General features: G+C 41.9%; 2 protein-coding genes across 2 annotated transcripts; one reads left to right on the top strand and one right to left on the bottom strand.

Annotated features, from left to right (window-relative positions):
• Positions 1-17,228: 17,228 nt before the first annotated feature.
• LOC122756908 lies at positions 17,229-23,737 on the bottom strand. The gene is made up of 2 exons (XM_044007776.1): positions 23,612-23,737; positions 17,229-18,040 (listed from the first exon to the last, which is right to left on the bottom strand). Exons 1-2 carry the CDS (start codon positions 23,630-23,632, stop codon positions 17,303-17,305), a joined length of 759 nt encoding a protein of 252 aa, XP_043863711.1. The 5' UTR covers positions 23,633-23,737; the 3' UTR covers positions 17,229-17,302.
• A 1,195-nt stretch (positions 23,738-24,932) lies between these two features.
• LOC6578213 (mannose-1-phosphate guanyltransferase beta) lies at positions 24,933-31,206 on the top strand. Its single transcript, XM_002004093.2, is given in 3 exon segments — positions 24,933-25,679; positions 30,458-30,873; positions 30,876-31,206. Coding segments are annotated over 3 exon segments (1,101 nt in total). The 5' UTR covers positions 24,933-25,254; the 3' UTR covers positions 31,136-31,206.
• Positions 31,207-65,722: the final 34,516 nt, after the last annotated feature.

Here is a 65,722-nt window from a genome sequence, read left to right as displayed (position 1 = left end):
ACCACTGACGGCATTCACGGTGCCAGGAAAGGGGCCCTTTGCCTACCTGGACGACATCATCGTCATCGGCCGAACGCGACAGGAGCATATGAACAACCTACGAGAGGTGTTCCGGCGACTGCGGGCAGCCAACTTGAAAATCAACATCGACAAGTGCGATTTTCAAGAAGGAGCTAAAGTATCTGGGGCACAAGGTCACGGAGGATGGCATTTGCACGGATCCAGAGAAAGTGGCCGCTATCGCCGAGCTGAAGCCACCCACAAACGTAAAAGAGTTACGCCAATACGTGGGCGTGGCTTCATGGTACCGCCGCTTCGTACCAGACTTTGCAGCTACAGTGCATCCGCTAAATGCACTGCTTAAAAAGGGCACGAAGTGGGAGTGGACAGAGGAGCGGCAAAGAGCGTTCGAGACGTGCTGGCGTGCCCTGATTTCTCGAAGCCGTTTTGCTTGCAAACGGACGCAAGCAATTATGGGCTTGGGGCAATCCTGACGCAGACCTCGGAGGACGGAGAGGGCGTCATTTTGTATGCCAGCCGGACACTGAACAGTGCTGAAAAGAACTATTCAGCTACTGAGAAAGAGTGTCTGGCTATAATCTGGGGCATACGAAAGCTCAGGCCATACCTGGACGGCTACAAATTTGTAGTGGTCACTGGCTGAAGTGGCTCAATTCAATCGAGAGCCCAACGGGAAGGATTGCCAGATGGGCACTGGAGCTGCAGCAGTATGACTTCGAGATACGCTACAGGAAGGGCAAGCAGAATGTGGTAGCAGATGCGCTCTCACGGCAGCCTCTGGGAGAGAAGGCGTGCCGTTTGGTCAAGAGCAAGGAGATGCCAGTTGGGACAGGATGTCGCTGGCTCACCAAGCTTCGACAGGACATAAAGAAGGCGCCACATAGGTTTCCAGACTATAGGGAAGAGTCTGGAAACTTATACCGGCACATCCCGCATCAAGCCGGCCACGAGGAAGTGGCGGCATGGAAGTTGTGCGTGCCGGCGGACCGGCGCAAGCAACTACTGGAAGAGGGCCACGATGCAGTCGCCGCTGGCCACCTTGGGAGCCGAAAAACAATTGCTCGGGTGGCCGCACGATACTACTGGCCCGGTATGTATCGGGATGCGCGGGCGTACGTGCAGCGTTGCAAGCGGTGTCAGAACTGCAAGACTGGTCAGCCGCCTGCAGCAGGGCAGAGGCTGAATCAAGTGCGTCGGAACCTGGAGAGAGCTGGACAGGATCAGGCGCGGCATTACAACCTACGGAGGCGGCAGTGGAAGCCGGCCGGAGGTGACAAGGTGTGGGCAAAGGAACGCCACTTGTCTAATGAAGCAGAGGGATTCGCAGCAAAACTGGCACCACGTTATGGAGGCCCATATATAGTGGCCAGTTTTGTATCCCCAGTCATCTGCCGGATCAAGTCGGAGGCAGAGAAGCGGACCAGGACGGCGCCTGTGGCGGATCTCAAGCCGTGGAGAGGAGACACGGGTGAGCAATAGAAATGTTTTGTTTTTTTTTTTTCCAAAAAAAAAAGGGGAGTGAATACACAGCGAAGTGTATTGCTTCTCATTTAAAAAAAAGAAGAAGAGAAAAAAGACGGCAAAAATTTTGCTCAAAAATGCATAATTTCGGTTGCGAAACGCATCTGTGACTGAAAAATTACAGTTCCCCCCAGGAAAATTACGGTACGTGGGTGCGCAACAACAATTTGTTTGAACTGCGCGCGCACGACAGCAAGCAGTGTACAGTACTGCGCCGAAAAACTTAGCTGCCAGTGCATGCGCAATGCACTACACTATGCACAGATACAACAACAAAGCAGAGCATGCGCAAGCAGCACTCATATACGGTACATGCGCAACAACAACGCGCGCAGCTGAAATTACGTATTTGTTCTAGCGAAAGCGAAAAGCGGAAAAACAACAACAAACCGAACGCATTCCAGGCGAAAGCATTTCTGCACACACACACACAGCGAAGCGAGAGCAAGCGAGTGTAGGCAAGGGTCAAGGGCCTACGTCGGCTGCCAGCGATCGCTAGCGCACGAAGATGTCAAAGCGAGCGACATCTAAAACCGCCAACAACAAAACGTACAGAGACAACTAAAACAGCCAACAACAAAACACACAGCGACATATAAACATATAAAAATTACTACCGCAGCAGAAGAACTTGCATTTGGATGTTCGGCCACCGAAGGGCTATGTATGCATGTGTAGGTGAGAGTGGGGAAAACGGTATCAAGGCGAATGCCTGGAATTCAGCCATAAGGCAGGGAAAGCTAGAGTAGGCTGAACAGAGGACACAGGACCCGTTATATGCTGCCGTCTACGCAGCCGGCGGCGCGGCAGCAGAGGGTATAAATGGACATGTTGGCACCGGGCCGGTCTTCTTGTGGATGAGTTACCAGAGTGGACCGACGGCGCTCGAGTGCAGTGTGTCGAGTGAAGTGTTCCAAGTGAAGACGAGGAGCATGCAGGCATATTTTTGGGTTGCCCATTGGGAGATTGGTTCGCTATCGATGCCTGCCACGCGACGAATCCAACCGGTTGTCTGTGCCGCCGCACGGGTGCCAAAGCCACCGGGGACTGCAGAACCAACAGGTGAGTTGTGCAGGAGCGTCCGGCGTGGGCAGAGGCAGCGGCGGCTTATCATGTATGCGGGGCATGCAGTCGGCACGTGGCTGCTTGCTTGGAGAGTGTGGCTATAGACGCCTGCCACGCAGATGGCTCCACCGGCTGTGGGTCTTCAGGTGTCGGAAAAGCTTGGCAACCGATCCTCGCGCACTGGCCAGCGACTTTGCTGGAGCTGTGCGCGAAAGAGGAGGGGCCAACAAGCGTACCGACACCAAAGACTTGACACCGGTGCCCATTTGCGAACGACGTCTGTGGCCCGATCTCCTAGCAGCAGTACATGGAATGACTGCTGTGCCCCCACCGGAGCATCCCCAAGGGTCCAAAGAGGAGCAGCAACCAGCAGAAAGACGTCTCCAGCGGCGAGGGACAACATGCGCCAAATGCGTGAAATGGCCATTGCCGTGCGCGCGTGCGCCAATGCCACCGGGGCTGCAAAACCGAGAGGCGAGTTTTGCAGCAGCGCCCGGCATGGGCATTGGCAGCGGCAGGCCAACAGGTCAAGGGGCATAGTGGAAAAGATGCCCAGCCTGAAAACAATATTTTTATTAAAAATGTTATTGAGACATAAAAATATTAACCCCATTCACTTACCGGCAGAATGCAGCATTGCCAGCGGTAAGGGGAAAATGCAGCTGATAATATTAACAGAGCGTTAACAGCAGCGATCAGCGCAGAATGGAGCATCGAGGGATGGAGCGACGCAAAACGGAGCAGCGCAGCGGAGACGGGCGCCAAATTCAAACACGATGGTCTCGTGTTTTCCCGAAGGAAGACGTATTTGCTGTGCGTTTATATGCATATACGTGCATATACATGTTGCTCCACACAGCGACGCGAATACTGTAGGAGCGACCCTCGCACTGGAAAGGGGGTCAAAGTCCTGTTAGAGGCGGTCGCTTTCGCTCCTACAGATTCAGCAATGGGTTCGCGTCGCACGCACGACGATCATCGAGGCCCGTTAGCCGAGGTGCCGTTCGGGCCGGGTGATAGCAGTGAGCATTTTCACTCGCATGGCAACAACGGTACTTCGGCCAATGGGAGGTTGCCACGCAATTTGGCGGGAAAGTGCCGTCACCCAGAGCACGCCACTTTACCGTTTTATGGGCACGAGCAACAGAAAGGCCCCGCTCCAGAGCCGAACAGGCCCCGTTACCACAAGAGTCAGGGCCTGTGGCTGGGGTATAAAAGGCCACCAGCAGCTCCATACGAGGCTGTCGAAACTATAGTGAAGAGAGGATATAAAGTGAAAGTCGAAGTGCGTGAAGAAAGTGCCAAAGTCAAGTGAAAGTCAACGCGAGTGGTAAATCAGGACTCCCAGGACATCGTGGGAACAGCAAGGACATCCAGAGGGAATCCTTGCGGATCATCAGCGGCACCGATCAGGACATCAGTGCATATTAGCGGCTTAAGTGAGTATTTGAGTAAGTTCACGTAGCCGTGCGCAAGAGAAGTGTTTGTGAGTGAAACGTAGCTAGTGCTGTGCTGTGAACGAGTGGGATAATAGGAGAGGCCTGTATATCTGAGCGAACAGCCAGAGTTTACAGATCGAAATCCTGGCGTTTCCCGAATCGTCCCGGTGAACTAGCGTGTTTTAGCACAACACTCTCCCAGCCGGAGTGCGTTGAACCAGCGCTCAGTAGGTGTGCTTCGCTAAAGCCAACAAGCGAACCAGCTGACGTGTACATTTCAAACTTATTAAGAGAATATACATGTACGCTATAAAACCTAAATTCACAAGTGACTAATTAATATCGCAGGGGCTTCAACAAATAAATTTGTTGGCACGAATCCACAGTCAGCTGAAACTAGCCTAGCTTAGACTCGGGATAAACCGAAGGTTCGTTACAATGTAAAGGAAAGCTTGTGTGGTCTCTAGACCTGAGAATGCTATTGTCATCATTCTCTGAAATGAATTAGGAGCTATTTTTAAACCAAATGGTAATCGCGTAAAGCGATACGAACCATTGTTTGTCGAAAAACACGTTATATCTCTTGAGTTTTCCTCAAGTTCAATTTGGTGGAAACCTGACATTAAAACAAGGCATGAAAAATATTTTGCTCGGCCCAGTTGATCAAGAATATCGTCAATTCTGGGTAGCGGAAATTTATCGGACAGCAATTTTTTATTTATTTGGCGATAGTCAATCAATAATCGCCATTTCTTTTCTTCAGTGCCCGGAAGGGCCTTGTTGGGAACTAATAAAAGTGGGCTATTATAGGTTGAAACAGACGGTTCAACAATATTCTGTTGAATTAATTTTTTACATATACAGGTTCATCGTCTTTAAGTCTCAATTTTTGTTTATAAAAGTTATTTGCTGTGATCGGTTCGGTTTGAAGTCCGAAAACATCACTATATTATTGGGTGCATATTTTCTCAATGGAAAATTCTTTAATTTGTTTAGTACGGACTCAGCTCTATCATCTTTGGAATTTTGAACTACATTGTAGTTCGAAAGTGATTAAAATTTTAGTTTATTCATGCTTACTATTTGGCATGTATTGGTTGTATTTAAGAATCGGACAAAAGCATTCTGGGCTGTTGTAATTTTGTTTGCAACATAGACACCCGGTTTAATTTCATGATTGGGAATTAAAATGTTTTCTTTGGCTGAAGACAATTTTATTTTGCGTATCACTTGGGATCTGGCTGGTAGAAGGGTTGAATTAGTACCAAAACTAAATGTTATTGGAACATAAATGGGATACGTTAGGCTTTGCGGTCTAATTATAAACCAATCCTCTGAGCTATTGTAATCTAATCTGCAATTAAATTTTTTAATTAAATCCAGACCTATTATTCCATCGCATGGGATTGCGAAATCTGAACGAAGTATTTGAAATTTATTATATTATTCCATACTTGTCTGTCTGGAGTTCAAGTGAGGATAGTCCTTTGGAATTTATTATTCCTTCTCCTATGCCTCGAATGTCTATGTTTTTATAGGTTTGGATGTCATAAAAAACATCAGAATTTTCCTTTATAATTGAAATATCTGCACCTGTGTCAATTAAAAATGTTATTTTTTTATTTGTTGCAACATTTTTAAATGACACGAAATTATTGAGACTTAAATTGACGGTAAATATTCTATTTAACCCTGAGTATCTAGAGGTGTTTGGGAGTTTCCCGAAGTTCCTTTGACATTCTTACATTATTGTTGTGGCCTCGAAACGAGTTGCAACGGCCTCTAGTGTTGCCTCTATATCGGCCTTGTCCTCTATTGTTTGTGTTAGTGTATTGGTAACCATTATTGTGGTTATTACCTCGACTATGGTAATTCCCACGGTTACCCCTGTTTCAATGGCCCGGTTTCAATGGCTCGTTTTGCAAAAATTGTTAAAAGAGCGAAGAACTTGTCGTGCAAATGTAACCCTGCATTGAACTTGCAGTTAAAAGAAAAAGTAAAAGGGTCAATACACTGACCAGAGAACACATATACTAGACATGTAGTACAAAGTTTTTCAACACTGAAAAATCTGTCTCCTAAGGCCTATCAATTTCGTATTTGCTCGGCTCTTCACTTTTTAGGTTCGGGCTACGAAAATATGCGAAAGTACAATCATTCCGCTTCATGCGCTCGACCGAGATGGTCAAATGTTGAATAAAAGATGCCTCTATGCTCAATTTTTGTTCTTGCTCTCTCGCTCTCTCTGCTCTCTGCTCTCTCAATATGTATATGTATGTATGCATGTGAGCACAAGCAGCCGCTCACGAAAATTGAAATTTCTTCGCGTTAGACTGCCGTTTCTTCCCTTACGTGAAGTGTTTTCAGAACTCTTCAAGCCGTTTGCCATGCGTTTTCGTTATTATTTGTGGGAAGGGTATGAAAGCGTTGGTGCGCATAATGAAAATGTTTTCGCGATTAGCATGCATACACACTCTTGCTACATGTACTATGAGCATTTGTATGCCTGTGTGCGAAGCTCTTGCCGCCTGTAGCAATTTTACAGTCCAGCATTTGCATTTGGTCGATCTTGTGAAGTCCTCACATACATATGTATGTATGTATGTATATACATTTGATTGTGTGTACGCGTGGGACATGAACATTGGCGTGTGCCTACCTCAACTTGGAATTGGTTGAACGATTTAGGGTTTTAATTGAAGATGCGCGCTTGTATTTAAGTACCTTTTATTTTCTATTAACAATTCATAAAAACAATTGTTTTAAATAGGAATCTGTTTAATATTATTTCACTAATTTAATAAATATAAAAATAGAAAACATTAAATTTAATATAAAGAAATCAATGAAAACAAGGATAATTTAATAAAATTAACAAGATAATTCAATAAATTTATAATTCAATAACATTAACACGATAAATTAATAATATATTTAGAAATATAAATTTCTATGTGTGTTTGCACGCACAAGCCAGTTGCGTTCAAAAATTATGACTTCTTGACGACGATGGGTTCGTTGTCATTTCCTCCATTGCCAGACTGTTGAGAGTTTACAATGATAATGTCAGATTTTAAGATTATTGTTATTATTTGTACTGTGCATAATGAGTATGTTTTAACTTACATGCATACACATCCAATTACATATGTATGTACATATGTGCGAATCTCTAGTCATGCCTCCTGTGAAAAATTTAAGTACGTATGTATGTATATTATGTATGTGCATGCATACATATGTATGTATGTATGTATGTTCTTAATACATGAACATTGGCGAATGCCTGCCAAGGGCTTTTAATTGTGCGAGCGATTTCGAATTAAATCAACAAAGGGGAGTGCTAACCGACCTTTTATTATCACTTCACTGTTTTTATACATGTATAATGGTTTTGTTGAAATGTATGTAACAGGCAGAAGGAGGCGTGGCAGACCCCACAAAGTATATATATTCTTGATCAGGGCGACGAGCTGAGTTGATTTGGCCCTGTCCGTCTGTCTGTCCGTCTGTCCGTCTGTCCGTATGTATGAACGCGTCGATTTCAGAAGATATAAGAGCTAGAGACTTCAAATTTTTTTTTAAATGTCTGTAATTACAGCGCGCATATCAAGTTTATCATTAAAAATCGATAACTCATCCCGATCTTTTTTTATCGATAAAAAACCTTATCGAAAACCGTACAACTCTAAATTCACCCCCTCACCCTCACTTTTGTAAAAAGCGTATTTCAAATACTAGAGACTTGTGCTTTGGCAATTACATGCATATTCATGTTATAATTATAATCTTAAAGTTTCATGAAGATCGTACGTCCATAAAAAAAAGTTATTAAACAATTAAGTTCTCATAGTAAGCGCACACTGCAGCCCATGCGTGTGTATGTGTTTGTGTATGTGAGTGTGTGTATGCATTTGTGTCAGTATGCGTGTGTGTGTATGTATGCCTGTGTGTGCGTACGTGCGTGTGTGTGTGTGTGCGTGTTTCTTGTGTAAGCTGAAAGACGCGAAAAATTATTGAAATATCTATTGCTCCAAGGGTTCAGGGGATCTCGTAGTCGAGCAGTCTCGACTAGAGCTTTCTTACTTGTTTACTGTTGAGAATTGTGCCAAAATTAATATAAAGTCAAATTCCCTATTGATGTATTATTTTTAATTTTCTTTTACTTATGCTGGTTTTACCAACAATTTTCTCAGTTTGCCATTTACAATTCTTTCTAATTAGAATTAAGATAAACTGATTAAGAATACATTTTCTATGCTCAAAACAAGGGTGGGTGGGAGAAAACCATTCATTATCTAAAGATGATTTTGCTGTAGCGTGCATGCAGTACAGAACAATTTTCTCTTTAATGCGAGCGATGTATGGTTTCTTTTCGAATATTTTTCTAAATGATTCGAAATGCAGCTTTAACAAATTGTAAAAATGGTCAGAAGGGGCCTTCAATTTAAGATATCTATTTATATGAAATGAAAATGAAATGAAAATTTTTATTGAGTATCAAATACTCAGAAGAACACTGCATTTCGTCTGATGATTTTAGAAGATTTGTACAAACTTCGCAATCAGTGTTTTGCAACAGTTTGTGTAGAAGATACCCAGCAAAATATCGCAATGCATTTTCATTAAAATCATTTTGAATATTGGCAATGGTTGTATCTAATGACAATTCTATTTCTATATCATCCTCTAAGGGTTCAATTTCTGTTGGAGTGTGACATGAATTACATTGTTCATGAAAAACAGATAATGGGGACCCGCTATCTTTTATGATATTGACCAATATCAAATCTTCATCTGGAATACAATTTCCAGATACCGAAGCTGATGTCAACATTTTCATGGATAGCATTTTAGATATTATTGTATTGAATTCGAATACTGTAGGATTACTATTTGTTCCTCCCCGACATCTAATCAAATAAAATAAATTCTCCAACGGGTCCTGATTTAATTTGGATGTGGCAACAAAGAAAATATCAGTGTTGTTATTCCAAATATCTTCCGCCAAAGCAATTACCGATGAGATTGTAATCAACATCCCATCAATGCAATATACTATGTGTGGATAATGCAGATTTAGGAAATAATCACGCATTTCCTGAAGATACTCATGGACATTATTATTATCCCTAAGGGCACATCTATAAGGATTGCTATCAAATAATACATGACTATTTAAGCAATCAAAAAGATTTTTAATTTTATCTATAAATATTGCCGTTGCAACTGCACTATCTTTGCAATCGGCAAACCCACCTATTTCGACAACTGTGCGTATCGCAGCAGCTACACTGTGGCTAAAGATTTGTGTGGCAAATTTCATTTTCATTTTTTCAAAGCAATTCGGACTGACATGTTTTAAGGTCAATTTCGGACATAAACGTGTTAAATTCTTGGTCTCAGTTTCATATAATCTTCTAATTATTCCCCATGAAACTGTACCTTCTGGTGCTAAAATATTATTATTTAAAAGAATATTTCTAAGGGATTTTACAAGATGCGGTGCATCGAATATCGCAAAAATTTTTTCACCATTAACCTCAAAGCTATGATTGTTTAAATCAATACCCCATCTATTAAACACTGCTCTATTATTGGATCCCTGATCGCAAACATCGGCTTTGACATTAAGCCCCAATGCTTGCGATAGTCCTATATTTTCTTCAAATTTCTTTTTTAGGTCAGTATGATTTATGCCACGGGCTGAAACCGTATAGCTTAAAACATACTTCCAATTGTCAAACAGCCCCCTAACAAGGAAAACACAGACTTGCTGTCCTAAAAACTTAGTCCTTTTTATGCCATCGTTTTCAAATCCCTGTATCTCGTTAAGAGATGAATTATACTGAAGACCTCTCTTTACTTTAATTTCATCGCAAACTAATACGGTATATTTTTCCTTGGCGCTCATTTTTCCGACAATGTCCTTCAAGTTTTCTAATAGCTCTGGATTAAATCCAGGAACTAAATTTTTTAAAATCGCCCAGCGATTTAATTGTTTCTTACACGGGAGTCTTAAATTAAGAACATCCCTAAGGTAATCATATGCCCTAGCTGAGTAGAAATGCATATTTTGCGAAATTACTCTTTCAGCGCTGTTATAAACCTGACTTTTTTTTTAAAAGCATTTTACATAAGACCTTTGATTGGTCTGAAACATGAGGTAAATTGTTAATTGTCGTGAAGATATTAACATGCTTTTTCTCCTTTCTGGCTCTTTGGTAAATGTTTCTTTGCCTATGAGCATTTCTTGAAAATGAATACATTTTTTCAAATTATAATTCTCTTTCTGAACATTCTGAAGAGCTACTTTCATTTCCTAATATTTTTTACGATAATATACCTCATTTTGGTTTCTTTTCAAACAATTTGAACAAAAAGAAGACCTACCAGCGCTTAAATCTTGCCACAATTGATTTTGTAAACTATTGTCAAAGCTCAGAAAATTCTCTAAATTTTCTTCCCCGTCACTTTGAGTTTGAATGTTGCTGCTCTGATGCTGCTGTTCTGTGTCAGATGGCTTCATAAAGTCATCCACTACTTTATTTAAGCATTTCTTTTGATAGCTATAAGGAGTAATAGCTTCCTCCTGTATGTCCAATGAATAAATTTCATCACTTACGTCAGCATTATTATTTGAAATCAAATTTGAATTGCCCAAATGTAAAGTTGGAACTGCATTGGCTCTTAAATAAAGTTTCCCAATATATTTTCGTTCAAAATGCCTGTTGCATATTCTAGCCCTTTTCCGGTCGAAATTATTAGGTAAATTGCATGCTATAATCCACTTGTTTAAATAAAACTCTTTAGACGGAAACGCAAATAAGTTAACCGGAAAATGAATGGAACTGTTCCTATAACTCGCACCACACGTTTCAATAATGCATTTCCCGCCATTTCTCTGTGAACATTTTTTGACACCAACGGTTGATTTTTTTTATAGCACTTGTTTCAGCCATAGTTTAAAAAAAAACTTATATAAATTTTGGCAGAATTAACAATAGAAAACACTGAAGTGATAATAAAAGGTCGGTTAGCACTCCCCTTTGCAGATTTAATTCGAAATCGCTCGCACAATTAAAAGCCCGTGGCAGGCACACGCCAATGTTCACGTATTGTGAACATACACACTTACAATATACCACAGGAAGTAAGAAATTCTTACTAAGAATCGTTTCCCACACTAACACATACATAATGGAAAATACATATAAAACGGGACTACAAGGGACATTTGACGAACGTATTGAGAGAGAATTGAGTTTCGCGACGCACGCAGACAAAAGCCCATACTATAAATGTGTGTGTGTGCATGCTCGTTGCGAAAATGTATTCTTTATGTGTACAACAGGCAGCAAGAGCTTCCCTCACTATCATACATTTGGTCATACATGTACTAAGTGTGCAAGTGTGTGTGCATGCTCGTCGCGAAATCATATTCTTTGTGCGCATCAAAACTTTCATACCCTTCCCACGAATATCCATCGAAACGCTACATTTTGTTTGCATGGGCGTGGCAAACGCTTTTAAAATTTCGGTGTAACCTTCACTCAAAAGGGGGATCGTCGCGAACAAATTTCATTTTTGTGCGATGCTGAGCTTGATGATTTGAGAGCCCATAGAGAGAGAGAGAGAGAGAGAGAAGGACAAAAAACGCAGAGCGCATAGAACGGGCTGGCGAGTAACTCATACACATATGTATGTACATACATGTATGTACATATATGTGTGTGGTATAGTGACTGGGTAACTCGCGCTTATCTTTAAGCACCTGATTTTATTTCAATAACTGTGGGTTTGCCTATCAGAATGCATTTTTAAAGATTAAACTCAGTGGGAAAAATGGGATAAAATTTTCGATCCCCTGTACCCGTTCATATATGTACATACATATACCGGTGCATGCAAGTAAAAAAACGTATCAAAAGTAATGGGAAGTGCACCTGTCACTTTAGTTGGTCCGCTATTTAAATATAAACGCGCCTCTTCAATTAAAACCCCAAATCGTTCACACCATTAAAAGTTGAGGTAGGCACACGCCAATGTTCATCTCCCAAGCATACAAACAAAGATATACACACACGCACATGTAAAGGCACATAGGCATACAAATGCTTCTACAAGTGATATCCCATAATTGTGAACAGCACATCCCATGCGTACACACAATCAAATGTATATACATACATACATACATAATAACGAAAACGCATGGCAAACGGCTTGAAGAGTTCGGAATACACTTCACGTAAGAGAAGAAACGGCAGTCTAACGCGAAGAAATTTGAGAGAGCAGAGAGCGAGAGAGCAAGAACAAAAATTTAGCATAGAGGCATATTTTATTCAACATTTGACCATCTCGGTCGAGCGCATGAAGCGGAATGATTGTACTTTCGCATATTTTCGTAGCCCGAACCTAAAAAGTGAAGAGCCGTAAAACGATTGAAATCAAAATGAATATTGGAAAGAAAGGTATGTTATTTTATTATACGTGTTTAAAAACTTGTTTAAAAACATTATATTTACTAATAAATCGTTTGTTTTGTCAGTGTCTCCATATGTGTTTTGTCGTCTATATTAATGATTTTCAGATAAAGTTTTAATTGTGATCCCCCCTTCACCCCCTCTAGCGACTTTTTTTATGGTATTTATTGATCTTTTAAGATTATAAAACTTTTAAATTTGGCTGCCAGAATCTGCCAGGCTTCGTGGTAAAATTCGCAGAACATAGCCTCAAATTTAGACTTTTTTAAGGTTATGTGAATGCTTTGTTGTTTTGATTGTGCTGTTGAGTTATAAATGTTTGTAGATATGTGCCGTACTGTCCATTTTGTATTATTTTAACGATGCTTTAATTTGAATCGGATTGTTTTATTTAAATTTTTGCGCTAGGCACTTCTGTTCACTGCGAATTTAAACGCATGTATTTGTTTGATTTGTGGTGCGCTGAATCCGGATCAAATGAAGAGAAACGCGCAAAGGCTTGCGGTCTGTTTCACCGTAATATTGAAAGCAAAGGGTGCAAGTTTGACCCGACTAATTTGAATAATTTTCAATTGCATCGGGCTATAAAATTAATCGCGCTAGGTACAGCTAATGAACTAATAACTGCCTATCCTTGGTATTATTTGCCTGCTACGATACATAAATTCTTAATTCATGGTGCTGCTGTTATAGAGAATGCTTTATTATCGATTGGCGAGCTTTCAAAGGAAGCTGCTGAATCTAATAATAAAGAAATTAGGAAATGTAGACTTCAGGACAGTCGAAAGGTCTCACGCACTTTAACAAACACAGATGTTGTGAATACCTTACTCTTACGATCAGATTCATTTATAACAGGTCAAAGACAGCTCCCCAAGAGAGAAAAGTCGATTTTATTACCATCTGTGCATGAATTATTAGACAATTCATTTTATTTGATGTTATTATTATTTATTTTGTATTATCCAATTGTTATTATTTTTTTTAAGTATATATTTTTAATTTTTAATCATTAATATATTTAATAAACTGATACCAGCATTTTTGTTTATATATTTATTTTTTTATATTATTATTATTATTTTTTTTTTTTGCTGGGAATCAACTTTATATTAGCATTGGTGCAAAATTTCAGCCCTCTATCTCTGTAAAAAGTAATTATGGCCGCTGCTTCATACAAGCGGAACCAGTGTGCATTGTGTCTTGCGATATCTTTATATAAATTTCGGACACATGAAAAGTAGCAGGCGTGTTTAAGATATTTGGTACAAATATATCTAATTTGTGCCTATCCGAGATGTATAAAAGGTTTTCTCTTAGTCTTTTAAGTACATCAGTCGCCTGCGTGTGATGCAGTTGCGTAAGTCTTGGGATATTCTCACAAATTATCTGACGAATATTATTATAAATTTCTATTAAATTTTGAACGTGTTTTATTTTAGTTTGATTCGTTATTGGGGCGCTCTAATTGAGGCACTTAAACGATTTGTCAAAGTCTACACGATGCTGTTTGATGTTGGTCAAAATTTCTGACCATTCCATCAATTATAGTTCGTGGTTGTGTAAGTTAATAATTAATATACTCGGACTATTCACTTGTGATCTCTGCACGAAGTTAAATCAGCGAAATAGAATTATTACTTGTTCGTTTATTGGTCAAATCCGTACTGAAATATAAATGACAAAATATTCTTAACATAAGCTAGCCCTGACCTATAATCGCTGTATCAGCAATTATGCTGAATGGATTATGTTTCAACGTCGCGACGGCGTATGGAATGTTGACGGCAACGTATTGTGGAGTTTGGTATAATTGGCATTAAACATTGCTGCAACTTTCCTGATCGTGCAGAACTGCAGTCGTTGACTTTGTCTGACCGGATGTGTTAACTCCTCCCTCACTAGCTTGAAGATCGTCCTCGGTTTTCCCCAAAGTGTCGATGACAGCTCGTATTGAGTTTTGTTGTTTATTCTCTTTGCAATTTTGATGAACCTTGAAGACGACGAGACCGATGATCAGAGTGACAAGAGATGCTGCAAACATCATAGGCCATATTGACAGTTTTTTCCGATGTTGCCAATATATTGAAGATTCTCAAAGTTCAGCCTCTGAAGATAGGGCATGCTTAAAATCTCTCGGTGGCCAGTTATGTTTAGGATTGCCGATATTGCTGGGCCTGGATGACGCCTGAGTATGTTTTCGGTATTTTCAAAGAGAGACCCATTCACGTAGATTTCGTCATCAAACGTCAGCAAGTGTGTGCCGTGGATGACTCTATATGTGTTGCTATTCATCTGTATTGTAGCTGTAGCTTCGTTGATAACGATGATACCATCGTCAATTACCATCAGCGGCTGTAGGTGGCTGGGACGAGTCCTACAGTGTGCTATACCTCCAGAATATAGTTGCTGCGCACATGTTGTTGATTTCAGCTGTTTGCAGAATGTAGAGGTGAGAGTAGCGGTGCAGTTTCCAATTGCTAAGATATTGTTACCACAATCTGCGACGTTGTTATTTTCTTCGAGGTCAAATATCGTTCCATTATGTTGAACGGGGAATATGGTTATTTTCTTACATATTACGCTAGGATTTGGGTACTTGATAAGAAAGTGTACAAAATTATGATCTAAAAAGACTTTTACATAGGCTATTTCAATTAATGCTGTTATAGTTAATTCTGTAGAGTGCTCATTTAAAATTTGACTTAGGTCATTAGAGTCAAGAATTGTTGGGTTTATAATTTGAATCTTTGCGAGCGTAATAGACAACATTAATGTTTCGAGTTCAGAGATTACAATTCTATTTCTTGTGAGTAATGCTTAATAGAGGTTTCTGTATCGATCTGTTTCCCTTTTGCAAATCTAATTATTTTATTTACGGATTCTGTTAAGTTATTAATCTTTTCTTGTACTTTTGTATTTATAACTGCCTGTTGTTCAATTGATTCAGTTAGGTTTTGCTGGTGAAATTTCAGATTTTCGAAGTCATCAAAGTCAGGAGTTCCTGCTATCTGCTGATCCTAAAATGACCTAAGTCTGATTCAAGAATTTGTCTCATATGAGACTGTGGGAAATGTTTCATAAGTGAATTAGTTTCCTCGGCAATCTCCGAGTAAATTGTGAGATTAGAAGAATGTCTTAAAATTTAAAAATTTTCCCAAATAACTACGTTTCCGTCCATGATGGGAATATAATCCGAGCTCGAGTAATTGATAATCTTTCCAGCTGCTGCTGCTACTAGAAGTAGAAGGCGAAGAATTCAAACCCTAGTAAAGATAGGATACAGAGCAGAATAAGTACTGGAAGGATAATTATTTTGTTCTTATCTTATGTTATCCTTGTGTACCTCCCTCCCCTTTATAAGAACCGTTGACCCCACATCGGCTTGTTCAATGACTTCCTCAAACAAAGGAGTTAGCTTGTTACCAAGTCTTTTATTTGATTTCATAAGTACTTTGTCGCCTATTTGAAAAGTTCTATTTCTTCTGTCCGCGTTTTGTCTTTTCAGTAGCAGATCTTGCGCTTTAGATATTTTTAGACTCATTCACGAAAGTGAAATGAGTATATTGGTTTTGTGCAATGTCCGTCTTGCTGTCCGTATGAACGCAATCTATTTTGGCGCTATTGAAGCTAGAGACTTGAAATTTGGAACACATAATCGTGTATATCTCCGATTTATAAAGTGTTAAAATTTTCCCGATCCGCCCACTAGGGGGTATATCGGAAATGCGTGGCCGGTGCAGGTTTCGCACAGGCTTTTTTTCGTAGACATGATTATGTCCGCTGTTGCTGCGGCTCATTGCTGTTGTTGTTATTCTGTTTTGTTGTTGTTGCTGTTGCTGCTGTCGCTGTTGTTGTTGTTGTTGTTATTGCTGCAGTTGCTGCTGTTTTTGCTGTCGCTGTTCCTTGAGAATTTGCTGTCGGCTATTTTGTCCGCCTCGAACAGCCAAAAAGTATGCAGCCACGTAAAATGCACAAAAGTGACACTTGCCACGGTCGCCATGTAAACAACGTTTTTAATTGAAAGGCATGTACTCTTTGGTTTGAGTTCTGGACAGCGAATGCTCTCCGTATTTTATTCAATAAATGTCTTAGCCTAAAATACATAAAGTCTACATAAATTCTGTCGCTAGAAGCAGTGGCAGAATGGGAGTATATAGCATTCCGTATGTGTATATATGTTTGTATGTACATGCAGAAGGCATATACATTTTAGCGTTTAAGCTACGGCGTGGACGAGAACGTAATAATGCTTACGTTGCAGATTCCATGCTGCAGGCCGGTTTATTCATAAGTGACCGATCATATTACGGCACTTATATACAGCTTGTCCTTCCAAAAGGAGTCTGGTCCTTCGATGGCCAGTGTATAATATTTATAAAAAAAAGTAGACAGCAACTTGCGGTCTCTCTGAAATATACGAAGTGCTGGCACCGGTGTTCAATTTTGTACTGAATTTATTAAATTTAACATGAACGCAAGCGCAGCTTGCACAGTAGAGAGCGCACCTATGCGCATCTAACAGCGAGCAGCGAGAGAGCGATCTTTTGGAGAGCGACACTCCCGTGCTAGCGCGTACAATAACAACTTCTCTGTACAGTGGTTCAGCTTCAAGTACTTAACCTATACAATTTCGATAATAATTCAATTAATAATTCATAATAATTCAATTTCTTATAATAATATATAATAATATTTCAGAAGGCAAATATCCAAATGCCTTAACATCGGCCGCGTTGAAAGGCCGCAGGGCTTCAATAACATGGTGTATTAGTGGAGTGGCAGTGGTGCAACGCGATGAATTGCCCTTTTATATGTGCCATTTTTTGTCTTAACGACAATTACGCGCACTCTACCATCTCCTCCGACTATGGCTTCCGTCACCACGCCTAGCATCCACTGTTGTGGAGGAGCGTTGTCCTCTCCCACGAGCACGACTGCTCCGACCTGTATGTTCTGTCTCTCCTTCGTCCATTTTGACTTCTGCTGCAGGCTGAGCAGGTAGTCCCTTGACCAGTCGTTCCAAAATCGACGCTTGATGTTGGATGTCAGCTGCCATCTTTTAATAGTGTCAGCTTGACGTCGTCGACTGGCTCTGTGGACGCGATTGGCAGCGGCACGAGCGTTGCTCCTATCAGGAAGTGCCCTGGCGTGAGCACTTCGCCGTCGTTGGGGTTGCTGCTGGGAGCGACCATTGGCCGCGAATTGAGCACGGCCTCGACCTCGACCAGCACGGTGGCCACCTCGTCTTGCCGTAATCGAGCGCTGCCCATCGCTTTCAGCAGCAAACCTTTGGCGGATTTCACCGCCGCTTCCCAAAGGCCGCCAAAATGCGGCGCTCGAGGAGGGATGAATACAAACTCCATGCCCCGCTCCGCAGCAAACATTTCCATGTCCGCTGTGTTGCCATGGAACGTAGCTTTGAGGTCCAGCGTGCGTGCAGCACCCACGAAATTGGTGGCATTGTCGCAGTACAGCTTCCGGACAAGCCCACGTCGACCAACGAACCTGGATAAACACATTAGAAATGAATTTGTGGTTAAATCGGTGACTAATTCAAGATGCACTGCCTTCGAAGTAAAGCAAACAAATATGGCAATATACATTTTGACTGGCGATTTGCCCCGAATTCCCAGCGAAACTAGTATTGGACCGCAAAAGTCCACTCCACTGATCTCAAATGGCCTATTTCCATGTAAGCGATCAGCGGGAAGATTGCCCATTATTTGGGATAAGAGTTTCGGCTTGTAGCGAAAACAATGTACACATTTTCGGACTACTGCACTGCAAGCCTGTCGAGCATTGACCAGCCAAACCTGCTGACGAAGCAGGCCCATTAGTACTAGGGGATTGGCGTGGCAATGAGAGTGATGCAAATGCTCCAAATAAAGCGTTACGAAACGACATTTTTTTGGAAGCAACAATGGGAATTTGGCATTATGTGCTAATGGTGCCTTCAATAAACGACCTCCTACTCGTAGCAACCATAACATACGCCTGCCATGCTGATGTGGGTGCAAAAATGGTGTCAGTTTTTGCAATGACGGTTGCAACACGACTGACTTCTTTATTTTCTTTATTTCTTCGCTGAATTCAATGTGTTGAATTACAGATATAACTGCAAGGAATGCGAAGCTTAACTCAGAAGCTGTAGGAACAAGTGAAGAATGACTTTCTTGTTTTCCATTGATAAAGCGGAACATATAGGCAACGATGCGGATTAGCTTAGAAAATGATGACGTTGACTCAATAAGATGTACGATAGGATTTGCTACCTCATCGACCGCGATCATAGTAATTGCAGTTCTACGCTTCTCTAGCAGCTCTAACTCCTTTGATAGGGTGATTTGTGGGTTGGCTGGCCACCATGTGTCAGAGAGCTTTAAAAATCCTGGTCCGCAAAACCACAATGATGTTTTAAGCTCCTCAACTGAACATCCCCGAGATACAATATCTGCTGGGTTGTCTTTCGTTGGTACATGACGCCAAGATACATTAGTTGTCAACTCTTGGATGGTTGCAACGCGATTAGCAACGAATGTGTTCAAGCTAGATGAATGCATTCGCAGCCAATGAAGCACCACCTCAGAGTCTGACCAAAATGTGACTTGATTAATAGGACAATCAAGTACTTTCCTTACCGCATCCCATAAGGTAGCTAACAATTCTGCAGCACACAACTCCAGCCGCGGAACAGATTTTGTTTTCAAGGGCGCTACCTTAGATTTAGCGACTAGCAGCCTGGTAGTGATACCCTTATCTGTTTGCATTCTTACGTATAAACAACAACCGTAAGCTCTCGTTGAGGCATCAGCAAATCCATGGATTTGACATCCTTTCGATTTAAGTGTGCCAACGTAACGAGGTATATGCAACGAGTTTAGATTTGAGAAACAGCTAGTTACTGCCTCAAATTCTTGCCTCATTTGAACAGGCAATTGGTCATCCCACCCAAGTTTGTGCAACCACATTTCCTGTAAAAGGACCTTCGCACGAGTTACGATCGGACTTAACAAACCTAAGGGGTCGTATAACCTTGCTACAAATGACAAAACGGATCTTTTGGTCTGTTGAACTTCTACTGGACAGTTCATGGAATATCTAAAGCTGTCATTCATTGGATTCCAAATTAATCCCAATGTTTTTGTGTCCTCTTGATGACCAATAACTATATCGTTTCTAGCTGGTTGTGCTGCGAGTTGTTTACAATTGGACGACCATTTTGTGAGAGGAAATCCAAACTTTTGAAGAATTGCGATCAAGTCTCGATGCAACAAGCACAATTCTTCGACGCTATCTGCTCCTGTCAACAGGTCATCAACATAGAAATCTCGGGCTAACGATCTTGTAGCAGCTGGATGAGTGGAAGCATGCAAGTCGCTTAGATGTTTTAAACATCGAATTGCTAAGAATGGAGCAGTCGCTGTCCCGTACGTTACTGTGTTTAATCGAAAGATTTGTAACGGATCAGTGGGCGTTTCCCTCCACACAATAAGTTGAAAGTTGCGGTGGGACTCGTCAAGTTCAATTTGACGGTACATTTTAGCGATGTCTGCTGTAGCAGCCCAAGGACGAAGTCGAAATCTTAGCAAAGTCTCCCATAACTGCGGCTGGATGGTCGGACCCACCATGAGTAGATCATTCAGCGACAATTGAGAGGAGGACTTGCTAGAGGCATCAAACACTACTCGAAGTTTAGTGGATGCGCTGTGCGGTCTTAGCACGCATTGATATGGGATGAAATAATGCGGCTCTCTCGGAATTTGATTGTTAGTTGGGCTCATGTGACCCAAGGCCAAGTATTCTTTCATAAAGTCAATATACATTGGCCGAATGTCTTCTTGCTTGCTCATTCTTCTTTCCAAGGCCAGAAATCGTCGCTTGGCTGTGTCGTAAGACGTACCAAGACAATGTGGGCTTGATTTGAATGGCAGCGACACTCTGAAACGACCCGAGGTAGTTTGGCCAATAGTCTCCACAAATGACTTCTCGCACAGTTGTTGCTCTGGGGTATACAAATTCGAATTAATTGTATTTGGCTTTTCTTCCAACTCCCAGAACTTGCGAACTATTGAATCTATAGCTATGTCGTCGTTTACGACGCTAATGAAAGTCGACGAACTAGTAGCTGCATTCAATGTTCGGCAGCGACCAGATACAATCCAACCAAAGGCAGTCAATTGCAATGTTGGGTTGTTATCGGATCCTTTTATTTTGCCTTCTCTTAATATATCAAAAAAGATATCAGCACCGAGCAACAAATCAATACGTTGCGGCTTGTGGAATTGAGGATCAGCTAATTGTACATTATCAGGTACCTTGATCTCTTCAGTGTGCTTCTCTGGTTGATACGACGAAATGGAACGTAACACACCAAAGTCTGTTCGGATTTCTATGTCGTCCGTTCGGGACGCTATCGAAGTTTGAACGCTGTGCCGAACAGATGACTGACAATTAGCAATGCCCAACAATTGAATCCCAGATCTTTGCCGTTTTAATTTCAACTGTTTTGCCAGTTCTTCAGTTATGAAATTTACTTGCGAGCCGGAATCTAATAAAGCTCTAGCTAAGTGATAAGATCCAGATTGATCTTTTATCTTCACAACTGCAGTTGCCAAAAGAACTTGATCAGAGGCTATCCGTGCGTGATTTACAGATGAAATCTGTGACGAAGTGACACGAGGGACTGCTGATACAACTGCTGAGCTACTTTGAGCCGCTTCAGAGCTGTATCTATGCAGTATGGTATGGTGCGGCTTAGAGCACACACGACAGTGGGCTGATTTGCAAGCAGCCACTGAGTGTCCTGTTCGCAAACAATTTATACAGAGCGGATAGCTCTTTGCGAACGTAAAACGTTTCTGGCAAGGTATTGCTGCGAACGACGAGCACGAGTGAATGAAGTGATCGTTCTTTTTACAAAACACGCATTTGGGACTCTGCGGCTCACTTGGCAGAGCGACAGCTAGAGAAGTTTTCCCAATTCTTTTCTTATTATCCTGAGCTACCTTACGACGTGGACCAGATGAGTCTTCAGCACTTAAATGCTGATACCGTCTGTTCAAGGCAGCTTCACAATCTTGCCACAATGGAAGCTTATTGTAGTCAAGATTCTCTTCCCACCTAGAGCGCGTGCCAGCGTCCACTTTCATCATTACCAAATGGATGAGCATGGCATTCGAAATCTGCTTATCAGATCCTAGCGATAAAAGAGATTCGTAAATGGCACGGACTGAGTCTATCAGCATGCGCAAAGATGATGCTGACGGTTCGGACATGTGTGGGAGATCAAATAGTTTTGAAATGCTGTTAAAAAATATGAGACACTGATTGTCGTACACATTTTTTAAAGCAGCTAACGCTTTTGGATAATTTGCATCTGTCACCTGATATGCCTTGACAGTGCCTAATGCTTCTTTGTCCAAGCATGACAACAAGTGGTTAAACTTTTCTATATTTGATAACCCTGGCTCGTTGTCGACTAAACTCTCAAAAGTCCAATGAAATTCTTATATTCCGAATATTCTCCACTAAACTTTGGCAGCTTTATATTCGGTAGATTCCTAGAATGTGACACTGAGCTAATCATTGTAGAGTTAGCGGGACTCTCACTTTTAGGTTGGCTATCACTACCTCGCTTCATAAGAAGTGCCTTTGTCGATACACACAAATCTTCTAACGTTGACCGAGGCACTAAATCTGCGTTAATGTCGTCCAACTCTTGTTGTGTCTTAAAGGCCTTTTCTATGTAGCGGTTCAATATCTCAAGTCGACATTCAATTTCAAATGGCTCTACTGGTTTAGTGTAATCTTTTAATGATTTATTAATGCGTGTTATGTCGTTTGTAACATTTTTGTAAACGGCCAACAGAGCTTCGACACGCTCTGATGATGACTCGTCCATAGACCTATTCTTTCCTCGCTTGTTAGTCATGATGCTATAAGTGATGCTCAGTTGAAACCAATTTCAATCGAAACAAATAAAAGTTCACTTAATGTATGACAACAAGCGAAGAGCAATTCAAGAATGTTAACAAATGCGCGCGATCGTAATAAATCTCAATATATTACGCTGGCAGTGTTAAACTATACTTGAGTGACTGTTACGATATAGCGAAGACAACAACCAAAATGTTGAGTGACTATTTGGGCAAGTGGTCTATTGAGTTATATTTGACTGTTGAGCGACTGAGTGCAATGCATTCATAAGCGAGAGCGCGCCGGTATGAATGCCAAAATATAATTGCAGATCGAGCTCATACAATGAGCGCAAAGCGAGAGTGCAAGTTTTGAGCGAAAATATATCCAAGTGACGAGCGCACGTTTTGAGCGCAAAGCGAGAGCGCTGCTGCGTGTGCAAGCGTGGGTGCAAACGATATTGCAAGTGAGTATGCAATGAGCGCAAAGTGAGCGCGCACTAATATGTGCAAGCGAGACAGTAAAACGAGAGCGCAACTATAAGTGCAAGCGCGAGTGCAAACGATATTGCAAGCGCGCATGCAAATGATGAGCGTAAATTAAAGCGAAATTTGCTGTGTAAGCGCGAGTGCAAACGATATAGCAAGTGAGTATGCACTGAGCGCAAAGTGAGCGCGCACTAATATGTGCAAGCGAGACAGTAAAACGAGAGCGCAACTATAAGTGCAAGCGCGAGTGCAAACGATATTGCAAGCGCGCATGCAAATGAAGAGCGTAAATTAAGAGCGCAATTATCTGTGCAAGCGAGAACGAACTTTTATGTGCGAGCGAGAGCGAGCTGTGAGCGCAAGCGCAAAACGAAAGTGCGAGACGAAAATGAGCAAAAAAAACTGTAACACACTAGCGGCGCCAAAGAAAACTTGGATTATGCGAGGCAATAGAGATTGAATTATTTGCAGATCAAAGGTCAATATGCACCTTATTATTATTTTTATTTATTTTTTTTTTTTTTTAAATTTCAATTTGAAATAAGCTCAACACAATGTACATAGGCGTAGATTGTACATACATTAATATTTTGTATGTCTCAAGTAATGCATTTATTTATTTATGGCTTGCATTACTTGGTCATCTATGTGCTCTATGTATTTATGTACTTCCCTGATTATCCACAAAATCCATAATCCAGCTTCCTTCAATTCCAGAGAGTGTCCACCCGGGGGCGCCAAAAATGTCCTTCCAAAAGGAGTCTGGTCCTTCGATGGCCAGTGTATAATATTTATAAAAAAAGTAGACAGCAACTTGCGGTCTCTCTGAAATATACGAAGTGCTGGCACCGGTGTTCAATTTTGTACTGAATTTATTAAATTTAACATGAACGCAAGCGCAGCTTGCACAGTAGAGAGCGCACCTATGCGCATCTAACAGCGAGCAGCGAGAGAGCGATCTTTTGGAGAGCGACACTCCCGTGCTAGCGCGTACAATAACAACTTCTCTGTACAGTGGTTCAGCTTCAAGTACTTAACCTATACAATTTCGATAATAATTCAATTAATAATTCATAATAATTCAATTTCTTATAATAATATATAATAATATTTCAGAAGGCAAATATCCAAATGCCTTAACACAGCTGTTATAATATAAAAGAAGCAAAAAAGTGTTGCTATGTTGTGAGCATGATACTCTTACTTATGTTGGGCATATGTCTACATTGATATATTGTATACACTACAATACTGTGAGCATATGCTTATACGACATACAACATACTACATTATAGTGTTAAAATTTTCCCGATCCGCCCACTAGGGGCGTGGCAAATCGGAAAATGCATTTTCCGATATGCCAGAAATCATATTAATTGAAGAGCTAGAAAGCTGAAATTTGAAATATAGATCTGCATCGACCACCCAAAATCATAAGCTATGGCGGATATATCTACGCCCATTGGGGGCATCCTCTTTGCTGATGCGTCTTAATTTTTCGGTTCCGTCCCGAACAACTAGATATTATCGTCCGCTTCATTTACCTGTGTGCAGTACGGATTATTCTTTGCATAGTGCGTTTTATGTTCTAAGTGTTAATTTTAATAAATATTATCACGTATTTTCCTTAGAGCTCTCTCTTTCTAAAATAATCTCAGGGAAACCACTCGCAATGCCCAGGCATAAGCACTGGTATACATTTCGTTGCCAATGTCGATCCTATCCTATATTTCTTTTTGTCTCTTGTTAACTCATTTCTAATTCTTTGCTCTTTTTACTATTTCTTGCAATATTGGTAATACTTTCCTTTTTCTTTACTAATACTATTACCTTAAGATTTATTATAATTTTAATTATATTAACTATAGTTAAGCTCTTTTAATATCTAATTTTAATTTTTCCATTTTAACACTGTCTTTTCATAGTTTCAATAGAAAAAAGCCAGCCCGCGCGCAGACAGAACTAATGGTTAATTTTGTAACTAAAATATTTTAATAAATAAGTTTAAGCAACACAGAAAAATAAATACGTCACGTCGATAGGTATCTGCACACTCTCAAACTCACTCATACACTCAGCTCTACGTGCATTCGGAGACGCTCCCAATAAGAACGCGCCAACAGTCATCAAAAGACAACAACGAGCGGCTTATCAGAACCAGAAGAGAGAACAACAAAAACTGAAGAAGCAAACATTGACAAACTAGAGCTTCAGCCTTGTCGACATTCGTCGCTCATTACACACAAACTGGTTACGTTGAGAATTTTCTGTTGATTCGTCTGTGACGTGTCCCAATTACTAAGATTACATAAAAAAATGTGTGGTTCACCGAACACAGCTGCCGGCTCTTGTGCCCGGGCACTCATCCTGGTTGGTGGCTATAGCACACGTCTGCGTCCCTTGACACTAAGCACACCCGAAACTTTAGTGGAGTTCGCCAACAAGCCGATATTGTTGCATCAGCTAAAGGCTCTAGTCGACGCGGGATGCCGTCAAGTCATATTAGCAGTCAGCTATCGGGCAGAGCAAATGGAGCAAGAGCTGAAAGTAGAAGCAGACAAACTGGGAGTCGAGCTGATATTCTCACATGAAACCGAACCGCTGGGCACAGCTGGGCCACTGGCGCTGGCGAAGCCACTACTGTCGGCCAGTTCGGAGCCGTTCTTTGTGCTCAACTCGGATGTGATCTGTGATTTCAAGCAGCTCATGCAATTTCATCGCAACCATGGCAAAGAGGGCGTGTGGCGTTGTGGTGACCAAAGTGGAAGAGCCTTCCAAATATGGCGTCGTGCTCTACGATGAGCTTGCGATATCTTTATATAAATTTCGGACACATGAAAAGTAGCAGGCGTGTTTAAGATATTTGGTACAAATATATCTAATTTGTGCCTATCCGAGATGTATAAAAGGTTTTCTCTTAGTCTTTTAAGTACATCAGTCGCCTGCGTGTGATGCAGTTGCGTAAGTCTTGGGATATTCTCACAAATTATCTGACGAATATTATTATAAATTTCTATTAAATTTTGAACGTGTTTTATTTTAGTTTGATTCGTTATTGGGGCGCTCTAATTGAGGCACTTAAACGATTTGTCAAAGTCTACACGATGCTGTTTGATGTTGGTCAAAATTTCTGACCATTCCATCAATTATAGTTCGTGGTTGTGTAAGTTAATAATTAATATACTCGGACTATTCACTTGTGATCTCTGCACGAAGTTAAATCAGCGAAATAGAATTATTACTTGTTCGTTTATTGGTCAAATCCGTACTGAAATATAAATGACAAAATATTCTTAACATAAGCTAGCCCTGACCTATAATCGCTGTATCAGCGATTATGCTGAATGGATTATGTTTCAACGTCGCGACGGCGCATGGAATGTTGACGGCAACGTATTGTGGAGTTTGGTATAATTGGCATTAAACATTGCTGCAACTTTCCTGATCGTGCAGAACTGCAGTCGTTGACTTTGTCTGACCGGATGTGTTAACTCCTCCCTCACTAGCTTGAAGATCGTCCTCGGTTTTCCCCAAAGTGTCGATGACAGCTCGTATTGAGTTTTGTTGTTTATTCTCTTTGCAATTTTGATGAACCTTGAAGACGACGAGACCGATGATCAGAGTGACAAGAGATGCTGCAAACATCATAGGCCATATTGACAGTTTTTTCCGATGTTGCCAATATATTGAAGATTCTCAAAGTTCAGCCTCTGAAGATAGGGCATGCTTAAAATCTCTCGGTGGCCAGTTATGTTTAGGATTGCCGATATTGCTGGGCCTGGATGACGCCTGAGTATGTTTTCGGTATTTTCAAAGAGAGACCCATTCACGTAGATTTCGTCATCAAACGTCAGCAAGTGTGTGCCGTGGATGACTCTATATGTGTTGCTATTCATCTGTATTGTAGCTGTAGCTTCGTTGATAACGATGATACCATCGTCAATTACCATCAGCGGCTGTAGGTGGCTGGGACGAGTCCTACAGTGTGCTATACCTCCAGAATATAGTTGCTGCGCACATGTTGTTGATTTCAGCTGTTTGCAGAATGTAGAGGTGAGAGTAGCGGTGCAGTTTCCAATTGCTAAGATATTGTTACCACAATCTGCGACGTTGTTATTTTCTTCGAGGTCAAATATCGTTCCATTATGTTGAACGGGGAATATGGTTATTTTCTTACATATTACGCTAGGATTTGGGTACTTGATAAGAAAGTGTACAAAATTATGATCTAAAAAGACTTTTACATAGGCTATTTCAATTAATGCTGTTATAGTTAATTCTGTAGAGTGCTCATTTAAAATTTGACTTAGGTCATTAGAGTCAAGAATTGTTGGGTTTATAATTTGAATCTTTGCGAGCGTAATAGACAACATTAATGTTTCGAGTTCAGAGATTACAATTCTATTTCTTGTGAGTAATGCTTAATAGAGGTTTCTGTATCGATCTGTTTCCCTTTTGCAAATCTAATTATTTTATTTACGGATTCTGTTAAGTTATTAATCTTTTCTTGTACTTTTGTATTTATAACTGCCTGTTGTTCAATTGATTCAGTTAGGTTTTGCTGGTGAAATTTCAGATTTTCGAAGTCATCAAAGTCAGGAGTTCCTGCTATCTGCTGATCCTAAAATGACCTAAGTCTGATTCAAGAATTTGTCTCATATGAGACTGTGGGAAATGTTTCATAAGTGAATTAGTTTCCTCGGCAATCTCCGAGTAAATTGTGAGATTAGAAGAATGTCTTAAAATTTAAAAATTTTCCCAAATAACTACGTTTCCGTCCATGATGGGAATATAATCCGAGCTCGAGTAATTGATAATCTTTCCAGCTGCTGCTGCTACTAGAAGTAGAAGGCGAAGAATTCAAACCCTAGTAAAGATAGGATACAGAGCAGAATAAGTACTGGAAGGATAATTATTTTGTTCTTATCTTATGTTATCCTTGTGTACCTCCCTCCCCTTTATAAGAACCGTTGACCCCAAATCGGCTTGTTCAATGACTTCCTCAAACAAAGGAGTTAGCTTGTTACCAAGTCTTTTATTTGATTTCATAAGTACTTTGTCGCCTATTTGAAAAGTTCTATTTCTTCTGTCCGCGTTTTGTCTTTTCAGTAGCAGATCTTGCGCTTTAGATATTTTTAGACTCATTCACGAAAGTGAAATGAGTATATTGGTTTTGTGCAATGTCCGTCTTGCTGTCCGTATGAACGCAATCTATTTTGGCGCTATTGAAGCTAGAGACTTGAAATTTGGAACACATAATCGTGTATATCTCCGATTTATAAAGTGTTAAAATTTTCCCGATCCGCCCACTAGGGGGTATATCGGAAATGCGTGGCCGGTGCAGGTTTCGCACAGGCTTTTTTTCGTAGACATGATTATGTCCGCTGTTGCTGCGGCTCATTGCTGTTGTTGTTATTCTGTTTTGTTGTTGTTGCTGTTGCTGCTGTCGCTGTTGTTGTTGTTGTTGTTATTGCTGCAGTTGCTGCTGTTTTTGCTGTCGCTGTTCCTTGAGAATTTGCTGTCGGCTATTTTGTCCGCCTCGAACAGCCAAAAAGTATGCAGCCACGTAAAATGCACAAAAGTGACACTTGCCACGGTCGCCATGTAAACAACGTTTTTAATTGAAAGGCATGTACTCTTTGGTTTGAGTTCTGGACAGCGAATGCTCTCCGTATTTTATTCAATAAATGTCTTAGCCTAAAATACATAAAGTCTACATAAATTCTGTCGCTAGAAGCAGTGGCAGAATGGGAGTATATAGCATTCCGTATGTGTATATATGTTTGTATGTACATGCAGAAGGCATATACATTTTAGCGTTTAAGCTACGGCGTGGACGAGAACGTAATAATGCTTACGTTGCAGATTCCATGCTGCAGGCCGGTTTATTCATAAGTGACCGATCATATTACGGCACTTATATATAGCTGTTATAATATAAAAGAAGCAAAAAAGTGTTGCTATGTTGTGAGCATGATACTCTTACTTATGTTGGGCATATGTCTACATTGATATATTGTATACACTACAATACTGTGAGCATATGCTTATACGACATACCTCATACTACATTATAGTGTTAAAATTTTCCCGATCCGCCCACTAGGGGCGTGGCAAATCGGAAAATGCATTTTCCGATATGCCAGAAATCATATTAATTGAAGAGCTAGAAAGCTGAAATTTGAAATATAGATCTGCATCGACCACCCAAAATCATAAGCTATGGCGGATATATCTACGCCCATTGGGGGCATCCTCTTTGCTGATGCGTCTTAATTTTTCGGTTCCGTCCCGAACAACTAGATATTATCGTCCGCTTCATTTACCTGTGTGCAGTACGGATTATTCTTTGCATAGTGCGTTTTATGTTCTAAGTGTTAATTTTAATAAATATTATCACGTATTTTCCTTAGAGCTCTCTCTTTCTAAAATAATCTCAGGGAAACCACTCGCAATGCCCAGGCATAAGCACTGGTATACATTTCGTTGCCAATGTCGATCCTATCCTATATTTCTTTTTGTCTCTTGTTAACTCATTTCTAATTCTTTGCTCTTTTTACTATTTCTTGCAATATTGGTAATACTTTCCTTTTTTCTTTACTAATACTATTACCTTAAGATTTATTATAATTTTAATTATATTAACTATAGTTAAGCTCTTTTAATATCTAATTTTAATTTTTCCATTTTAACACTGTCTTTTCATAGTTTCAATAGAAAAAAGCCAGCCCGCGCGCAGACAGAACTAATGGTTAATTTTGTAACTAAAATATTTTAATAAATAAGTTTAAGCAACACAGAAAAATAAATACGTCACGTCGATAGGTATCTGCACACTCTCAAACTCACTCATACACTCAGCTCTACGTGCATTCGGAGACGCTCCCAATAAGAACGCGCCAACAGTCATCAAAAGACAACAACGAGCGGCTTATCAGAACCAGAAGAGAGAACAACAAAAACTGAAGAAGCAAACATTGACAAACTAGAGCTTCAGCCTTGTCGACATTCGTCGCTCATTACACACAAACTGGTTACGTTGAGAATTTTCTGTTGATTCGTCTGTGACGTGTCCCAATTACTAAGATTACATAAAAAAATGTGTGGTTCACCGAACACAGCTGCCGGCTCTTGTGCCCGGGCACTCATCCTGGTTGGTGGCTATAGCACACGTCTGCGTCCCTTGACACTAAGCACACCCGAAACTTTAGTGGAGTTCGCCAACAAGCCGATATTGTTGCATCAGCTAAAGGCTCTAGTCGACGCGGGATGCCGTCAAGTCATATTAGCAGTCAGCTATCGGGCAGAGCAAATGGAGCAAGAGCTGAAAGTAGAAGCAGACAAACTGGGAGTCGAGCTGATATTCTCACATGAAACCGAACCGCTGGGCACAGCTGGGCCACTGGCGCTGGCGAAGCCACTACTGTCGGCCAGTTCGGAGCCGTTCTTTGTGCTCAACTCGGATGTGATCTGTGATTTCAAGCAGCTCATGCAATTTCATCGCAACCATGGCAAAGAGGGCGTGTGGCGTTGTGGTGACCAAAGTGGAAGAGCCTTCCAAATATGGCGTCGTGCTCTACGATGAGCTCGGGTGTATCACAAATTTTATTGAAAAACCCCAAGAGTTCGTCAGCAATAAGATTAATGCCGGCATTTATATATTCAATCCCACGGTGCTGGATCGCATCGAAGTGAAGCCCACGTCCATTGAGAAGGAAGTATTTCCGGACATGGCGCAGCAGCAAAAGCTGTATGCCATGGAGCTGTCTGGATTTTGGATGGATATTGGACAGCCCAAAGACTTTTTAATCGGTATGTGCCTGTATCTTAGCTCGCTCCGGCAGAAGCAATCGAGCAAACTGTACACGGGTCCCGGAGTGGTGGACAATGTGCTGGTGGATCCAACTGCCAAGATTGGCGAAGGCTGTCGCATTGGATCACCATTGGACTCGATGTGGTCATCGAAGATGGTGTCTGCTCGACCATCCTAAAGGGCGCCAATGTGCGCTCGCATTCCTGGCTGGACTCCTGCATCGTGGGCTGGCGTTCGACGGTCGGTCGCTGGGTACGCATTGAGGGTATCACAGTGCTGGGAGAGGATGTCATTGTCAAAGACGAGCTGTACATAAATGGGGGTCAAGTGCTGCCACACAAGAGCATCGCAGCCAGCGTGCCGGAGCCGCAGATTATCATGTGAAATCGGACGCAGTTCCTCCGTGCAATTAGTGGCCTATTGTAAATATAATTTAGCTGTTTCATTTGCACCGATTGCCTTGTGTTTGTTTCGATGTGTCCTACAATTTAAGCTGTCAGTATGTCAATATTTCAATATTCTAAATATGCAAGAAAATCAAACAATACACATTTCCATTAATTAGCGTGGCTAAAATGCAGTCCTAAGACTAAAGTCGAGCTAGCGGCAGTTTTTACCAAAACTTTTTCACAAACGAAGCATAAGTTTGTTACATAATCTGTATTGTAGTCAAATATATATCAATTATATTATATGTAATAATAATAATAATAATAATCACTGACCACATTTGGCTGTGAAGTGGGGCATAGCTAGCCGGACTGGCAAATAAAATACCCCCATCGAGTTGGTGATACTATTGTTATAATGTGTTGTACTTCTTATAGGCTATTTTAATTTTAGTTGACTCTAGTTTTGTCAATATCTTTAAATAAAATAAATAAATAAATAAATTTTCTATTTATAACTAATCTCGAGCATGTGAAACGGTTCAAACTATAAAATAGTTTAATTTTCCCTTTTATCCACATTGACTTCGTTCGATGCAATTTTAGGAAACTATAGTTTAAAGGAAATGGGAGCCGACCATTAAACAAAACATATACATACAGTCGACTCTTGTTATTTCAAACCTGCGTTATTTCGAACCTCATTAATTCAAAGTTATCACTCAGTAATTCGAACTAAAAATCATTGCTAAGACGCGGTAATTCGTACTCATATGGTTAAACACTCGACAATTTGAGATATTTTAAGTCCCTTGAATTTGGAAATAACGAAAGTCGACTGTACAGTCGAGTCTCGATAATTCGTAATGGCATGGGAACCGAATTTTTTACGAATTTTATTCGATTTACCGAGGTTTCCATTATTAAGAAATCAAAATACGAATTGAAGAGGTTTTTATATTTAACTAAATTTCAACAATTTTTACTTATTAAAAATAAACAAAATTATGTAATTAAAAACAAAATCTGTCCGTCCGTCTGTCCGTATGTATGAACACGTCGATCTCAGAAGATATAAAAGCTAGAAACTTCAATTTCTTTTTTAAATGTCCAGCGCGGATATCGAATTTGTCACTAAAAATCGATAACTCATCCCGATCTTTTTTTTATCGATTATCAGTTATTAAATTATATCTCCTACATCTTTGGAGCTACAGTCTCCAAATTTTGAAGGTATATATAGATGCATTTTGTACAAATTCGGTGTTTGTTGAAATTTACACCCCACCCCTAAATCAACCCCCTCACCCGCATGTTTGTAAAAAGCGTATTTCAAATATTAGAGACTTGTAGCTTGGCAAGTTTCATGAAGATCGTATATCCACAAAAAAAGTTATTAAACAATTAATTTCTCATGCGTGTTTATGCGTGGGTTCTTGTGTGTGTATGTGTTTGTGCGTGTTTCTGGTGTAAGCAGAAATACGCAAAAAACGATTGAAATAGCTATTGCTCGTTAGTTATTTAATTATATCTCCTACACCTTTAAATCTAGAGCTTGCACATTTTAAATGAAGACTTATAAGTATTTTATATAATTTCGATTTTTGCTGTAATTTACCCCCCACCTCTATATCCACCCCCTCACCATCACCTTTGTAAAAGGCGTATTTCAAGTACTAGAGACGTCTAAAAATTAAATTATTCAACAAATAAATTCTTATAATGCCCACACTACAGCGCAGCCCAAGCGCAGTCGCTGCTTACTACGCAGTTAGCAGAGCGCGTTCTAATACGTGCGTGTGTATGTATGTGTGTCGAAAAGAAGTGCTGACTGATTAGAATATCAGATTAGAGGGTTCAGGGTATCTCCTAGTCGAGCAGTCTCGACTAGAGTCTTCTTACTTGTTTTTAACATGTCCTAGGTGTTTTTGTTTTTATCAGAGCTTGCAAATGAGAGTTGAGCATTTTTTCGTTTATTCTCTTCCTCGCATCATAACCAAAAAAAATTGTGCAGACACGTCTCTCTCTGAGCGTCACTCTCTGTTTTCTTTAGCATCTGTTTCGCTCAGACGCAATGCGATCACTCATTCGTGTGACGCTCTCACATGAGTGTCGCGTAAAACTAACACTTTGACTAAAAAACTCAGCAGAAAATGTTTTTGCCTTCGTGTGCATGTAAATACACGCATACATACATACAAAAAGAACGCAGCAATCGCGCGGTATTACCCATACAAACGCAACTTACCGTTACTTCATTTAACTCAAGCAAACGATCAGTGTTTGACTTGAGGAAACGAAAACAGAAACAACTGTCTCCCTCAGAGCGCGAGAGAGCTAAGCCAGACGCTACAAAAACAGTTTCTGTCTGAGTTTTTTTGACTGTATAAGTGAAAGACACTTTTTTGCAGACAACGAAAAAGTGTTAACAGTTATTTGCGAGCTATGGTTTTTATACTCATTCACGAAAGTGAATTATTATACTCATTCACGAAAGTGAATTATTATACTCATTCACGAAAGTGAATTATTATACTCATTCACGAAAGTGAATTATTATACTCATTCACGAAAGTGAATTATTATACTCATTCACGAAAGTGAATTATTATACTCATTCACGAAAGTGAATTATTATACTCATTCACGAAAGTGAATTAGTATATTGGTTTTATGTAATGTCCGTCTTGCTGTCCGTCCGTCTGTCCGTCTGTCCGTATGAACGCAATCTATTTCGGCGCTATTGAAGCTAGAGACTTGAAGTTTGGAACACATACTCGTGTACTCTCCGATTTATGAAGTTTTAAAAATTTTCCCGATCCGCCCACTAGGGGCGTGGCAAATCGGAAAATGTTAGTTGAAGAGCTGGAAAGCTGAAATTTGGTATGTAGGTCCGCGTCGATCAACCTAGATCACGAGCTATGGCGGATATATCTCCGCTCATTGGGGGCGTGGCAAATCGGATAAAACTGTATCTCCAAGAGTCTTACAGCTAGAGCGCTGACAAATTTTGCACGTCAGCTAATGTTATGATTCTATAAAGTCTAAAGGAAACAAGTAAGAAGACTCTAGTCGAGACTGCTCGACTAGGAGATACCCTGAACCCTCTAATCTGATATTCTAATCACTCTGCACTTCTTTTCGGCACACGTACATACACATCCACGTATTAGAACGCGCTCTGCTAACTGCGCAGTAAGCAGCGACTGCGCTTGTGCTGCGCTGCAGTGTGGGCAACATTATAAGGATTTATTTGTTGAATATTTTAATTTCTAGATGTACAATCTTAATGAAACTTTCAGAACATAATCATAATATTCAAATGTATATACATTCCAAAGCACAAGTCTCTAGTACTTGAAATACGCCTTTTACAAAGGTGATGGTGAGGGGGTGGATATAGGGGTGGGGGGTAAATTACAAAAAAAAAACGAAATTATATAAAATGCATATAAGTCTACATATAAAATTTGGAAGCTCTAGCTCTAAAGGTGTAGGAGGTATAATTAAATATCTAGCTTTCGATAAGGTTTTTGATCGATAATAAATTATCGGGAGTAGTTATCGATATAAAAAGAAAAACTTGATATGCGCGTGATAAACACGGACCTAGGAAAAACGACGCGTTCATACATACGGACGGACGGACAGACAGACGGACAGGGCCAAATCGACTTAGCTCGTCGCCCTGATCAAGAATATATATACTTTGTGGGGTCTGCCACGCCTCCTTCTGTCTGTTACATTCTTTTAACAAAACCATTATACCCTGATTTCCCATTTTCAATGGGTTCAGGGTATAAAAATTGATGTCTACGCTCATTAGGGGCGTGGCAAATCGGACCTGAAGATATAGTGATTTTTTAAATTCTGCTATATTTTGGACACTATTGATGCCAGAGATCTCAAATTTTGTATATATACTCGGGCTGATCACGCAAGACCAAAAAGTTTTGTCGGGTTTATGTCCGCTCACAGGGGGCGTTGCAAACCGCAAAAGTTGGTGTCTTCTAAAGTATAATAGCTAGAAGCTTCAAATTTAGATAGTTAAGTTACCAGGAACCTCCTCTATCGATGACCCAAATTTAATTTTTACGCCTCTTTAGGGGCGTGGCATATCGAAAAATACCCTGTAATTTGCATATTTTTTGAGGGTAAGCATTCAAACTTTGTAGATAGGGTACCGTTATCACGTTCTAAGAACTGACCAAAAATGAGGTGTCTACGCCAAGTAGGGGCGTTTTCTACAGTATTAGAGCGAAAATTAACTACTAATTTGTTGATGGGATGTGAATTAGTATAACGCAGTCGGTAACGCCCGACTGCAACGTTCTTACTTGTTTGTATACATACATATATATATGTATTTTAATTTATTATTAAGTTCTGTGCTCTTTGTGGCACTGTCGGTTCCATCCTCTGTTGGTTTTCGGTGTGCGCCCTAAGTAGCGCTGTCGGTTTCAGGGCCCAGCTTGGCGTGCTGGGCGTGGCCGGTGCAGGTTTCGCACAGGGTTTTTTTCGTAGACATGATTATGTCCGCTGTTGCTGCGGCTCATTGCTGTTGTTGTTATTCTGGTTTGTTGTTGTTGCTGTTGCTGCTGTCGCTGTTGTTGTTGTTGTTGTTGTTATTGCTGCAGTTGCTGCTGTTTTTGCTGTCGCTGTTCCTTGAGAATTTGCTGTCGGCTATTTTGTCCGCCTCGAACAGCTAAAAAGTATGCAGCCACGTAAAATGCACAAAAGTGACACTTGCCACGGTCGCCATGTAAACAACGTTTTTAATTGAAAGGCATGTACTCTTTGGTTTGAGTTCTGGACAGCGAATGCTCTCCGTATTTTATTCAATAAATGTCTTAGCCTAAAATACATAAAGTCTACATAAAGAATTCTGTCGCTAGAAGCAGTGGCAGAATGGGAGTATATAGCATTCCGTATGTGTATATATGTTTGTATGTACATGCAGAAGGCATATACATTTTAGCGTTTAAGCTACGGCGTGGACGAGAACGTAATAATGCTTACGTTGCAGATTCCATGCTGCAGGCCGGTTTATTCATAAGTGACCGATCATATTACGGCACTTATATATAGCTGTTATAATATAAAAGAAGCAAAAAAGTGTTGCTATGTTGTGAGCATGATACTCTTACTTATGTTGGGCATATGTCTACATTGATATATTGTATACTGTGAGCATATGCTTATACGACATACAACATACTACATTATAAAGTGTTAAAATTTTCCCGATCCGCCCACTAGGGGCGTGGCAAATCGGAAAATGCATTTTCCAATATGCTAGAAAGCTGAAATTTGAAATATAGATCTGCATCGACCATCCAAAATCATAAGCTATGACGGATATATCTACGCCCATTGGGGGCGTGGCAAATCGGATAAAATTGTATCTCCAAGAGTCTTACAGCTAGAGCGCTGACAAATTTTGCACGTCAGCTAATGTTATGATTCTATAAAGTCTAAAGGCAAAAATTTATGTTTACGCTCATTAGAGGCGTGGCAAATCGGACCTGAAGATATAGTGATTTTTTAAATTCTATCTTCTATCTATGCCAGAGACCTCAAATTTTGTATATATACTCGGGCTGATCACCCAAGACCAAAAAGGTTTGTCGGGTATATGTCCGCCCACAGGGGGCGTGGCAAACCTTAAAAGTTTATATCTCCTAAAGTATAATTGCTAGAAGCTTAAATTTAGATAATTAAGTTACTAGGAACCTCCTCTATCGATGACCAAAAAAAAATTTTTACGCCTCTTTAGGGGCGTGGCATATCGAAAAACCCTGTAATTTTCACATTTTTTGAGTGTAAGCATTCAAACTTTGCAGTTAGGGTACCGTTATCTCGTTCTAAGAACTGACTAAAAATGAGGTGTCTACGCCAAGTAGGGGCGTGGCAAATCGGGAAAAACTGCATTTTCTACAGTATTAGAGCGAAACTTAACTACTAATTTGTTGATGGGATGTCAATGAGTATTCCGCAGTCGGTAACGCCCGACTGTAACGTTCTTACTTGTTATAAATGACCTTCCTAGCTGTATCTCTAATTCTACGATATTTATGTATGCGGATGATGTAAAACTTTGCCTTCCATACTCCACTGCATATGGGCATCTACACCTTCAAGATGACCTTCATGAATTTCAACATTGGTGTGTGGCAAACCAGTTTCACCTAAATTGCTCAAAGTGTATGACAATGACCTTCAGTCGTACCTCTCCTTATATTGTTGATTATAAAATAATAACATTTCCTTAAAACGCATCTTTACAGTCAAAGATCTTGGTGTTTTCTTTGACTGTAAACTTAATTTTAATGAAGCCAAAAGTGTGCTTGGCTTTATTAAACGTTGGTCTAAGGAATTTAAAGATCCATTTATTACCAAGCAATTATATATTTCGCTTGTGCGTCCCATCTTAGAGTATTGCTCAGTTGTATGGTCCCCGCAGCATAAACTGTATCAGGATCGTATCGAATCGGTTCAAAAACAGTTTATTCTCTTTGCCTTAAGGGACCTTAGCTGAGACATTAATGTACGATTACCGTGGTGGGATGACCAATTGCCTGTTCAAATGAGGCAAGAATTTGAGGCAGTAATTAGCTGTTTCTCAAATCTAAACTCGTTGCATATACCTCGTTTCGTTGGCACACTTAAATCGAAGGGATGTCAAATCCATGGATTTGCTGACGCCTCAACGAGAGCTTACGGTTGTCGTTTATACGTAAGAATGCAAACAGATAAGGGTATCACTACCAGGCTGCTAGTCGCCAAATCTAAGATAGCACCCTTGAAAACAAAATCTTTTCCGCGGCTGGAGTTGTTTGCTGCAGAATTGTTAGCTACCTTGTGGGATGCGGTAATAAAAATACTTGATTGTCCTATTAATCAAGTCACATTTTGGTCAGACTCTGAGGTGGTGCTTCATTGGCTGCGAATGCATTCATCTAGCTTGAATACATTCGTTGCTAATCGCGTTGCAACCATCCAAGAGTTGACAACTAATGTATCTTGGCGTCATGTACCAACGAAAGATAGCCCAGCAGATATTGTATCTCGGGGATGTTCAGTTGAGGAGCTTAAAACATCATTGTGGTTTTGCGGACCAGGATTTTTAGAGCTTTCTGACACGTTGTGGCCAGCCAACCCACAAATCACCTTATCAAAGGAGTTAGAGCTGCTAGAGAAGCGTAGAACTGCAATTACTATGATCGTGTTCGATGAGGTAACAAATCCCATCATACACCTTATTGAATCAACTTCGTCATTCTCTAAGTTAATCCGCATAGTTGCATATATGTTCCGCTTTATCAATGGAAAACAAGAGAGTCATTCTTCACTTTTTCCTACGGCATCTAAGTTAAGCTTCGCAATCCTTGCAGTCATATCTGTAATTCAACACATTGAATTTAGCGAAGAAATGCAAAAAATAAAGAAATCAAACGTATTGCAACCGTCATTGCAAAAACTGACGCCTTTTTTGCACCCACATCAGCATGGCAGGCGTGTGTTGTGGTTGCTACGAGTCGGAGGTCGTCTATTGAAGGCACTAGCACATAATGTCAAATTCCGCTTATTGCTTTCAAAAAAGTGTCGTTACGTGACGCTTTATTTGGAGCATTTGCATCGCTCGCATTGCCACGAAAATCCACTAGTACTAATGGGCCTGCTTCGTCAGCAGGTTTGGCTGGTAAATGCTCGAGAGGCTTGCAGTGCAGTAGTCCGAAAATGTGTACATTGTTTTCGCTACAAGCCGAAACTCTTATCCCAAATAATGGGCAATCTTCCCGCTGATCGCTTACATGGAAATAGGCCATTTCAGATCAGTGGAGTGGACTTTTGTGGTCTAATATTAGTTTCGCTGGGAATTCCTGGCAAATCGTCAGTTAAAATGTATATTGCTATATTTGTTTGTTTTACCTCAAAGGCTGTGCATCTAGAATTAGTCACTGATTTAACCTCGAATTCATTTTTGATGTGCTTATCCAGGTTCGTTGGTCGAGGTGGGGTTGTCCGGAAGCTGTATTGCGACAATGCCACCAATTTCGTGGGTGCTGCACGCACGCTGGACCTCAAAGCTACTTTCCATGGCAACACAGCGGACATGGAAACGTTTGTTGCGGAGCGGGTAATGGAATTTGTCTTCATTCCTCCTCGAGCGCCGCATTTCGGCGGCCTTTGGGAAGCGGCAGTGAAATCTGCCAAGGGATTGCTGCTGAAGGCAATGAGCAGCGCAATCTTACGGCAGGACGAGGTGGCTACCGTGCTGGTCGAGGTCGAGGCCATGCTCGATTCGCGGCCAATGGTCGCTCCCAGCAGCAAGCCCAACGACGGCGAAGTGCTCACGCCAGGGCACTTCCTGATAGGAGCAACGCTCGTGCCGCTGCCAATCGCGTCCACAGAGCCAGTCGACGACGTCAAGCTGACATGCTTGAAAAGATGGCAGCTGTCCTCAAGCATCAAGCGTCGGTTTTGGATCGACTGGTCAAGGGACTACCTGCTCAGCCTGCAGCAGAAGTCAAAGTGGACGAAGGAGAGGCAGAACATAGAGGTCGGAACAGTCGTGCTCGTGGGAGAGGACAACGCTCCTCCACAACAGTGGATGCTGGGCGTGGTAACAGAAGCCATAGCCGGCGGAGATGGTAGGGTGCGCGTAGTTGTCATTAAGACAAAGTCTGGCACCCACAAAAAGGCCCCGCTGCCAGTCAACTAACTTATACTTAATTAGTTATTGAAGCCCTGCGCCCTTTCCACGTGGACGATGTTGAGGCATTTGGATATATGCCCTCTCTATTTGAATTATTGAAATTGTATAGGTTAAGAATTGAAAGTAAACCACTGTACAAAGTAGTTGTTGTTGTACGCGCTAGCACAGGAGTGTCGCTCTCCAAACGATCGCTCTCCCGCTGCTCGCGCTTAGATGCGCATAGGTGCGCTTTCTACTGTGCAAGCTGCGTTTGCGTTGATGTTAAATGTAATAAAACAGTACAAATTGAAACACTGGTGCCAGCACTTCGTTCGTGTTAATTTCAAACAGAGAGAAAGCAAGTTGCAGTCTACATATTTTATTATATATTATACACTGGCCCATTGAAGGACCAGACTCTTTTTGGAAGGACAGCTGTCATGCTGTCATTTAACATCTGAAGCCATTTCTTAAATATATCTATCGTCATTCAGGCCTTCTTATTGTGTCGATAATCCATTGGAAAAGTGCACATGTTTTTAAAGCTCCTTGATTTTGCAGACTTTCCAATTAGTAGCGGCTTAAGTTTATCGGTGCCATCCATATTTACAGCTAATAATAATGTTATTCGTTCCTTACTGTGCTTACCACCATGACATTTTTCGTTTCTAAAGCAATATGTACGATCTGGCAAACGTTTGTAAAATAACCCTGTTTCATCTGCATTATAAATGTCCTTAGCTGCGTAAACTTTTATCAGATCAAACAATTTTTCTTTCCACTCCAAACACGCCGGTTGATTAACATCAGAACTTTCACCGCACAATTTTTTAAATGCAATGCACAAGTCTCTAGTATTTAAAATACGGTTTCTACGAATTGGTGACGAAAAAGGCGTGGTATCCAAAATCTGTAACTCACAAAATCTTTGTATTCATCATAAGTATATACACAACAAAATTTGTAGTCTCCAGGTCAAAAAGTGTTCGAATTAAAAAACAAAATCTATATTTTCAATTATTTTCGATAAAAAAGATATTGGAAAAATTATCGAAAAAATAAAATAAACTTGTACTGCGCATGATATATATGAGTATGCATTCATAATATCAGCTCTCTAGCTCTTATATCTTCTGAGATCGACCAACTCATACGGGCGGACGGACGGACAGAGGGACAGAGATATATCGACTCAGCTTATCGCCGTGATCAAGAATATATATACTCAATGGGGTCTTCGATGATTCCTTTTGCCCTTTACATACTTTTTACAAAATCATTATACCCTGATTTCTCATTTTCAATGGGTTCAGGGTATAAAAAATAGGAAGCCATCAATACAATAACCCCTAGAACAGATCCCATAACTTTACAACAAAAGGGAGACCTAGACAACTTGCTCACAATCTACCCACATCTATTTGCAGACCCTAATCAAAAACTTACCTACGCAACTACGGAAAAAGCATCAATTAGAACAATCACAGACACACCCGTTTTTCAAAATTTTACCAGTTTCCAATGTCTTTCAAAGACGAGGTAGATAAGGAGGTCAAAAAACTATTGGATGTTAGAATAATCTGCCCATCCCGCTCGACGGTGTGGATAAGAAAACTCTAGTCGAGAGTGCTCGACTAGATACTACCCTGAACCAAACTAATAAAAATACCCATTTAGTATGGCTAAAATTTCAATTTCGATATATTAAGAATATAAATGAAATACAAAACTCATTTAATAAAATATAAAAATATTTGGAAACAATTAAATAAAAAAAAACTAACATCACTTGCACCGCTCGGGATTCGAGCCCGCGACTTCTCGATCGAGCGTCATGTCCCTACTCACAACGCCACCTTACTTTTGCAACCTGTGTTGGCAAAACTCAAATAGATTCACAGCTGCAGCGCCATCTAGCAAAACTACACCAAACTAACTGCTGATGTGATTCTAAGAATTTGCTAGATTAAACAAACTAATAAATGTGCGTTTATGTGTGTGTTTACTATGGTTAAAATTTCAATTTCGGTGTATTTAAAAATATATATTAACTAGAAAACTCAACGCTCGTCGCCCTGATCAAGAATATATATACATTGTGGGGTCTGCCACGCCTCCTTCTACCTGTTACTTACATTTCAACAAAACCATTATACCCTGATTTCCCACATATATGTAAAAGGCGTATTTCAAATACTAGAGACTATGCTTTGGTAAATGCATGCATATCTTTGTTATAATCATAATCTGAAAGTATCATGAAGATCCTATGTCCACAAGAAAAGTTGTTAAACAATTAAGTTCTCATAGTAAGCGCACAGTGCAGTCCATGCGTATTTAGGCGTGAGTGCTTGTGTGCGTGTATGTGTGTGCGTGTGTACATGTGTATGCGTGTGTGTATGTCCGTGCGTGTGTGTGTTTTTGGTTTTTTTTATGTTCGTTTATTTACAACTTTACTTATATAATACAGTATGTGTTTAGGTGGCTAAGGGAAGCGCACGATGCTTGCGGGACGGCCGTTAAGCATTGCTTCGCAAGCACTTTACACTCCCTTAGCCTGGGACAGCTCGTCTTCTCATTCGCTCGACTCTGCGAAGCTCCATCATAATTGTGGCCACGAAGGTGCTTATAAGTTTTCAAGCTGCCTCCGATTCCAACATAACGTTGACCATGTTGTCCGCTCTAAAGGAGCGGCCCACTGCTTCTACCAGACAACGCCTCTCCTTTAGGATGCGTCCTCCACCAGACCTCGTCCGCACCAAAGGCATTTGTCGGTTTCTTCGTTGCCAAAGCGCTTTAAGTAGCTCCGAAAGAACCCATGTCCCGAAAGAATCTGTTGTAAGGTTACTTTATTCTCAGGCCGGGGTCAAAGTCTCAGTCTACCCAGGGCCATAACTTACAAGAAATTTATAAGTTATTACGGGACATACAGAGTTAGAGAAATGGGAGAGGGGAGGGCTGTTATAGGTTAGGCAACCACCCGGCCTGAACTCGCCGACCACGCCCACGCGTCTTCACGCGGGAGGGCGGCAGCAATTGAGTGGCACGATCAAGCGCATTCGAGATTGCTGAGGTCGGGGCAGCGAAGGCGTGCTGTGGGGATTTAGTGGGGCCACTGCGGATGGTAGACCGCGGGTCGAGGAACGCCCAGCGTTGCCGCCGGCATTCGTTCGCAGACCACACAGTTTTCACTCCCGGAGATTTACTCGTCCGGCGAACGGGTCGAAACCACGTCCAAACTACCAGTTAGCGCAGCTACAGTTAGTTATGGTTAGCGTTAAGGGTTGGCATGTTAGATGAGTTAGCTGTAAATAAATACACGACCATGTTAATGTATGCATACTTTATTACACAATATTTCCAATTCCAAGTCTAGGTTACCACGCTACTCAATCCTAACCAAAAGAACGCGCGGTCACCTGCGCCGCGCGTCAAAATTATTCTAGATTATCCGAACCCGTCTGTTTGCTTCAAGCGCTCAAAACTAATTAAAATCTGCACGCAGCTTTCAATTCACTTCTGGTGCTGTGCGGATTTCACCACGGCGTCAGCAATGCAACATTCACCCAGCGAGCTTTCGAGCCGCACGGTTGCATTGCTGATCGCGCGTCCGCCCGCTAATTTGAATTATGCCTATATTCTAAAACGACTACTTATTAAATAATTAACACTACTTTACAAACTAACACTTATCCTACTTATTACTTAACTTACTTTCTACCAAAATACTTATCTGCTACAAAATATAATTCAGTGTAACCCAATAGTTTCGTATACTTACAAAATTCACTTACACTACAAAATATGTCTACTGGCTTCATTTACTTACAAAATACACTCACACTACAAAATATAATTCTGGATATAATTCAATGGTCTCGCTTAGCTACTACAAAAATGAACGCAATGTAAGGTGGATAAATGAGCCACCTTACAACCCCCCCTTACTTCGACAAAGAGATGACAACAACGACATCGGTCTCAGCCGACTCAACCCGACGTTCGTCGCGCACCTGGCCACTCCCGGCCTTACTCCTCTTCCGGCGCCGCCGACGTGTGGATGTAACCTCGGCGCCATCTGCCACATTGCCCTGCGTGTATCGCAGCGTAATCCTGGCGGAGTCCGGCTGACGGTCCCTCTCGATGTCGGCGCTAGATCGGCGCCGGGGAAGGGGGCTTGCGGTGCCGCTCTTCCCAGGGCTCGCGTCTTCGACCCGGACCGTCTCCTCGCCTCGGCGCGTCCATAGCCTGCCGGCTCGCGGCGATATCCTCGTGCGTTCCACCTCCACTTCGTCCCGCGCCGCGGTCTCTGGGGTGGGGTCGTCAACGGAGGGACAGTGCTCCCTGCCATCATCCCACCCTCGTGACGGGGATCCATCGTTCACCTCGCCAGCCGGGGTCTCTTTCTCTTCGCTCGCCGTCCAAGGTGTCGGGGTCGCCCACCTCGCCGAGGCTCTGTCCTCTGATCATCTCCGTACAGCCGCCTCCGGGCTGGCCGACGGATGAGGAGGCGACGGCGGTTCCTCTACGTGTGGTGGCGTTGTCTTCCGCCCGGGCACCTGGATGTATACAGTCGTGTATTTGGTCTGTACCAGCTGTATAAGTTCGTCCATCCGGGTTGCCACGTTTACCGTCGATCGGAGGACTGTATGCGTGAGTCGGGGTGGTGCCCGCTCCTCTTGGCGGCGGTAGTATTCCCTACCCAGCCTCAGGTCCCTTTGCCGACCTCGCGCCTCTTTCCGGGAGAACGGCTCCGTGTTGTCGCTGCTCGCGTCCTCGATGCGGACCGAGCCCTCGTCATCGCTGCTGACCTCGATGACATCCTCAATTTCTGTACTTCCCTGTAAGGTTGAGATCTTTAGCTCTCTGCTTTTTGTGTTAATGACCGAAATGGCCCTCTAACTACTGCGTTAGTGTTAACGTTAATAAGTGTGTTAACGGGGAAGTTAGTTATTAACGCGATTGGTCGTATTTGCCGGGCGCTTCGCCGTCGTCGTCGGGAAGCGACGCTGGCCGTGCCTCAGCCACCGCACTTCCGGGATCACTTTGATCTCCTCCTCTGGTTTCAGCTGTGCTATGTTGGCCACCCTTCTCTTGCGTTCGCCTTCCCTCTTCAGGCGCACCACATTGGGGGAGATGAATTTGACGACTTTGTACGGGCCATCAAATTTAGGCGCCAATTTCGCCGCGAATCCTTCCGTCGCATTCGACAGCTGATGCTGTCGCAACAGAACCTCCGAGCCCAGTGGTGGCCTCCAATAGCGCCGTCTCAAGTTGTAGTGTCTACCTTGATCCCTCGACGCCCGCTGCAGGCTGCTGCGCACGATGTCGAAAACTTCTCTCATTCTGTCTTCTTTAGCCTCGGGCTGAGTTTTCCTCGTCGCCGAACCGGGAGTGACTTCGTCGTATTCACCCGCAAAGAGGATCATCTTCCACTGCCTTTTGATAACTGTCTAGTTGACTGTCTGTCGGGTTGCCGGAACAGTGCGTCAGCCACTACGTTTAGACTCCCTCGACGATAACGTATGTCGAATTGGTACTGCTGCAACTCTAGCGCCCACCTAGCGATCCTGTCCGTAGGACTTTCCATAGAGTTGAGCCATTTCAGCGCCAGGTGATCCGTGACCACGTCGAATCTGTAGACCTTCAGATAACATCGCATCTTTCGGATAGCCCAAACGATCGCGAGGCACTCCTTCTCCGTGGCCGAGTAATTCAGCTCGGCTTTCAATCATTTTCGGCTGGCGTAGGCTATCACCCGTTCTTGACCCTCGGCCTCTTGTGTCAGCACCGCGCCCAAGCCGTAGTCGCTGGCGTCGGTCTGCAACACGAACTTTGCCGAGAAGTCTGGACAGACCAAGATAGGCGCGGTCGTTAGCCTCTCCTAGTGCCTCTTCCTGCTCCTCGCCCCAGATCCACATTTGATCCTTCTTGAGAAGCCTCGTCGTCGGTCGTACCAGCGACTCAAAGTTTGGTACGAAACGTCTATACCAGGATGCCATTCCTAGGCCTTGCCGCAACTCCTTGAGATTCGAAGGTTATGGGAGGCTCCGGATCGCCTCAACATTAGCGGGATCGGTGCAAATCCCCTCACCGCTTATCATATGGCCAAGATATGTTAACTTCTTGTTGACCTTCAAATTGGCCGCCCTCAATCGCCGGAAGACTTCCTTCAGATTGGCTACGTGTTGTTCCTTCGTCGTCCCGACGACCACTATGTCGTCCAAGTACGCAAACGTGTGGGGTTGCATGTCGGGCTCGATGACCGTATCCAGTGCCCTCTGGAATGTCGCCCCGCCGAGTGCAAACCAAATGGCATCACTCGCCATTGGAACAGTCCTCTGTCTGGCACAGTGAACGCCGTGTATTCTCTGCTATCCGCCGCCATCGGGATCTGCCAGTAACCGCTTTTTAGAGTGCGCTGTGTGGGCTCTTCGACGGTTCAATGGCCCCAGTTTGAAGCAGCTCGTCCACTTGTTCGTCGATCACTTTTTGCATAGCCGGATTCTTAGGGTACCTTTGCTTCAAAGGCTTGTCGTCCTTCCAGATGCTATGCTCAGCGATTTGCGTCACGCCTCTGAGGTCTTCAAAGAGTGCCAACCCCGCTTCTAGAAACTCCTGGGCGCGGATTGTACATTTTCTCCTTGTTCATTTTCATCTTCCTTCTCCAGTTCGACTTTTCCAAACTCTGGCGGCCGCTCCTCGAGTCCGCCCCTCAAATCCTCGCTCTGTTTCGCAGCTCTCGCGGAAGGCCCAGCTCCCTTTCTCTGATCCAGTGCTTTGCCTCTTTTCTTTTTCAGATCCTCTCCAAGCCCTTCATTCGGCATTCCTTAGTTCATTCGCTTCCTCTTGTGCCTGCTTTTCTTCCTGCTCATCCATTTCCTCTCACCCTTTTTTCCTCCTCGTTGGGTGGTGTCAGCTGTCGACATTGCGATCTTCCTTTGGTGTCGAGGCCTCGCGCAACACCTCTGGGTCCGACTCCTCTGCATCTCCTCGAGCGAGCTGGTCCCGAGCTGGTCTGAAACCGCTGCTATCTTTCTCCATGCTTTATTTACCCGACGGCGACGCCCCTTCCACCATGTCGTCCATCATCCTCATTTCATCTGCCGTGCCGATGGCGCACAGAAAGTCCATCCCGAAGATGACATGGTCTAGCATGGTCGGCATTACAAGCAGGACCGCTTCCGCCGTCTTCCCAGCTAGATTCACGTCCGTCTTCATCATCTTCGTCACGTTCAGCGCCGATCGGCCAGCCTGATTTGCGACTCCATCTGGCAGCACTCGTCCCGCATTATCCGTTGGCGCACTCAGTCCTCGCTGACAAAACTGCGCGTGCGTGCGTGGCCCCGGTGTCGATCATGGCGGTCATCCTTTGACCCCCGATTACCACCGTCGCGACGATCTTCCACTCTTCCTTTCTTCGTCCTCAGTATTTACTCGGCGCCGCTCCACTCCCGTGGAGGGCGCCCCTGGCCGTTTCCCGCGCTGCTTCGTTCGCAGCACTCCCTCGAAGTCCGTCCTCGTTGTCCACAGTGTCGGCAGAATACCACTGGTGCGTTACCACATTCACGCGCAAAGTTTCCGGATTGCGCGCATCGGTAACAAACTCGAACCGTCCTGGATCCAACGTCCTTGCGCGTAACACTGTCTGAACTCAACTAACTCTTATTCTCCCATCAGTACCTGCTTCTGTTGCTTTTCAAACGCAAGTTGGACTACACTCAGCGACAGCGCGACACCGCCGTCGCCTCGCTCAAAGGACACCACCGATATTCATAATTGTTGGAATTTCTAAATAATTTCATAATAGACCAAATCTATTGCACAGCAGCGACATACAAGCACACGCACAGTGGCCAAGCTACAATTGTATGTTCATGCTGCGACACGGCCTTCCTGACAAATAACACGTCCTCGTGTGTTGTCTTAACTCTACAACAGAAATCCATCACATTCTACAAACAGATATACTCGTATATAAACATTAGCTATTATTTTTATTATAACAAACAAATAATTCAATCAGTTCCAAATTTTCTTCATTTTTTTTTTTTTTTTTTTAACAATTTAAATTTATTTATCTTAACATTTATGTGGTACCTTTCCACATTTAAACTCCCTTTTTTTTCTTTAAGAATTTAACTATAAATTTATCTTTTGTGTTGATCCTTTTACATATACGACCCCCGCCATAACAAGTCCTTCTGTTATGGTGCGGTCTTCAACTTCTCTGTTGACTCTTAGACTCAACTTCAATTGAACTGTCTTTTTCTTTACTTAACTCATCAATTTGGTTATTTGGTATTGCCCTTAGATATTCAAGAGAATATTTGTACTTTCGATTCCATGTTAAAGATCTTAGTAAATATCTATCTTCCGGCAACACCTCAACTACTTTGAAGGGGCCTTTAAATTTTGGATCAAGTTTAGTTTGATGACCTCTTTGTTTTTCAACAAAACGTGATCACCGACGTTGAAATTTACAATTTTAGCTTTATTTTTGTCAAACCTATTTTTGTCGTATCTTGCTTGAAATTCCATATTCCTCTCAGCCTCCTATCTTAACTTTTCTTTATCTACTTCCTCATCACCTTCCCCGTTTATTGGCAACATACCAAAAGGACGGGCTTCTTTTCCAATTAATAATTCTAGTGGACTATACTTAGTCACACGATTAATCGTACAGTTCATAGCTAGCTGCACTTCGGCCAGCGCATCTTGCCATGATCTCTGACTGGTTTCGACTGCAGTCAACATACTTTTCAGAGTACCCATGACGCGCTCTACCTGGCCGTTTAAAGTACTGGTACCAGTTGCAATTAAATGCAAATTTATTCCTTGTTAGGAGCAGGATTCGCGAAAACTTTTACTTGCGAAACTGCGTCCTTGATCAGCTATAATTCGAGTAGGTAGCCCAAATAAGGATAAGGCTGATTTGACAGCCTTAATACAACTTTCTGAATCCACATTTAATGCATGATAAAAGTAAACAAACTTTGTAAAGGAGAACAATAACGTATTTTTTCAAGTCATTTTTACCACTCAGTTTGCCTGTTATGTCAATATGCACTGTATGCCACGGTATATCTATTTTAGGAATACGATGCAGCTCTGCCTGCACTTTTCCCACAGGTGGCTTTGATACTGTCCAGATTTCCTAGTGACTCATTACAATTTAGCTTTTGTATTATATTTTGTATTTCAGAATCTCGCTGTTGTTCTGAAATCAACCAATTGTCTGAAACTTGAGCTAAATTAATTCTCAATTCAGGTATTTTATTTATACTTTTTTTTTTTTTTGTGCACTGAATTCCGAGAAAGAAAGTCAACATGCGCCATTCGCTCGCCTTTTCTATACTCTATTTCGAAATCAAATGCCTGCAAAAATGCCCACCATCTATGAACGCTCGGTGTCAAATCCGTTTTCGTACGGCTGGCCTTTAAGGAATTGCAATCAGTCCCTGCAAATAATGTCGAAAGTGTTTAAGTGCATTTACCACTACTAACGTCTCTAATTCGTATGAATGGTACCTGGATTCGGCAGCAGACGTACACCTACTGTAATACTCTACTACGTAAGGTTTGTTGTCAATTTTATGCAACAGTATCGCTCCATAGCCAACACTACTTGCGTCTGTATGCTACTCGATCGGGTATTTTGGATCGAATATGATGAATACTGGCGTCTGCGTCAGCACATTTATTATTCTTACACGTATCCGATAACCAGACCAAAATTAGTATTTTTCTTAGATGTAAGATGATAAAGTGGTTAAAGTGTCTGTGAGAAGTCTTAGCTGTGATACATTTTGTGCAGGTGGTAATTCAGTCAAAGCTTCAATTTTTCGTGTATTTGGCTTGATTTCTCCATTGCTCACTTCAAATCCTAAATACTCTATTCTAGTTGTGAGAAATGAACATTTGGTGACATTAAAACGTCTAGTACTGTCTGTAGTCTAACTAACGCATCTTCTTTGCTTTCAGCTGTTATGAGAACATCATCGATATACACAATTGCATAACTATAAGCTAAAGTCCCTAATGCCTTTATTATTGCACGCTGAAACACAGATGCTGCATTTTTCACACCAAATGGCATTGTCAAGAACTCGTATTGACCTCCAAGCGTTACGAATGCCGTTCGATCACTCGAGTCTTCGTGCACTGGAATTTGGTAAAACCCGCTTGCCATATCTAAGCATGAAAAATATTTAGCACCACGTTTAACATACGATAGTCCACGCAAAGTCGATCAGTACCATTCTTCTATTTGACTAACATCATGGGGCTAGCAAAGGGTGAACAACTTGGACGAATAATCTTAGCTTTAAGTAATTCTTCAATTTTACAACGGACTCTGCTTTTTTCGTCCTCACTAAGTCTATATGGCCGCCGCTGTACTGTCTTTTGCTGATCTATTAGCCTGCCCTGTGGTGATTCTAGTCTTTGGTATTCCATCAATAAACCGAACAGAATAGCATTTTAAAATATTTCTCAAGGCTAGTTTATCTGAATCATCTAATTCACTATTCAATGCAATAACGTCTTCATAATTGGTTATTATAAGCGAATCTACTCTTTTGGTTTCATAAATCTGGAATTTGTCAGCGTCCATAGTTACGTCAAAACTTTGGCTAAAAATTTCACGTCCAACGTCATTTGGCCCTTGTGTTGTACCCTCGATGTGACATTTCCCTTGGATTGGCGTCATCTGCCGAGCACTACATTCAGCATACTTATGTCCAGGCTTTCCACAGTAGTTGCATTTCACTTGAAAGGGGTGCTTAAACTTCTTGCGTTCGGAGCCTGCTGTGAATGCGTCGTCGTTCAGGTGGCGTTTCCCAAATTTGTGTAGTTGTTGTTGCATTTCATTTCGGGTTTTTATATTGCTAGTGAAAACCCAGCGCATCAATTTATTATCAACTTGTGCCACGTGAGCCAGGGCTAGTGATACGGCGATTTCTTCCAGGTCCTTGGATTTAAATTTTGTCATTTATAAGGTGACAATTCGACTGCCATTATGGCAGTCTGCACTGCACTGCCAGTGCAGACGTTTCGTTGCCATAGCATATCTGGGACAACCATTGTGGTGCAATTCCCTCTAGCGTCTCGCTTAAAGTTATCATCAGCCCGCTACCTTCGGGCATTCTATCAGCAAAAATAAGATCCGCTGTTGTACACCAAGCTGAGGCATCTGAACCAACTCCGTCAGAATTAAATTTTGGCAGAATTACGTGTGTTGCCTTTTCATTAACAACCGATGATCTTGGTGTCTGCATATTTTTTATTATTTCTAAAAGATTTTGATTTTGCACTTGTAAAGCTGCCACGTATGTATCGTTAATATTATTTGTAGGCACGGCGAATCCCACTTCTGATGTCGGAGACACATTCATTTTATTCGACCGATCTGTCATGACACTCTAAGAACGTAGCGAATTCCAACTTGCAGGTAACACTGTCTGAACTCAACTAACTCTTATTCTCCCATCAGTACCTGCTTCTTTTGCTTTTCAAACGCAAGTTGGACTACACTCAGCGACAGCGCAACACCGCCGTCACCTCGCTGAAAGGGCGCCACCGATATTCATAATTCTTGGAATTTCTAAAAAATTTCATAATAGACCAAATCTATTGCACAGCAGCGACATACAAGCACACGCACAGTGGCCAAGTTACAATTTTATGTTCATGCTGCGACATATACATATTTACGCACGCCTGCCTATGCGCGCATAAATGCATACCCATTACTATTTCACTTCCGTATCACCGGATATATTCGCTTACAGTCGGCACAAAATGTTTTCTCTCTTCTCGCTATTATCGTAACCCTTCTTTTCCTTTGTACATTTACGACAACTTTTATACTCAATTATTAGTTTTCCACTGCGATCATAGTGTCACTCTATGGCCTCACTGAAATTTCTATTTTGTTCATTTATGCCCACTTTTATATTCATTTATTAATTTTGCGCTGCACTCATAATGTTCTATGGCCTCACTGATATTTCTATATCTTATTAATTCTTACACTTCTTTTACTTACTCTCGGGATGAGCGAGTGACCGGTGTGAGAATCCGTTTTAAACGGAGGAACGTCTAGTTACCAGTGGGTAGTCCTGTTTTTATGGAGAAATGCCTGAAATCTTGTAGTTATTCCTCTTTAATAAATTGTAGTCGGCTTATGTTTAATTGTGTATATCTTTATTAATAGCTTCCGCTCATTTGAGTGATCAGAATAGAACTGACTGCAAAGCTCTGCTTTGCCAAATCTTATAGGTAATGCTGTCTGCGTCGCTACTGCCAGAATTCCGATCAATTCTCGGACGACGAACCGTTGGTTTGTTGCAGCAACATTCTGTAACGCTGCCGACGTCTCGCCTTTGCGTCGTCGGCTTATGTTGCTGATGTTTGGTATTGCAACATAGTTGCCAAGTTGCTTACAGGGCAAAGCGAGGCGGCTTCTGTGGTAACATCTCGAGGGGAGCAGAGATGGTAACTCGCGCATATACCCGCTCTGTTCTTGTCACTTCTCGTTGCTCACCCTTCTTATTCGTTTTCTAGGTCTCGGCGACGCACGCTATGCTGCCCCCGCGCGTGCACACGCTTGTGCATGTGCGTCCTCGGCTTACGCTTCTGCGCAATATTTTTCGCGCGCACTGTACCTTTCGGCGCCGTAACTATTTTTCCATTTTTCGATTGACGCTTCCCGAAATTTCTAACCCCCGACCCCGTGGCCATCGTAGGGTATCTTCGTTTATTAATTTTTACACTTTACCACGAATGTTCTCGATTTTTGCTGCTTTTACACGCGCCCTGCCTATATTCAAAATAACCGCCACCAATAACTCTACGATTACCTTTATTGCCCATCACCTCTATTTGGGTATGCCGGCGGGATTTTATAAGTGCATGTGTATGTATGTGTGCATAAAAGAAGTCCAGAATGATTAGAATATCAGCATGGAGGGTTCAGGGTATCTCCTAGTCGAGCAGTCTCGACTGGAGTCTTTATATCCTGAACCCATTTTCAATGGGAAATCAGGGTATAATGGTTTTATTGTAACCGGCAGAAGGAGGCGTGGCAGACCCCACAAAGTATATATATTCTTGATCAGGGCGACGAGCTGAGTTGACTTGGCCCTGTATGTATGAACGCGTCGATCTCAGAAGATATAAGAGATATATCACGCGCATATCAAGTTTTTCGATTTTTGTTTTAATTTACCCCCACCCCTATATCCACCCCCTCACACTCACCTTTGTAAAATGCGTATGTCAAGTACTATAGACTTGTGCTTTGGAATGTGCATACATATTCACCATATGATTATGTTCTAAAAGTTTTATTAAGATTGTACGTCTATAAATTAAATTATTCAACAAATAAATTCTTATAATGTTGCCCACACTGCAGCGAAGCCCAAGCGCAGTCGCTGCTTACTGCGCAGTTAGCAGAGCGCAGGCTTATGCGTGCGTGTGGATGCATGTGTATGTATGTGTGCATGAAAGAAGTGCAGAATGATTAGAATATCAGCTTAGAGGGTTCAGCTTCTCCTAGTCGAGCAGTCTCGACTAGAGTCTTCTTACTTGTTCAATTTGTTGTCTTACAAAAAAAACTTTAAACAAGTAAGAAAGCTCTAGTCGAGACTGCTCGACTACGAGATCCCCTAAACCCTTCGAGCAACTGATATTTCAATAATTATTCGCATATGCACACATACACGCACACACGCAGGCATACGTAGGCACGCATAAACACGCATTGGCTGCTTACTATGGGAACTATGGGTACTTAATTGTTTAATAACTTTTCTTGTGGATGGACTATCTTCAAGAAACTTTCAGATTATGAATATAACATAGATATGCATGTATTTGCCAAAGCAGTCCCTACTATTTGAAATACGTCTTTTACAAAAGTGTTGGTGAGGGGGTGAATTAGAGGTGGGGGGTAAATTTTGACAAAAATCGAAATTGTAAAAAATGCATATAAGTATACATAAAAAATTTGGAGAATCTAGCTTTAAAGATTAAGCAGATATAAATTTATTACTGGTTTTCGATAATGTTTTTAATCGATAACAAAATAACGGAGCAAGTTATCGGTATTTAAAGCAAAACTCGATATGCGCGTGCTATACACGGACCTAGGAAAACAAATTTTAAGTCTCTAGCTCTTATATCTCCTGAGATCGACGCGTTCAAACATACGGACAGACGGACAGGGCTAAATCGACTCAGCTACTTTCGTATCAGTTGAATTTGAATATCTTTTATGTTGTTATTGTTATTTAAGCCTATGTTAACCGTTTTTTAATTTTTTTTATAGTTATTTTTGTAAGACAACAAATTGAAAAACATAATGTAATTTTTAAAAAATTAGAAATATCACATTTAGTAGATTTTTTTTATGTCAAAGAACAAAAATGCTTATTTTTTCCCACTTTCGTGTCAAACTGTATATGTATAACCCATTTTCAATGGGAAATCAGAGTATAATGGTTTTGTTGAAATGTATGTAACAGGCAGAAGGAGACGTGGCAGACCCCACAAAGTATATATATTCTTGATCAGGGCGACGAGCTGAGTCGATTTGGCCCTGTTCGTCTGTCTGTCTGTCCGTCTGTCCGTCCGTCCGTCTGTCCGTCTGTCCGTCTGTCCGTCTGTTAGTATGTTTGAACGCGTCAATTTCCGAAGATATAAGAGCTAGAGACTTCAATTTTTGTCCAATTTTTAAAATGACCGTATATACAGCGCGGACGTCGAGTTTGCTTTTAAAATTCGATAAATCATCCCGTTATGTTTTTATCGAGTAAAAACATTCAAGTTCAAGTCAGATGCCACAATAGGTAATTGTGAATGATTTTTCATTTTTTTAAATTTCTCAAATATTCAATATAATTTGTAGACCATATGCTGAAAGTTTCATTAAATTCCGTTCAGTCAAAAATTAATAAAAAATAATCAAATATTTGGCCAATTAACAAACGCACGTGCAGCAGCTACTACAGCATCGTATGCGTGTGCACACATACATTCAAACTTCTTCTAGATGGCGCAGCAGCAGTGAATCTATTTGAGTTTTGCCAGCGCCACTTGCAGAAGTGAGGTGGCGTCGTGTGTTAGCTGCATGACGCTTGATCGAGAAGTCGCCGCTCGAATCCCGATCGGTGCAGCTGATGTTAATTTTTTTTAATTGTTTCAAAATATTTTTATATTTTCATAAATGAGTTTTCTATTTAATTTATATATTTAAAGACACAAAAATTTAAATTTTAACCATACTTAATGTGCGTTTTTAATAGTTTGGTTATTTTAGCAGATTCTTAGAATCACATCAGCAGTTAGTTTCGTTTAGTTTTGGTAAATGGTGCTGCAGCAGTGAATCTATTTTAGTTTTGCCACCACCACTTGGCGAAGTGAGGTGGCGTAGTGTGTTAGCTGCATGACGATCGATCGAGAAGTCGCGGTTCAAATCCCGATCGGTGCAACTGATGTTAACTTTTTTAATTGTTTCAAAATATTTTTATATTTTATTAAATGAGTTTGGTATTTTATTTATATTTTTAAATACATCGAAATTGAAATTTTAGACATACTAAATGGGCATTTTTATTTGTTGGGTTCAGGGTGGTATCTAGTCGAGCACTCTCGACTAGAGTTTTCTTACTTGTTATACCCTGAACCCATTGAAAATGGGAAATCAGGGTATAATGGTTTTGTTAAAAAACAGGCAGAAGGAAGCGTGGCAGACCCCACAAAGTATATATATTCTTGATCAGGGCGACGAGCTGAGTCGATTTGGCCCTGTCCGTCTGTCTGTCCGTTTGTCCGTATGTATGAACGCGTCGATCTCAGAAGATATAAGAGCTAGAGACTTGCAATTTTTTTTCCTTGGTCCGTGTATATCACGCGCACATCAAGTTTTTCTTTTTATATCGATAACTACTCCCGATACTTTATATTCGATCAAAAACCTTATCGAAAGCTAGTTATTTAATTATATCTCCTACACCTTTGGAACTAGAGCTTCCAAATTTTATATATACACTTATATGTATTTTATATAATTTCGATTTTTGTTTTAATTTACCCCCACCCCTATATCCACCCCCTCACACTCACCTTTGTAAAAGGCGTATGTCAAGTACTAGAGACTTGTGCTTTGGAATGTACATACATATTCACCATATGATTATGTTCTAAAAGTTTCATTAAGATTGTACGTCTATAAATTAAATTATTCAACAAATAAATTCTTATAATGTTGCCCACACTGCAGCGAAGCCCAAGCGCAGTCGCTGCTTACTGCGCAGTTAGCAGAGCGCGTTCTACTACTTGCGTGTGTATGTATGTGTGTCGAAAAGAAGTGCAGACTGATTAGAATATCAGATTAGAGGGTTCAGGGTATCTCCTAGTCGAGCAGTCAAGACTAGAGTCTTCTTACTTGTTTTTTATATCATTTTATATTTCTTTCTTTTCACTTAACTTACAGTAAAAACAAGATTTTGGAATCTATAGGTTCGTCCGGAGTAAAAACTTTCCAGATATCGGCTGCACCAGTTACCGGTTTGAGAATCCGTTTTAAACGGGGGAATGTCTAGTTTTATGGAGAAATGCCTGAAATCTTGCAGTTATTCCTCTTTAATAAATTGTAGTCGGCTTATGTTTAATTGTGTATATCTTTATTAATAGCTTCCGCTCATTTGAGTGATCAGAATACAACTGACTGCAAAGCTCTGCTTTGCCAAATCTTATAGGTAATGCTGTCTGCGTCGCTGCTGCCAGAATTCCGATCAATTCTCGGACGACGATCCGTTGGTTTTTGCAGCAACATTCTGTAACGCTGCCGACGTCTCGCCTTTGCGTCGTCGGCTTATGTTGCTGATGTTTGGTATTGCAACATAGTTGCCAAGTCGCTTACAGGGCAAAGCGAGGCGGCTTCTGTGGTAACATCTCGAGGGGAGCAGAGATGGTAACTCGCGCATATACCCGCTCTGTTCTTGTCACTTCTCGTTGCTCACCCTTCTTCTTCTTTTTCTAGATCTCGGCGACGCACGCTATGCTGCCCTCGCGCGTGCACACGCTTGTGCATGTGCGTCCTCGGCTTACGCTTCTGCGCAATATTTTTCGCGCGCACTGTACCTTTCGGCGCCGTAACTATTTTTCCATTTTTCGATTGACACTTCCCGAAATTTCTAACCCCGACCCCGTGGCCATCGTAGGATATCTTCGCTTATTAATTTTTACACTGTACCACGAATGTTCTCGATTTTTGCTGCTTTTACACGCGCACTGCCTATATTCAAAATAACCGCCACCAATAACTCTACGATTATCTTTATTGCCCATCACCTCTATTTGGGTATGCCGGCGGGATTTTACGCCGCCCGTATACCGCACTTTCTCCGGCCCCGCGTCCCTGCTCGGGCGCCACTTGTAAGGTTACTTTATTCTCAGGCCGGGGTCAAAGTCTCAGTCTACCGAGGGCCATAACTTACAAGAAATTTAAAAGTTATTACGGGACATACAAAGTTAGAGAAAAGGGAGAGGGGAGGGCTGTTATAGGTTAGGCAACCACGCGGCCTGAATTCGCCGACCACGCTCACGCGTGGCAGCAATCGAGTGGCGCGTTCAAGCGCACTCAAGATTGCTGAGGTCGGGGCAGCGAAGGCGTGCTGTGGGGAGTTACTGGGGCCACTGCGGATGGTAGACCGCGGGTCGAGGTACGCCCAGCGTTGCCGCCAGCATTCACTCGCAGACCACACAGTTTTCACTGCCGGAGATTTACTCGTCCGGCGAATGGGTCGAAACCACGTCCAAACTACCAGTTAGCGCAGCTACAGTTAGTTATGGTTAGCGTTAAGGGTTGGCATGTTAGACGAGTTAGCTGTAAATAAATACACGACCATGTTCATGTATGCATACTTTATTACACAATATTTCCAATTCCAAGTCTAGGTTACCACGCTACTCGATCCTAACCAAAAGAACACGCGATCGCCTGCGCCGCGCGTCAAAATTATTCTAGATTATCCGAACCCGTCTGTTTACTTCAAGCGCTCAAAACTAATTAAAATCTGCACGCAGCTTTCAATTCACTTCTGGTGCTGTGCGGATTTCACCACGGCGTCAGCAATGCAACATTTACCCAGCGAGCTTTCGAGCCACACTGCTGATCGCGCGTCCGCCCGCTTATTTGAATTATGCCTATATTCGAAAACGACTACTTATTAAATAATTAACACTACTTTACAAACTAACACTTATCCTACTTATTACTTAACTTACTTTCTACCAAAATACTTATCTGCTACAAAATATAATTCAGTGTAACCCAATAGTTTCGTATACTTACAAAATTCACTTACACTACAAAATATGTCTACTGGCTTCATTTACTTACAAAATACACTCACACTACAAAATATAATTCTGGATATAATTCAATGGTCTCGCTTAGCTACTACAAAAATGAAAATGCACATTGCCGTCGAAGCAAGTGGTCGAAAGAAGCCTAACCGCTATGGAAAGAGCGTGTAACGTATCGATGCCAAAAACGCACAGCAAACACGGAGGTAGACGACAGGCGTACTGGTGGAACCACGATATTGCAGAAAAAAGGAAAGTATGCATACAATGTAGAAGAAGGCTAACAAGGGCACGACGCTCTGGAAATTTCACGACGGAAACGTTAGCAGCCAAGATTGCGAGAAAAGAACTGTCGATTGCTATCACACGCAGTAAGCATGACAAGTGGAAAGAGCTCTGCAAAGATATAAATAAAGACCCTTGGGGACTTGGCTACAAGATAGTCATGAAAAAGCTGAGAAACTACGGAGCAGTGCCAAACGTGGATGATGACACGATGGATCACATAGTGGAAACACTATTTCCAGCACACATCCGCGAGGCGCATGAGCGAGCACCCGTAGAGCTCGATGGTTCAGTCCCAGATTTCACCGAGGAGGAACTCAACATTGCAGCTCTGTCCCTGAAGAACAAGAAAGCGCCGGGACCAGATAATATACCGGCAGAGATACTGAAGGTGATAGCATCAGGACGTCCCACTTTTCTACTTAGGATGTATAACGCATGTCTAAAAGAAAGGATATTCCCAGAAGCGTGGAAAGAACAGAGACTGGTGCTCATTAGCAAGGGCAAAGGCGATCCCAACACCACACAAAAGCTCATAAGACCTAGACTACTCGCAGCAGTAGAGGCAGCTGGAGGACTTAGCCCCAGGCAACATGGGTTCAGAGCTGGAAAATCCACAATGGGAGCTATCGATGAAGTGGTTCAGGCAGCCAGAGCTACGCAAAGAGGAAATGCATACTCGCGCCCAGTTGTTCTGCTAGCAACGCTGGACGTTAAAAACGCCTTTAATAGTGTAAGGTGGACCGATATGCTTACTTCCTTGGAACACCGCTTCCAGATACCAGAGTACCTCATGAATATGATCAGGAGCTATTTGCAGGATCGAATACTCCTGTACTACACGCAAACTGGAACAAAACGATACAGAGTGACTGGAGGAGCTGCACAGGGGTCAATCCTGGGACCAGACCTGTGGAATATCAGCTACGACGACATCCTAAGACTGGAAATGCCTGAAGACACCTTCCTTATTGGTTATGCCGATGATATCGCAGCCGTCATTACTGCCAGAAACACCATAGAGGCCCAAAAGAGACTTACCCAAGTCATGATCCTCACACAGACATGGCTCAGCTCTCGAGGATTGGAGCTTGCCACCCATAAAACAGAGTTACTTCTGTTCACGGGGAAGCAGATCCCAACCGAAATAGAGATGCGAGTAAGCGGAAACCTGATAAGGACGCAGAGGACAGTGAACTATCTAGGCGTTAGGCTGGACAGTAAACTTACCTTCTGGGAACAGCTGAAGTATGCCACGCGGAAAACAGCGACAGCAACGGGGTCTCTGAGTAGACTGATGGCAAACGTTGACGGCCCGACGGCAGGAAAACGGAGACTCCTCATGGAAGCGACAAATGCAATACTGCTATATGGCAGTGAAGTATGGGCGGATACCTTAGAGGCGAATGTAAGGCAAAAACCGATGCTAGCTGTGCAACGAAGAGCAGCCTTAAGGATAACATCGGCGTACCGCACAGTCTCCGGGGCGGCCGTGACTGTGATAGCAGCAGTCATACCGGTTGACTAGCTTGCCCAAGAGCGCAAAAAAATATTGAATCTTCGGCAAAGAGGAGAATACTCAGAACATGCGGCAAAGAGCATACGACAGCAAACCATAGTCTCGTGGAAGGCGAGATGGTCATGCGAAAGGTATGGAAGATGGACCGCTAAAATAATCCCCGATCTGGAGCAGTGGATAAATAGAAAGCACGGTGAAACGTCTTTCTATTTGACACAACTACTCTCCGGACATGGATACTTTCGAAAGTACCTAAATAAAATGGGGAAAACTGCCGAATCCAGCTGCATTTACTGCGAAAATGCAATGGACGATGCAGAACACACCTTCTTCAATTGCAAAAGATGGTCGGAAGAAAGAATCGACCTGGCAGAAACAGTAGGTGAAGTCCATGGTTCCATGGTGGATTTGAGCCCCAGAAGAGGAGGATTTTTTAGTCGGTAAGCAGTTATGCAGTCCGACACACCGGTCAAAGTGACGACATGACTGACGGTGCATAAAGCATTTTTTCCTACCTCAGCCCAACAAAAAAAAAAAAAAAAAAAACTACAAAAATGAACGCAATGTAAGGTGGATAGAGAGCCACCTTACACTGTGAAAGATAAAAGTTAACCTCGCCGTGCTTGCGGTTTACCCACGGCTCCGGGATGAGAGTATGTGTCCACCGCTCTTTAGTTGAGCTGCTCCACCTTCTTTGCCATCGTGCAATGCTGTTCGCTCTGATATCGTTCCGCCGTAGAGGCTCGTGTGCATTCCGTTCCACGGCTTCGGCGACTAAGTCCTCCAGAGGCACCATGCCGGCTATGACAAGCGCCGCATCGACAGAGACTGTTCTGAACGCGCAGCAGACTCTGATTGCGCAAAGTCTGTAGGTGGCGCAAATGCCCCGGCTGTAGCTCGGCGTTGCCATCGCTCTTGCCCATATTGACGCAGCTTAGCGGATGACAGACCTAATGACGCTCATTAGAAGGAGACGTCGTTGCTATTGCCTTTTTATGCTCGCGGAGAGTTAATATTGTGTCTATCATGACACCAAGATATTTTATCGCCTTCTTTGACGCAATGGTGACGCTGCCGATCTTTATATTGGCAGTTTCCACTCTTTTGCGACTGCTGACTAAGACGACTTCGGCTATGTGTTCCGCTAGCTCGATCCCAGCTCCTGTCAACCAGCTTCGTATGCGATTGATACTTTCGCTGCACATATTCTCAGAATCTTCAAGCCATCTCCATGATGACAGCTACATCATCAGCAAAGCCAATGGTGTGCGCACCTGCTGGAAGTTCTAAGCGCAGTACGCCGTCGTACATAATATTCCTTAGGAGAGATTCCAGCACTGAACCTTGGGGGACTCCTGGTGACACTGTATGAGTTTTGGGACCCTCTCTTGTGTTGTATACTAATTTTCTTCCTCTGAAGTAGCTCTTTATTATCTTTTTCAGATATTTACATACCCCAACTAGCTGTGTTAAAGGCATTCCTTACATCTAGGGTCGCGATGATGCAGTATTGGTTCGCCCGTGCTTCCATCTGGTGCCTTGGATGGCTGAAAAACGTAGACCTACCGACAGCCCGTTGATAGCTTCTTCTCGACTGGATGCATTTGCGTCGAATGTCACCTATTTGTGCATTCCACTAATATGTAGGCTCTTGTTGTCGCGTGAACTGCTTGCAGCGTAGCATGCTGCTTTTGCAGACACTCCGAAGGAGGCGGGATTAAAAGTATCCCGCCGATACGATTCCCTCCACAAGGTTGACGCCCTTGCAGGTGGCTCTCTATTGTCAACAGAAGTGCCGAAAGGTCGCTGCCCTTATAGCTATGGCAAAGGCTCCATGTTGCTTCCCGAAAGAGGGATGAAGTGACAAAAGTAATGTCAATTACAGATCCAGCCCGACTGAGGGTGAACTCGTGACCAGTGTTGGACAGTGCAACATCCAGTGTCGCGAAGATCTCCAGTAGAATATGGCCTCTGGCATTTGTTGTGTGGCTACCCCATTCTAACGCCCATGAGTTAAAATCTCCTGCTATAATGGCCTTCCCGACCCTTAGCATCATGGGCAAGCTCGTCAAGCACCGTTGTGAAATCACTGAGCTGCATGCGGGGGTCCAAATGTAGAGCCATAAGTTACCGTATCGGCCACGTACGAACCCATTAAATGACTTAACATTCGAAAGTACATTCGTTGAGTTGACACATACCCACAAAATGGCTTTGCCATTAGCGTCTGTTGACCATGTGCTAAGGCAGCTGGTCCTACAGTGATGAGGCTCAGTGAAAAAGGCTACGTCTATACATTTTTAGCTTTTCGTCTAGTCTAGAAGATCTTGGATAGCAACACAGTGATTTAAGTTAAGCTGCAGGAGCCTCAACATTTCATTTTACCCGCAGATGGGCACTTGAAGCTGCCTGCTGAGTGGTCCGTCTGCTTTTCACCTTTCCGGACGCAGAGGCTAAATTTTGTTGACTTGTTGCATGCTTTTGCACTGTGACCCATCTCTCCACACCTGAAACGGGCACCCTTTAATATGGTCCTATTGAAATCGGAGCTTTGGAAGAACTTTGGAAATCAAGTAGAACAAGTAAATTTGTTGATACCTTGCCTAGGACAAACTTACCCATAATAACGCGGACAATAGGAAATGAGGAAATTAGATGCTTAGTAGACACTGGTGCAACGACAAGCATCTTTAAATCAACAAGTAAGAAAACTCTACTCGAGAGTACTCGATTAGATACTACCCTGAACCCAACTAATAAAAATGCCCATTGAGTATGGCTAAAATTTCAATTTCGATGTATTTAAAATATAAAAATATTTTGAACCAATTAAAAAAATTAACATAAGTCGCAGCGCTCGGGATTGCGCTGGCAAAACTCAAATAGATTCACTGCTGCAGCGCCATCTACCAAAACTAAACCAAACTAACAGCTGATGTGATTCAAAGAATGTTCCAGAAGAAGTTTAAATGTATGTGTGCACACGTATACGATGCTGTTGTAGATGCTGCACGTGCGTTTGTTAATTGGCCAAATATTTGATGATGATCTACATATTATATTGAATATTTGAAAAATTTGAAAAAATGAAAATTCATTTATTTCATCAATTAGCTGTAGTGGCATCTGACTTGGACTTGAATGTTTTTATTCGATAAAAACATAACGGGATGATTTATCGAATTTTAACAGCAAACTCGACATCCGCGCTGTATATACGGTCATTTTAAAAAAAAAAAAATCTCTAGCTCTTCGGAAATCGACGCGTTCAAACATACGGACAGACGGACGGACGGACAGACGGACAGACAGACAGACGGACAGGGCCAAATCGACTCAGTTCGTCGCCCTGATCAAGAATATATATACTTTGTGGGGTCTGCCACGCCTCCTTCTGCCTGTTACATACATTTCAACATAACCATTATACCCTGATTTCTTCTTGAAAATGGGTTCAGGGTATAACAAGTAAGAAGACTCTAGTCGAGACTGCTCGACTAGGAGATACCCTGAACCCTCTAATCTGATAATCTAATCACTCTGCACTTCTTTTGGGCACACATACATACAAACGAACGTATTAGAACGCGATCTGCTAACTGTGCAGTAAACAGCGACTGCGCTTGGGCTGCGATGCAGTGGGGGCAACATTATAAGAATTTATTTGTTGAATATTTTAATTTCTAGACGTACAATCTTAATGAAACATCCAGAGCGTAATCATATGGTGAAAATGTATGTACATTCCAAAGCACACGTCTGTAGTACTTGAAATACAACAAAAATCGAAATTATATAAAATACATATAAGTCTACATTTAAAATTTGCAAGCTCTAGCTCTAAAGGTGTAGGAGATATAATCGATAATAAAATATCGGGAGTAGTTATCGATATAAAAAGAAAAACTTGATATGCGCGTGATATACACGGAACTAGGAAAACAAATTTAAAGTCTCTAGCTCTTATATCTTCTGAGATCGACGCGTTCATACATACGGACGGATGGACGGACGGACGGACAGACAGACGGACAGGGCCAAATCGACTCAGCTCGTCGCCCTGATCATAAATATATATACTTTTAACAAAACCATTATACCCTGATTTCCCATTTTCAATGGGTTCAGGGTATAACAAGTAAGAACGTTGCAGTCGGGCGATACCGATTGCAAAATACTCATTCACAGCCCAAACGCTGTCAACTAGAGTATATAGCGCAATTTTCAAGTCTAGTGCGTAACAAAAAACAGGGCATGATCCCATTACAATTGGAAAATCATAGATATCTATTGCTGTCATCATTGCATCATTGCAGCTAGGATCTTCAAATTACATATATCATATATAAAATTTTGATATTGATTATATATTTATATATGTACATATATTGGATACCGGCTTCACGCTAGCAGCAGATCAGCACGATTTTCCTTTACATGTGCACACACTCAACGTCTATTTTATGCGTACAGACAGAAGCGCGCCTTTTAGCACATTCTTAAAATTTCGATAGATTTCTGGATTTTCTATCCGTTACTGTAGCTTTTTCAGAGGAAGCTCTCTTATTAGGTTACTCTATTTTAGCAACTGGCTGATCAAGCAAAGCAGTAGCACGGGGAGGTTCGAAATCTCTTCGATGATATTTGTTTTATACCCTGAACCCATTTTCAATGGGAAATCAAGGTATAATGGTTTTGTTAAATGATCAGGGCGTCGAGCTGAGTCGATTTAGCTCTGTCCGTCTGTCCGTCCGTCCGTCTGTCCGTATGTTTGAATACGTCGATCTCAGAAGATATAAGAGCTAGAGATTTGAAATTTTTTTCCTAGGTCCGTGTATAGCACGCGCATATCGAGTTTTGCTTTAAATATCGATAACTTGTCCCGTTATTTTGTTATCGATTAAGAACATTAACGAAAACCAGTAATAAATTTATATCTCCTACATCTTTAAAAGTAGAGTCTCCAAATTTGATATGTATACTTATATGCACTTTATACAATTTCGGTTTATGTTGAAATTTACCCCCCACCCCTAATTCACCCCCTCACCATCACATTTGTAAAAGGCGTATTTCAAATACTACTGAATTGTGCTTTGACAAATACATGTATATCTATGTTATATTTATAATCTGAAAGTTTCATGAAGATAGTCCATCCACAAAAAAGTTATTAAACAATTAACTTCCCAAAGTAAGCCCACAGTGCAGCCAATTCGTGTTTATGCGTGCGTACGTACATATATCTGTGTGTGTGCGTGTGTGTATGCGAATAATTATTGAAATATCAGTTGCTCGAAGAGTTCAGGGTTCGTAGTCGAGCAGTCTCGACTAGAGCTTTCTTACTTGTTTTTGTTACGTATTAGACTTGAATATTGCGGTATATACTCTGGTTGATAGCGTTTGCGCTGTAAATGAGTATTCTGCAATCGGTATCGCCCGACTTTAAGTGATCAAAATGTGACCAAACTTCATTTTTTGTCGCTTGCGATTGGCTTTGGGAGCATCGGCATTATCAGGTGGACTCGTAGTTGTTGATTCACTGGATATATTAAAATCAGCCTACCAACGAGTTTGCATAAAACAACTTACTAGACGTGGCGATAAATTTGTCATTATTAAATGAGGAAGTGTCAGTATAGAGGAAATAGATTTCGTTTGTTCGCTAAAATTTTGAAATTCAATAGTTATTTTGGAAATAT

This window comes from Drosophila mojavensis, unplaced genomic scaffold (genome assembly GCF_018153725.1).
Source record: "Drosophila mojavensis isolate 15081-1352.22 unplaced genomic scaffold, ASM1815372v1 contig_108, whole genome shotgun sequence".
NCBI lineage: Eukaryota > Metazoa > Arthropoda > Insecta > Diptera > Drosophilidae > Drosophila > Drosophila mojavensis.
The sequence above is the reverse complement of the archived record's forward strand: the minus strand, read 5'-3'. Positions and strand labels throughout refer to the sequence as shown.

Bases quoted from the DNA above. Each gene is read 5' to 3' on its own strand.
- LOC122756908 (XM_044007776.1), bottom strand. From the start codon at position 23,632: ATGGATTTTGTGGATAATCAG. The intron at 18,041-23,611 runs GGAAGTACATAA...GTGTTTATCCAG, and splicing joins TGGATTTTGTGGATAATCAG to GTTCGTTGGTCGACGTGGGC.